Source organism: Dermochelys coriacea, chromosome 22, assembly GCF_009764565.3.
Source record: "Dermochelys coriacea isolate rDerCor1 chromosome 22, rDerCor1.pri.v4, whole genome shotgun sequence".
NCBI lineage: Eukaryota > Metazoa > Chordata > Testudines > Dermochelyidae > Dermochelys > Dermochelys coriacea.
In genome coordinates this window covers 6,759,288-6,831,376 of record NC_050089.1, presented here as the reverse complement: position 1 = coordinate 6,831,376, position 72,089 = coordinate 6,759,288, and positions in this window count along the sequence as shown.

Below are 72,089 nucleotides of genomic sequence, written 5' to 3'. Positions count from 1 at the left end.
CATGCTTTTAGCTCTATGAGTGTCCCGTTCGCTCCCCAGTGAGTCAGCCAAAATGGAGGCTAACACAACAGCACTTCAATATGTGCTTAAAGTTAGGCACATGATGAAGTGTTGTCTTTAACCGTGGTGCTTTCCTGAATCAGGGTCTAAAACACCATTCCGAATAACAAAAAAGGCACATTTTATCGCTAATGCTATTTCCATGTTTTAAGTCTAAGGAAAATTTCAGTAAGCCTTGAGTTCTAAACCTTGCTCTGTGGCTCTGTATGACTGGACCTAATCAGACTATGCCTCAGTTTCCCCCATCAGTTCAGCATCAATAACAATATATTATATGGACATTGTGAGTAAGCTGAGTGAGTGATTTTTTTCATTTCGGTGGCCACACTCGTAAATTGGGAGAAAAAATTCCTTTTGGGACAAGGAAACGTTTCCTTTGACCCAAACAAAATGTTTTCATTTTTTTCATTTCCTTTCATCTTTTTTTCCCGTCCATTTTTTTTGTCAATGATGTTGTTTAAATAGATCTAGACACATTTTGAAACAAAACTTACTTTTGAAACAAAGGATCAAAAGGTTTCGTTTTGAAAATGTCCATATGAAACATTTCAGTTTTTCTTGAATTTTTTCCCCATTTTTTTTCAGCCACAACTATTTGCTGAGTTTGACCCAATTTCATAAATAGTGCAGTCAACCCAAACCTGCATTTTTTGGTGAATAAGCTATTTGTTTGGAAAAAAAAAACCTCACCCAGCGGTAGTTGCCAGGCTAAATTAGTTCACATTTTTTAGTGATTTGAAGTGCTCCTACATTTATAATTATTTCTGATGTATTGACTATAATGAAGTGCGAGTATAGTCACAACAGTGATTTCTTGGAGATGTATATTTATTTGCCAGTGACTTTCATATAAAGGCAGCTCTGATTTTTGTAATTGCTAATACTGCACATTCGGTTTATTCAGCAGAATGCTCCAGCAGCCTGGGAGATGAGGTTCTATTCCAACTCTTTCACCTCCAAGACCTTGCACAAACCCTTCCACACCTTGGTGTCCCTGGATCCCGTCTGTAAAATGGTGATAATGATATCTTCCTTTATAAACTTCTTTGATGAACAGAGCCACATACGAGCTAAGTATTCATGTTACTATGGAGATTGTGGAATTGGTGCCTGCGGTGACAATGCACAAGGTAGAATAGCTCCTCGCTTGTTTTTCCCAAGCTGTGTTGGTTGTGCAATGCTGACAGGAGTAAAAACATGTTTTTGCTCTTCACAGTGAGTGGATATGACTCACCAGAAACAAGCCGGGCAAATGTTTCTGGTAACAAAGTGTCATTTTTAATAGTTACTTTTCTGCACAGGGCCGCATTTTAAGGGTACTTTGAATGCCCACAGAGGGATTGTAACATGAGTAGTTCAAACTGATGCGCTGGAAAGATCTAGGGTAAAGTTTACAAACATTCCTAAATGATTTAGGATTTTAAATCTCATTTGAAACATTGTGTAGGCATTTAGGAGTCTAAGTCTCATTAACAGTCAATGGGATTTAGAGTCTTTAAACATTTAGGTGCTTTTCAACATTTTACCTCTAATCAAATCGAATCTAATCAAATTTAATAATTTAAGTCCCAATTCAGCAAAGCACTTAAACATTTGTTTAATGTTAAATCAGTGCTTTAAACCCATTGCAGTTGATAGGATTTAAGGATGAGCTTTAAATTAAGCATATGCTTCGCAATAATATGGAGACGTTGGGTGATTTTCTTAAAAACTCATGAAGCCCAGCTCCCATAGGCACTTTTGGAAATCTCACCCACCAAATGTACATTGTATGGAGCACTGACCCTTTTAAAATGTAGGTCACTTGGCTGAGGACTGTGACTAAAGTGGTTTAATTAGGGGTGGGGCTGGTGGTTTAACACTCATGGGATGGTGTGGGTCCTGTGTGTAACCCACGGTGCTGTTCCTCCTTCTGTCACACTCTAGGGATTGTCTATGTCACCCTCCCAAACACCCCCACTCTGGTAGCCTCCTATGGATAGTCTGTGAAATCCCCAGTTCTCTAATACCCTTCTGGAGTCCCCTCTGCTGGCTTTTCCAGAATGGTGGTGTGGTGAACAGAAATAGAAGAATAGAAAAAAAAAAAAAACCCTGTCACAGAATGACTGGCCTCTTCAAGGAGAAATGGGGCCAATCCTGCCTGTTCCATAATTAGCTGCCTCTCAGCCCTGGACTAATTGGGGTCAAGTGACAGCCTGATGAATACCTGGACCTCCTAAAAGAGCAGTGAACTCAGTTTGGAGAGGGAACCATAGGGAGCAAGTTGGGTTCCTGTGGAAGGCCCGAAAATAGCATCTGGGAGATGCAAGGGGGTTTCAGGGAAGTGGCGTAGGAGTCAGGGCTCTATCCTAGAGAAGAGAGACTTTAAGTAGCCTGGAATGGGCTTGGAACTGAGCCCAGAGGGTGGGCTGCAGTGCAATCCAAGCAGGGCAGCAGAGCTGTTTGGACTTTTGTTACCCCCGGAGGGGTTCAGTTTCACTTAGTGACTTGACTGGAGGGCTCTGCCATATCACCCAGTCCAACCTGTGTGGGGAAGGCTGAGGGGACCCGTGTTGGAGGAGTAAATTGAGGCAGGGAGTGGCTGCAGTGCGATGCTTGGCCAGCATGGACGGCTGTGGGGGCTGCTGTGTCTGGGACCCTCCCCGCACCCTGCCTGAGATGCTTCTCTGAAAGCTGGCTGTGGCAGAGGAGGAGTGGTGCCTTCAGGATACAGCCACTTCACACCGGTATGCCTAGCAATGGCCACAGTGGGTTAGTGTGAGGGCTGTGTGGGTGAAGGGTGGGTAAGTCAGGGAACTTGGGTTAGTGCTGGCGAAAGGTGCCATCCTATTTGACCTGCTCCCCCAATGTGGTGGGGGCCCAGTCCCGGAAAGAACTGGGGTCCGCCAACTTCAAGGCACCACTCCAAAAAGGCATGGAGGTGAATGAGGTCAGAGCCTCAACAGAAGGGTGGCAGAGTCCCAGACGATGCCCAGGGCGCTGAGGGAACCCACTGGAATGCTGCCCCAACGCATGCACAAACAAGGGCAAAGGAAGAGACCTCACAACCCCTGCCAGCTGTCCTGTGGGGAAAGGTGTCCGATTGTTGGCCCTGTGACTTGTAGTCCTCCATCTTCCTACAGAAGGGGTACTGTGGGGGCAGCCATTCTTCCCTAGGCAAATTTGCCTCAGGAGCAATTACAACCGTCTACAAGTATTGAAGGGTGTAGATGCTGAAGAGGGAAGGGAATTACTGCAGGGGTTGTCAGTAGAAACCATGGAATGAAAATGAGCAAAGGGGAAAATTTGAGTGAATATGGACGGGGAGACCTAATGGTGAGTGAAGGAAGGGGAGTGAAAGAAGCCCTATTGTCCATTTTAAACTGGAACAGGACAAGGTCTTAGAGACGGCATTAGCCTTCTCACAGGACAGTGCAGGGATGGAGGAGCTGATCTAATAGAGTTTTTTTTAATTTGCATGATTCTGTTTTTCTTTCCATGGTGTTGGCTCATATCTCATGTTTCAAAGGACAATGAAAAAGACTGGTGATATGCCTGGCAAACTGTGCAACATTAACCTGAGGTGGGGGCAGATTTTTTTCTGATCTAGGCTGTTGCTCAAGTTATTCCACAAAGATTGATTGTCCTTGTAACACTTAGCCTAGCTCGTGTAATTGCAGGTTGCTGGTGGGGGTGGCTGGATTAGAACTGAGGGATGCGGGACAGGACTCCTAGGTTCTATTCCTAGTTCTAACATTTAAAACCATATTCTCACGAGTGATCACTGACGTTTGGTGCCCAATCTGAGATACTTCAGGACTGGTTTTTTGCAAGTGCTGAGCAGTTGCAGTCAATGGAAAATGCATCTGAAAATCAGGACATCACTGACTCAAGTTTGGGCATCCAAGAAACTGAGGTGCACAAAATAGATAGCCACTTCTGAAACCCCCAAAACTTTTGTGCCTCAGTTTCCCCATCTCTAAAACAGATTGTACCTACCTTGTGGAAGTAGTGTGGCTGGTAATGTTTATAAACTCCTTTTGAATCCTCTGTTGAAAGGCTCCGTGTGAGCGTGAACTATCATTATTACATAAATGTGTCTAATATTTTCCTGAGCAGCTCGTCAACTTCCCACAAAGAAGTTTTTGCCGTGCCAGTGCGTCAGCCTTTGTGTGCGCACCAGGGAGTTTGTAGAGCTCTGGCTTACTCTGACACGCTACACTGAAGCTTTGATTTTAATAAATAAAGAATCTCTAAATCAATAATGATAGCTAAAAAATGTTCAATAAATCTTCCCACCAGGTAAATTAATTAAAGATCAAAAGGAAAGAGAAGCATCTTTGCTAAGGTCCTTTGGATGACTCCAATTCCTGTACACAGGTGTCCAGCTCTATGCCTGGAGGGGTACAAAAAAGGTATGCCTGGGTTCCCCAAGGGGGGTTTGGACAGCTGCAAAAACATGTGCTCTCCATCACGTCAGATCACCCGGCTAAAATAAATCCATGAGGTCATGCCAGCACCGTTGTGTCACCCTGTAATAATTAGGACCACTGCCCGGTCGCCTCGCAGCCCACAGACCCAGCTTGCATACAGGTGTGTTGTTGTTAAGCAGCTGGCATAACAAGGCTGTGCCAGTGCAAAGTATGAAATGGCTCTGGGCTTGTCCAAAACTAACACAGCCGGGCCTTGAAATATGGTCCAGGGGTGCAGTTCTCCCTCTTGGAGATGAAAACAAATCATAAAGGTTAAAAGGCAGGAATCAGGCCTGATGCCTTGTACAAATGCAGGGGAATCTCTGTGGATCGTCCTAGGAGTAAGGGGAGTTAATAGGTAGCCAAGTCAGAGGTTTAAAAATAGAACTCTCAGCATAGCTATTCGGTGATGTGTCTGTCATATTGGCCAGGATTTGCTGCTACAAACCCCAGCAAGTTCCACAGCAGGTTTCTAGCACTGTATATTTGCTGCTGCTTCTACCTTTTATTTTTTAATGGTGGGGTGGTGAATTTGGGAGGTGGGGGGGAGTTGGAAAAACTGACTTTAAAGGGGATAGGGTTCCAGGTAATGGGCCTGACTATGTTTTCACATTGGTGCAAACTGTAGAAATCAGTAGGGTTGACTTGTTTCAGAGTAGCAGCCGTGTTAGTTTGTATTCGCAAAAAAGAAAAGGAGTACTTGTGGCACCTTAGAGACTAACAAATTTATTTGAGCATAAGCTTTCGTGCATCTGATGAAGTGAGCTGTAGCTCACGAAAGCTTATGCTCAAATAAATTTGTTAGTCTCTAAGGTGCCACAAGTACTCCTTTTCTCTTTTAGGGTTGATTTGGTAGCTGGGAGAAGAATTTAGCCCAAGGTATCCCCCAAAAGAAGCTTCTCCCCCTTCCCTATCACATGAGGAATAGATAAGACACATGGATAAATAACAGTTCTTCCTAGAGGGTTGTGTTGCCCTGTGGCATATGCAATAATGATGAGTCACATGAATTTCCCAGTTGTGCTAATATAACTGGAAATTGCTACCAAGATCTGGCTGCAGAGTGAGTCCTTGATAGTCAATGTTGTCCACAGAATAACCTGTGGCTCTGAAAACACTTTCTCTTAGTATCTTATCTTAATAGGAGACGGCCATTAGGAGACATGAACCACTCATACAAGATGCCAAGTGCCACGCCTTGACACCTCTCTTACAATGGCAAAGTAGTACTAATACAGGAAACTACTCACCCAGTACTGGCAGATTGTGGTGGAGAAGTCTGCCATGTAAGAAAAAGCATCTGAAGATGTCATCAGCCTGGGGAATTCCTGAAGCACCTATATTGAGGGTGCAGGGTGGGAAAATGTCAGTTTGAAAACCTCTGATTTCTGCTGGCTTGCAGCATACCATTCAGCCAGTCAGTGTCTCTGTTTGCTGAAGTAGTCAGTGGTAAACAAGGGTGACAAAGCTGGAATTCAAGCTGTGTGGAAATCTATTTGTTTTTCTTTAGCTGCAGCTGTTTTCTTTAATAAACTTCCTGTTTAGGAGACTGAGATCCCACATATCATGCGCCTGATAGGGCATATTTGTCCATCTTTGTTTCAGAGCTGTTAAATTCTCCAATGATCAGTTCTTTATCTATTACATAACACTGCTATCTCTACTCTCTTAAAATAGAGCATTCAAAGAAGTTACTCCCAAATGGCTTTGAGACACCTTGGGCTCAGGATCCTTGTAGCCTGCCTTTTAAATGTTTTTTTTAAAATCCACTTAGAACATGTATCTTTCCATGAGAGTATCTTGGAGGATGCACTAGTGAGATACAGGAATAGAGAGAGGATTTGATTAGCCCCAAAGGATTCCAGCAACATGGCTTTGATTTAATGAAGACTATTTCTCTAACACGCCATTAGAAGTATTGCATAGCTCAGTTCTCATTTTCCCACCCATTTTTCTCCAAAGCTTGACTGCCTAATCTCTAAATAAAGAGCAGGTGTGCAGAGCTCCCCAGGATCATGTTCTGAGTCCGATCTGACATGTCAAACACAGCCTCTAGACTCCCACAGAGGGAATTGCTAATAGAAATGGAACCTGTTCCACCTGTGGAGGGGCCTGACCAGGAGTTCAGCTCATCCATCTGGTCCTCAGTGCTGTGTGATCTTCTATTCCTTGGGTGGCTCTGCATCCCCCACGCAGTGAAGGGTGACTACATGCTGCTCTTGCAGTTGCAAGCTTCACTGACCACAATGGTATATCTATTTGGGAAGTTTTATTTATTTAGCTGTGGAAAAGGAGCCTGAAATCCTCTCTTGTTGAAATCTTAAACTGAGGGTTTTATTTGTGAAAATTTCCATAGTGTCTTTTACCACAGTGTAGATGTACCCCATGACACCATGCCCTCCTAGCTGGATATCTGGGTAGATGCACAGCCAAACAATGCACATTCAAAGGTTGAACTTATATATTGGAGTGGGGGCGGGAAGAGTGTTCTGATGACTCCAGCATAGCTTTTTATGAGGTATATTGACACCAGAAACCTTCAATAGCACAGCCCCGGGCAGCTCAATTAAGTGTCATTTACTTTCTGCAAAATACACCGATACTTGTTTTCACCAGCCTGCTAGCCAGCAGGCGAGAGTATCTCATAATGTATGCATGTGATGTCACCTCGTTCCAGTGAAGTTACAAGGCTCTGAGCAGCAAGAGACTGAAAAACAGCGAGTATGTTTAATAGGCAACCAGAGACCCGGCTGAGTTAGGTATCTTTGTCAACAGACTTCTCCCCACGGCAACAAAGTCTTGGCTGCCAAAAAAGTCACAACAAATGAAGCGAAGGTGATATTTATAGAGCTGCATGAGACCAGGAATATGGGACCCAGGGAAAAGAACTGGGATTTACATTTTCTTTTTAAAATCAGATAGGAGGAAACTTAAACATCCTGCAAAACGGCATCTACTATTACATCCAGGGGTTGGCTACCATTTAACATCAAGCATGTTTTGAATTGTGGGCCTATAAGTCAATCTTTTGGGGAGTTAGAGAGGGCTTCTAACACCCTTGAACTTTACTTCTTGTGGCTTCTGACCACCCCTACTCCCCCATGGAATTAGAACCCCATCTTGTATGTTGGGTTATTTTACCTCTGTGCTCTAAGGCCTGACCCAATGGAACGATTCCCATTGACTTCACTGGACTTTGAATCAACCCCTCAGCAACTTGTCTTTTGTCATACTGCCCATCATAAGAATGCTAGGACAGAGCCTGGAGTGGAAACTGGTGAGCCAGTTCCCCATGGAAAAGCCACCTCTGCTGTTTTGGTTGATACACACAAAAGCACCAGATTCCAAACTGAAGTAGAGACAATTCCCCTTCATATGGCACTGCTGAAACATGGGTAAAATTTCCCCAAGCACCTAAGTGACTTTGTAGCACAAGGGCCATATTTGTAAAGTTATTTAGGCACCTAAGGATGAAAGTAGGCACCTAATCGGATTACAAAAGTGCCTAGGCACCTAGAAGTGAAACCAAGGGGAGTTAGGTGCTTGTGAAAACCCCACTAGAAACCTATCTGCATCTTTGGGTACCTAAATACCTTTAAACTCTGGCCCAAGTCTATAACTTTCTGTGAGATGCCTAAGTTGCTTTTGAAAATAGGACTTAGCTCCTAAGTCGCTTAGACATTTCTGAAAATTCAACCCTATATCTAAAGCACTAGAAAAATGATTTGAGAAATATAGGCTGAGATGGGGGAAGAGTTGGGTCCAGAGTTAAAATCTCCCCAAATTTGACGTTATATGAATTTAAAAAAAAATTTGTTTGGGACTCTGTACAGTCAACTAAAAATATAAAACAGCCCTATATTGAAAACTGAGACAAATTCTGCCCTAACTTACATTCCTCTCACTCAACATGCAACTTAAATTGCAGCAAGGGCGATTTAGGTTGGACATTAGGAAAAACTTCCTAACTGTCAGAGTGGTTAAGCACTGGAATAAATTGTCTAGGGAGGTTGTGGAATCTCCATCATTGGGGATTTGTAAGAGCAGGTTGGACAAACACCTGTCAGAGATGGTCTAGATAATACTTAGTCCTGCCTTTAGTGCAAGGGACTGGACTAGAAGACCTCTCAAAGACCTTTCAGTTCTATGATTCTGTGAACTCCACTGATTCCAACAGTCAGTGGATTCCAGTGGGGTTGCACAGGGTGTGAACCAACACACAATCTATCCTTGTACACAAGAATCATCTTGTCAATAACATGGGGTGTTGAACAGCGCACTCCAACATCACACTTCATCTTAGCACAGAAGGGTTGCAAAGCTCTCAGTCTACAGAGAACTACAGGAGGGATTTTGGCTGGCAGAGCATTAGAATTAGGTCATGAGACCAGAATTGATACCTCTACAACTTCAAAAGGGCCACGGGATTCTTAATGACCACAGGTGATCAGGACCTTGGGGTAATGTATTTTCAGTGTGTTATTGATAAGCTGAAGGTTCCAATGGCAAACTGTCCCAGGGTTTTAAGGCTGTAAAATGCAAATAAAAGTATTGTTCAGGCTGATCCAAAGGTAACGAGATGAGACTGAGCAAAGGAAATGATAGGCTATCAGTCACAACTGCCCTGACATTGAGGTCTATTAGTCCGTGGAATAATATCTCAAGACAACCTGCGGAAGCTTCATCATTTGAGTCATTTAAACCTGGGACCCTAGGATTCTTTGGAAGACGTGGTCTCTTTCGCTATTTCCAGCAAGAAGTGCCTCTCTTTTCCCTTCTTGGTAGCTTATCCGGCTCCTGGAAATCTGGTGGAAGGGCCCTCCACGTGGAGGCAGCGTGGTGCAGTGGAGATGTCAGTGGACTTGAAGTCAGGAAATAGGGACTGTTCCTCAGCTGTGTGACCTTGAGCTAGTGACTTCGCTTCTTTGTGCGTCAGGGTGGGATTTTCAAAAACCAGCTCAGTGATTTAGGAGCATCCCAATCCCATTGAAAGTCACTCAGGCCCAGATCCTCAAAGGCATTTGCATGCCTAACTCCAATGGGCTTTAGTTGCTTTTCAGAAATCCCACCCTTTTCTGTCTTGTCTGGTTAGCCTGTAAGCTCTTTGGGACAGGAAGTGTCTCCTCTGCATGTCCATACATCGCCTAGCACAATGGGGCCCTGAACTGAGCTGAGGCTCAGTGCTACCATAATATTTATACAGAATGGGGATACCTGTACAAAGAAATATTTTGCTTGCCTTTGGTACTCACTTTCTTTAAAAAGATGACCTCCCTGAGGAATACCTATCAGCCTGCAAATCAATCAAGACTTCAGTTGACTGGACCTGATTCTTTTCTCACTTAGAGTGATGCAGTTCAGAATTCAGAGTAGCCGCCGTGTTAGTCTGTATTCACAAAAAAGAAAAGGAGGACTTGTGGCACCTTAGAGACTAACAAATTTATTTGAGCATAAGCTTTCGTGAGCTACAGCTCACTCTGTAGCTCACGAAAGCTTATGCTCAAATAAATTTGTTAGTCTCTAAGGTGCCACAAGTCCTCCTTTTCTTTTTTGCAGTTCAGAATTAACTCCATTGAAACTGTCCATGACAGGAGAATAGCATCCACTGTCTTGGGCCAATCACCCTTCCCTGCCCCTTCCCCCCCCCAGTCTCATCATAGACAGAGTGGATAGCCTAGTGTTTAAATTGACTCCCAGTCGCTCTGAATGTTGCAAATAGCAAACTCCTGCTGCACAAGCAGAGCTTGGCATGCCTTCCATAATTTGCAGTTGGGTGGGGCTGTATTCCATCCTCTACAAATGCAGGCTCTGGCCTTCTAGGTTGGATTTATTATGGGTGACTAGCCTTTGCGTTCATTGCATGCTTGCTACTCTGATCTGAGGATAACTGGCTTCTAGACTGGTCTCTGAGGGAACCTGCATTCCATTCTTATCTATTGCTGGCATGAATTACGCTCTCAAAAATTAGTCCTATATTTATTAATGCAGCAGAGCCAAAAGCCTTCTCCAGCGCAATTCAGTTGCATATGCAAAAATTCCACTTCCTTTTACTCACCTCCCTGGAGAGATTCACTAAGAATAACCTCACCCCTCGCAGGATCAGCTGATTGTTCGAAGAGGCTGGGGCCAGGAGAGAGTTCCCCAAAACAAGGCTTAGCTTTAAATTCAGTCCCTCTCTCCCTTTATTGGACATGATGCCCCTAACAGAGTGTCCCACATTGCTGCACAAAGTGTGCCATGTGCTTAGAAGTAGAACTGGCTGGAAAATAGAAACCCCTTCCTGTGGAAAATTCCAAGTCTTTTGTGTGTGTGTGGTGTGGGGAGGGGGGAATATGTAATTGGGACAAAGTCAAAAATGCAAAATCTTTCACAGGCCGGGGTTTCCATTTTAGGAGAACTGAAAAAGTTCGCTTGCAGGCAGAGCGAGAAATTCACAAGAGCCTTGCACACGGGACAGCTAGGGAACAAATTTTCTGTGGAAAACTTCAAATTTGCAACCCAAAAAAAAAAAAAGTACATTTTGGTCAGAAAATTGTTGCAATGGCCAATTCCCACCATTCTGCTTAGAAGAAAAACTGCTCTCTGGTTCTGGTCATGGGTTGGGACAGCAAATATCCTGCAATTCCCATGTGGCCCTGGACTGTGGGCCACATTCTGATCTCACCTATGCTGCTGTAAATCTGGAGTTACTCCAGATTGACATCAGTGTGGCTGAGCTGGTTATCTAGTCTGGTTTGTGATGATTCTTCAGCAAGAACGTGGCATCTGACTGTGAGTCTAATAAAGTCATGAGCCCTGCAATAAGCAGTGTCTGCTTCATCCCTACCCACGGGATCCAGGCAAGCAGAAAAACAATAATAAAACTAACGAAAGGCCCAGCTGGACAAGGACAACTTTGGCTTTGACTTAAAGGCAGCAGGGGCCTTCTGCACTGCTGGTGCATGGAGGTAGAGAATTGCATGGGGGAGAGAATCAAGAGGCAAGGATCTGAGTGGAAATGATGAGAACCTGATGTATAGTATTGTCAAAGAAGCCAAGCGAAGCAGAATGTCAGCATCTCATGGGGACATAGGAGTCCAGCAAATCAGTGGGAGGAGATACATAAATGCAGAGCTTATTACACAGCACAATTAATAAAACCTGACAGAGCCAATGCATCACTGAGTTGCAAGCCAGCAGTGCTCAGAAACTATAGATAGGCTTAGCACCTGCAACAGCAGCTGTAACTATTGAAAAGCTAAGACAGCTGGAAGGGTAACTGTAGTGGATAGGAATTGGTAGTATTGCTTTAAATCACTTGGGATCCCCTATTCCGTCTCTGGGTCTTCTATTACAGAAGCCACCGGAACTGAGCAGTGTATAGAAGTAGCTAAACCTTGCATAGTTGGTAAACACGATGATTTGAATCCAGCTGTGTCCATGTGGTTTCCTTGCATTTTTAATATTGTGTAAAGACATCACCAAGAGGACATGAGCCAGTCACTGACAGGGTCTGGAAGGCATTTCCCATCCTCTGTCTAGCACTGAACAGGGTCATAATTTCTGAGTTTGGGTGGCTAAAACTAGGCACCAAATTCCATATTCAGGTACCTCTAGTAAGCGATCAGGGTCTTTCAGAGCTGCTGCAGCTTCCATTGACTTCTAGGTTCGTTAGGGTTTTGTTTCTGGGTCAGGCGGTCATTGTTCTCCTCCTTTGTATTGCTAGAGGGCTTGATTTTGTCACATGTACGCACACAGAGCAGGACCTAACTCCTTGAGTAGCCCCAATGAAATCCACAGACTAGATTGTGCCCTTGTCTTCCAGGGGAGGACAGAAAAGGCGGGGGGGGGGGGTATGTATTCAGGGAATGGGTGGGGTAGGAGGCAAAGCCCTGGTTGTGCCCCTCCCCTAACTGTTGTCCAGAGCAGCTGGCCAGGCATGAGGAGTGAAATAAATGGCCCCCTTTTAAGCTGCTGGAACTGCTCTCCCTGCCACCAGAACAAGAGGAGAGCCAGAGAGGAGTTGTCTCCTTCCCTGGGCTGATGCTGGGCCAGAGCAGTTCCACGCCGCTCCTAGGGGCTCCATCTAGCCTTGTGGGAGAACGTGGGTGACATTCCCCAGTTGGGAGGGGTCAGCACGAGACCTGGGCACTGCTTCAGTCCTCAAAGCCGGGCTCACGAGGGACTCTTGTGGTGCAAAGGCCCTGTGGCCCAGGGGTGAATTTCACTTAATCTAGGTTAACCTAGGTGTGCTGGATGCACATGCACAGGGTCCCCATCTCAGGGGGCCCCGGCTGCTGGGGAGGGAGAACCCCCCCCACACACAAAAACCCAACTCAAGGGCAGGAAGGGGCAAGGCTGGGGTGGGTCACGTTTGCACACTGTGGCAAGAGCCAACAGGCCAGAGCAGGCAGCTGGACCAGCCCTGCGGGACAGAAGCTGCTGCAGGATCTGTGTGGGGCGGGCTCACTCTGCAACATCCCCTCCCCCTGCCACCTTCCCCCAGCCTCCTCGGGGCCTTTCCCCCTGCCCCAGGGGCAAAGAGAGGGGCAATTACCAAAGTGCACATGGCCCCAACATTCTTCAGTCTGGCACTGCTCATTGGACCTGATTCTCCTCTCATTCCAATGGGTCTGACGCTGATGTGTGTCCATGCTCAGACGAAGAAGAGGATGGGGCCCCATGGGGGAGGATCAGGCCCAAGGAGGCAGAATCAGACCCAGAGGGACCTGATCCAAAGCCCATTGAAATTGGCCGGTGTTTTTCCATTGACTTCAATGGAATCTGGCTCAGATGCCAGAAGAATCAGCCTCCCCAAAGCGCTTCAGACTGTAGGTCTGACACTGTGCTTCTTTCTAAGGCAAAGCTCCCCTGAAGTCAGTAGATGTTATTCTTGGGTGAGGCGTATAGCAGTGAGCATTTATTGTGGGGGTTCATTTCACTTGACTGGAGGAAAGACATAACGAAGGGGAGAAATGATGACTGGTATAAAAAAGAAACTCATAACTGCCAACCCCTGCAACACCCAAACAATTTGATCCACGCTTCACAGACAAGACGGTTTTACTCCCGTGCAAAGAAAAATGGGCAAGACTTCAAGTTACAGGCCAGAACTCTCATGTAATCCACTGCAGCCTTTTATTGACAAAGGAAGTGGGGATGGTTTTGATAAATTTGGAGTCCGCAAAAATGGTTTTCTTTTTCCGTAAGTTGCACTGAACCTCTTTGAGGTTTAAAAAGAATGCAATTCTTCTCCTCTGCCCCAGTCCCTCTGCTTATTTCTTTTCTAAGCAAGGCAAAGAGTGAGGTGATCAAAGAATGGATTGCTCATGGGTAAGCGCAACACTGAGATTCAAGATTCCCACTTGTTTAAAGAGACAGCACAGTGTCTGTGCTCCCTCCCGCTCCTCAGACTAGAGCTACAATGGGACTTCTTGCATAAGTCTGCATATTTCTGCATAAGCAGAAAGCTTTTCACCATCTTTCTGCATAGAGGGAATTTCACCCCTACCGAGCAGGGATACCTCGGGGCCTGGAGTAACAGTGTGTACTGCCAGAGCTGCCTGGTGTTTTAGCTGTAGGCACCATGTGAAGTCTATGTGACTGTCACACAGCGGTGACCTAGCAGGACTGATGGAGATCTGGCCCCACAGCTCTTTCAGTCACTTCCCTTTGTAGTGTACTCAGAAGTGCTTTCAATGACTGATAAATTCAGGGCAGGACTTTGGGAAAACTTGAGTAGTGATGCTGAGTTAGCATGGGAGCCAGAGGACCAGAGTCTGGCTGTGTCCAGCAGCTCCCCATTCATTACAGCAGCTGTAGTCTTTCTTCTCTACCCCAGCAATGTTCATATTGGAATCCTGGTTCCAAACCACTTTGCTGAAGGGTCAGGGGGCAGAATCTGAACCCAGGTCTGAATCCCACAATAAGCCACTCTGTGCCCTCGATTCGTCCTGCAGAGGCTGGGGCATTCTCCGAGGGGAAGATCCTGAATTCTGGAATTCACTTCCTGCCTGAATCTGCTCATCTCCAAGGCACAGTTCAGTCTCTCCCTGAGGACCCATCTTGCTGTGCAGAAATGGAGGAGAGATCCTTTAGCCTCCGTGACCATCAGCCATGGTAGATGCATTCTGTGTGCATTTAACTCTGTCGTCAGTGCACCTAGAGATCATGATAGCAACGGCATACATTCATCTTGATAAGGGACTAACCTCTCTCCCCCATACCCAGGCCAAACTACTTTTGAGGGGAAGGTTGGATCTAGATCCAAAATTTGACTCTTGACCCTTTGCAACCTTCATTTTTCACTTCCCAGTGTCCAGCAAGAGATCTCACTTCATTTCTCTTGGCTTTAAACTAGCCCTCGACACAGCTTTGTTCAGAGGGTTTATGTGTGCACGAGTGGAAAATGTTAGTCTGGAGCAGTCTTCTTCATCATCCTTCCTCCTCCTCCTTTGTCAGGTCCCTTCTATGCACCCCTCACACCACCTTAGATCTCACCTCACCATGCCAGCCCTGTGGAGCTGTTTATGTCTGATTGCTGCCTGACTCTCATTAAGAGTCCGGTGAAGAAAACCTTCCCCTGGGCTCCCCAGCTGTCAGAGGCAGGTGATGTAACTCTGACGCAGTGGGTGGCATCCTCACAGCAGAAGGGAACTGGATTTGGAATGGCGCATACACCCTGTGGCCAGCTGCCTACCACCCTGCTCCAGTCTGCTGGCAGAGAGCGTGTGTCTCTGCATTTGCTTTGATACACATACACACACACACACTTATAGATCTTATGTTTTCTTGCAGTAAAGAGGACAGGACAAGAGTTGTGCAAGCTGTCAAATTTTCTCTCCTCAATGCAGTAACCAGGAACAAAAGCACCTAATTCACTGCTTACAGATAAAATTGGAAACAGGTCTTGCTCACTTTTGGCCTATATGATTTCAGACTGGGTGGGCTAAGTGCAGATGCTTTTCAGTAAATGGGGATCCCAGGGTTACCTGGTCTGCATCTATCGGGGCTTGATAGTTGTGGTCTGGACTGATGCCTTTATTCTTTTTTGTGGGCTGCACCTTTAAATCTCTGAGTATTCTCCCCCTGTGCAGAGCAGCTGGCCTGTGTCAGCTGACTCAGGCTTGCGGGGCTATAAAACTGCAGTGTAGCTGTCTAGGCTTGGGTTCCCCCCTTTCCTGGATACTTTACATTTGTTGTTCTCCTTGATCTAAAATAAAAGTTATGTTAGACTGCACATTGCCCATTGTGTAAGGAAATATAACAGTGAAGCCAGTTTGACAATGGCTTTGTAGTGGGAATGGGCACAGTAGTTCCTGGTGGGGTTGCCGTCTCCTTCCACTTGCTTTGAAACCAAATGGCTCCCTAAGACCTGCATTCATTTTCCTTTGAAATAGGAAAGTCCTGTTAGGCATGATTAATCTGTTATTTCCAAATCTCATCCCACAGAGATGCTTGACATGTTACTGTTGGATCTATCACCTCAAACTTCCTGTTTTTTTCTGCAGTTCAGTATTCACTGTGTTCCATTAATGGCATTGTTTGTGTGCAATTTCCTTAGTTTGGTTTTTTCTTTTTAAAAAGGAAATAAAAAAGGAAAGAAATTAAGGCAAAATTAAACAGAGCTGTGGTAGATCTGTCAGCTGTAGTTAGTTGAATGTGTGATATTGGAGTGAAATAAACACATTGAATGCCTTTATTTCAAAGTTCAGAGGTTCAATGAAATGCCCTAAATGGACCTTTAATTTGCGATGTAGGACTCAAATATACACAATGAGTATGTTTATTTGTATACTCGCCTATGCACATATGCTCATATTTTGCAACAAATGCAGCAGTATTTCTTTCATTGTGCAGAGTTACAATTGGCATTAAGTTGCACTGGGGTGTATCTGCACCTTGGCACCTTACCCAGTCCCCTCCCACTTATCTGCACATACCTCACTCCCCCATGCAATGTCCAAGCCTAAAGAGAAGGCTCCCTGCTTTTCCCCTGGTTGCCATTCATTGGAGAACCTCAGCAGTTTCCCTTCATGGTTCTTGCCTTGGAGTCACCTAGTGGTTTGGTAGTATGTGACCTTTCTCCTCCTAAGTTTTTACTTTGAATTCCAGATTCTAACAAATTAAAGCTCTCTGAGAAAAGAAGACTGCTGAGTTTCACCTAGTTTTCCATCTAAACCATCGTCCCCCTGTGGTTTTGAATCAAAGCCATAAACTGGACCAAAATTTACTTGAACCTGCATCTAGGTTTGCTCCAAAGATGCTTGACTCTCTGCAAGCTTCCCAAGATGCCTACGCCATGCTGGGAATTTATAAGGACGTCTGAAAAGTGGGTGGGTTTCCCATCAGCTCTGGTTTATTTGGGACCAGTTTGCCCAACTCTCCCAGACCTGCTGGCAACTTTTAAACCTCTAACCTGGATAAATTCTACCGGCTAGTTTCTTTGATGGCCGGGCTGAATTTTGATAGCTGGAATAACAAGAACCCATGGCTGGAAGTTAAAGTCAGACAAATTCAATTGAGAAATAAGGCACAAATTTTTAACAGGGAGAGTGGTCAATCACCGGAACAAACTACCAAGGAAAGCAGTAGATTCTCCATCTGTTGAAATCAAACTAGATATTGTAATGGTCCCATCAGGGCTTAAACTCTATGAATGAAGCTTCTCTTCAGAGCCAAGCAAGGTCGCCAGAAGTACTATTCCAGTTGTGCCTCCCCATATATCCCACCCAGGAAAACTAACTCCAGCCTTTCTTAGTGCCAGAATACCAGAATCCAGGATTCCTGCTCCCCTGCACTTTTAGAACATCTTCCATTCGTGGGTACATCTGCATGGAAGGTGGAGGTGCAACTTCCAGCTCAGGTGGATGTATGTGCGCTAGTTGCGCTAGTTCTGGCATGCTGGCTCTAAGTGTAACTGTGGCTGCACAGGCAGTAGGATGGGCTAGCTGGCTGAGTACGTGCCCAGAGTTACAGACAGGATTGTACACAGGGTGGCTTCCGCCCCCTCCCCCCATGGCTGCAGTGCTGTTTTTAGCACCCTCGCTCAGTGAAAGCTAGTACGGGTATGTCTGCTGAAAATCACACACACACACACCCCAGCTCCAGTGTAGACACACCCTGAGGATGGGCATGAGCTGGGCGAGCTGTGTGAATGTCATTCTCCTATGATATGGAGCTGGAAGCTGAAGCATAGAGAGGGTCAATGACTCCCCCCAAAGCCCCCAGCCTGCCAGTGCTGACTCCGAAGTCGTGCTGCGCCCTCCACCCCTTTAACAACACCCGTTACATTGGCACTTCCCAGTTAGACAGGGTGGACGGGCTGGGAAAACACCAGGCCAGTGCGACGTCTCCCAGCCAACCTGTTCCTCCTCTCAGAGAGAAAATCAGTGGCGGAAACCCCTCTCTCCTCTCCCTCTCTCAATGCAAAATGACAGTGAAGGACTTAAGAAGAGTTTGGACAGCGATCCCATGGGCTTGTCATTAGGCAAAGTGGCGGCAGCTGCTTGCTGGCTTCCTCCACAGCTCTGCTGATGCGCACCTCGCTTTCCTGCCCCATGACACCCCTCTCACCCCACCACCACTATTACAGTCCTGCTCTCTTTAAGGCTCTTCCAGAGAAGTTTATTCCTGGCCTGCAACAGCCCTTGCTCTGCCAGTTCTGGGCTCCTGCAGAGGGCTGCCAATGCACCTCACTCCTGGCTTGCAGCATCCTGCTGCTGTTCCAGTCCCGTTCCTTCCTCCCCCACAACTTTGGAAACACTGTTGGATCCTGTACTGCAGGATCCCTTGCTGTTCTCTTAGACCCCACAGAACTGTCCATGCCTCTCAAGCCTGACCCACAGACCCTTGCTGGTATTTCTATGCTGTCCCTGACACAGCTCTGCCACTGCTCTTCAGCCTTGACCTGCAGAACTCTTCTGCTTGTCCAGTCCTGGAAGCTCCATGCTTTGGCCAACCCATCCTCCATCCGGGCCTGCAGCACTCCCTAGTTATCTTATAACTACTTATGGGCCATAGTGTCTGAGCACCTCACAATCTACAGTGTATTTATCCTGACAACACCCTGCAATGCAGGGCAGGGCTGCCCCTCTCTAAGGCACAGAGAGACTAAATGACTTGCCCAACGTCACACAGAGTCTGTGGTACCACAGGGAACTGGACCCATGTGTCAGAGCCTGGTGTTCTCACCACTCTGCCATCCATCCTCTCATATACTCTGTTGCACTCAGGAGCTCCCTCCTCATTCCTGGCCTCCTCGTCTTGCCTTGCTTTGTCCTGGACATTGCCTATATCACTTGTACCATATCTGCAGCACCCCGTGCCATTCCTGTCTCAGTCCCCTCTCCTTTCTCTCCCCAAATTGACTGTCTATTCTTCCCTGGTCGCCTTTGCACAGACTACAGTCTAATGAGGAATGTGTAATATTTCCCATTTCCTTTGCTCTTAGCTGCCTCAAATACACTCTCTTTTGTACCTATTTTAAAGGGCAACTATACAGCTGTACACTGCCCTAGGCCAGTAAATTGCAAGGGGTGGGATTACAGTTCCCTGCTACCTTTCTGACAAGCATAAGACTTTTACTGCTTTCCCTCAGTCAGTTCCTTTCCCCCTCAAGGCTTTTCAAACCCCGAAAAGTGTCAGGATTTAAGACCAGCTCCTGCAGCTTCAAGAAACACCTTTGTGTTTATTCCTCTGTACTTGTAAACCACTTTGTCCAGGGGTAGAGGTAGGGGGAGGATGGAACATTACTAGGACCTAAAGGTGGAAAGTGACTGGGACTACAGATCTATAGCTTCAAGAGAGGGTGAGGGGCTAGTGCCAAAATGCTTGTGTCACTCACAAAAGCTGAGGCCAGGAGTTGGACTTAGCGGCACAAGTGTTTCCATTCCCAGTGACTCACTCACTGAGTTGTTTTGGCTGCCCTCACAGACTGGAACAGCTTGGCCTATGGAAAAGCGAAGGAGCTGCTAGTGATGTAAGCTTGTGTACCACTTGCCATTCCTTGCTGGGGTGCCCGGTGAATGTACTATAGCGAGAGGTGCATTCCTATAGGGACTGTCTTTTTGTTCTGTGTTTTATACAGCGCCTAGCACAATAGGGGCCGGGTCCATGACAGGGGCTCCTAGGCACTATTGCAATGCAGATCATTATTAATGACAAATAATAATGTGGGGTATCAGCTCCCCCAAAATGATGGATCTGTGAAAAAGGCTCTAAGTTGGTTCTTTTTACCCCATGAGAAAATATTTGTGGATTTCAGGCACTGACAGTCAGAAAAAGTGACATGATTTGCAGAGTGGCAGGAATCAGGGACCCAATAGTTCTGAGCAGAGTCCTCAAGAGAAGAATTAGAGTGGGGCGGGATTAAAACAATTTTTTTGTAAAAGTTTACACAACTTGCCCCCATTTTTTGTCAAAATTTTGATGACTATTTTAATCGAAACTTTGTTTAAAAAATTTAACCAGCACTGAAATTTGACATTTCAATTGCAATTTTAACCTTCCAAAATAAAACTGTATGCCCTATTTATCTGTCTGTCTATTGATCTATAACATCCAATGACTGGGGTATCTTGGATTTCAGTGGGGTATTCATGTGAATAAGGGTTGTCGAAACTGGCACTTAACCCTCAATGGGAATTTTGCCTGCATAAGGGGAAATTAGGATCTTATCAATCAGTCATGGTTCCAGCAGGGTTTATTCATGACCATGTAACAACATGTTAAATGCAATTTATCCATGTCAACACTGCCTGCAAAGTGCTAGCTAACACAACTCCTCAAGGCTACATCCTAACATGACTCAGTTTCCTTGTTAAGTGTGTTCCATAGTTCACATCTGCAGTGAAAGTTTATTTGGTCAGGGACTGGAAAGTATTTCCTGCGAAATTTCCCCCAAAAATGAAACAAACACACACAAACTCCCCCAAAACACCCAAACTAAAACAGTTGTTCAAAATGTAATAAAAAATGTCAGTTTTGACAACCAGTTATTAGTTTTCAGTTTTGTGGAAGTTTCAGTTTCAGTTATTTCAGTTATTAGTTTTCAGTTTTGTGGAAGTTTCTTTCTTTCTTGCCCCTGTGGAAGGAAGAAAAGAAAAAAAACAAAAATATTTTTTGTTGAAAACACGAAAAATTTCAACCAAATTGAAAATTTTCCATGAAAATCTCATTTCAGTTGAAAAGTCGTTTATCAAAAAAAAAAAAAGTTTCAGCCAAAAATGTTCAAACAGTTTGTATCTGTCTTTTTAAAAATCTGTCTCTTTTTGTTCTTATCTGTGCCCATTTTTATTTGCACTGTTGTCGCACCTAGGACCCTCATCATAGACCAAGATCTCATCGCACTAGGCGCTGTGCAGACACAGAACAAAAAGAGTCTCTGCCCCAATGAGCTGACAATCTTGCTAGCTCTGTGGTAGAGCAGGCAGTTCCATCTTCACAGACAGCAACTCACATCCTCTGTGGGTGTTGTCCCTTGGTCACTGTGTTCCTGTTCTTCTCGCATTCTGTATCTGCTGAATGTCTGTTGACACAACTATACCAAGATGTACCTGATCCAAAGCCCTTGGAAATCATTAGGGGTCTTTCCATTGACTTCAGCGGGCTTTGAATCATAACCTATATGCATGCAAAGTGTCGTGATAACTAGACATACTGTTTATGCTGGTTTGCCTCTTCGTCCAAGAAGTTGTTTAAATATTATCATTAAATGCAGAGTATATTTAGATGATGCATATAACTGCACTGAAAATGTAGCCATCCAGCTGGCACAGGGATGATAAGAGATATGAAACACGTTTAATAAAAACACAACCCTCATAGGATTTAGACTCAATAACTGAAAAAGAAGGTCTCTAGGTTGCACAGTCTTTGGTTAATAACATTCACAGGGATTTTGTAGGTATTAGATTAGACATGTGGGAAGAGAGAGGGAGATCTTTGGATTTTCCCCACATTATAATAGTATCATTTTCGCAACTGCGAGGCAGCAGGTACAAAAGGAACTCAAAGAGGCAGAGAGCTGGGTTCTCCACTCTGTTATACCCTGTGACTCCATTGGGCCAGATCTTCGGCTGGTATAAATCGTCATAGCTCGGTTGAGTACAGAGATGCTACACTGATTTACACCAGCTGGGGATCTTGCCCATTTACTTCAATGGAACTACACTGGCATAGCATGAAGTGGTGAAGCAAACCAGTAGACTTCAAACAAAAGGCCTGACCATGCTCCCACTGAAACTAGGGGCAAAAATTACTGGGAACAGGATTAGGCCCAAAGTCTGGTTCCTTGCCAGAGCTACAGACTATAGGCCAAATTTTCCTCTGAGTTTCACTGCTGGTTCTCTACCATGCTTATCTGGCCTCCATTGCCCTAGGATCTAAGCACCTCATGCTCTTTTAGTGTGTTTTATCTCACAGTACCCTGTGAAGTAGTGAGTGGCTATTGTGCCCGTTTTACAGACTGGGAACTAAGGTTAAAGAGATTAAGTGACTTGCCCAAGGTCAAACAGCAGAGCAGGGAAATGAACACAGGTTTCCCAAGTTCCAGGCTAGTACCCTAACCACTGGCCCATCCTTCCTCTTGCTGACCTCCATTGGAGCTACTCAGAATTTACACCGGGACTGAATTCAGCCAGACTGCTTTGCTTTTTCAAGAACAAATTGAGAAAAACCAGGACTTTGCAATGTTTTGGCTAGGAACTGCTCCATAAACAGGGCTCCTATCTGAGTGATTCTTCTCTGTGACAATAGATTTATCAGATCTGAGCAAAAACACAAAAAGGATAAAGAACCCCCAGCACTTGGCAGGGCCTCACCCCAGCTTCCCTATTGAGTTTGGGCCTGTGAAGTTGACAACAGGATGGTTCTCCCTCTGACTTACTCACCTGTCTCCTGTGCTGAATGACAGAGAGGGGTGGATGTCTTGGAGATGTGCCTGAGTGATACGCTGTTGAGCCTTCAATGTATTTTGACCCAGTCCTGATCTTATTGAACTCAATGGCAAAACTGCCATGTCTTTATTTTGTTATTTTTTAAAGTAATGATTTCTTTCAAACCCAGGGAAAACCTTTTAGTTCAGAGCTATATGTTGCTGGCTTTGCTTTTCTGAGGTTCCAACCTATGTGTGAGTCACAGATCCAGCTCAGAAGATCTGGAGAGTAATTCATTAAGTCCAGGCTCTTCTCTGACAACAGAAAGATGACAGCTGACTGCGATAGCCGCCATATTGGATGACGTGCCCATGATTGAACCAGGGATCTCAGGAATTAAAAGCACAGCCTGCTACAACATGAGCTAAAGTGCACTACTTAGGGGTGTAAAAGACTCACATTTTCTGTGGATCCCACGCAGAGGGGGACCTGTAACACACACTCACCCATGGATTACATGTGCATTGAGGGCACTAGACTGGGGCCCCAGGGGTTGTGCTTCAGTTCTTGGCTCTGCCACAAGCTTACTGTTTGACTTTGGAAAAGTCATCTCATCAGTCTGTGCCTCAGTTTCCCCATCTGTAAATCAGAATAATACTATATCTCTGCCTCCCAAGGGTGTCATGTGGACATATTAATTAAAGCTTGAGGGGTGGTTGGGTGGTGAGAGCAATGTAAGTGCTGAGATAAATACAGAGAGAATAGCTTTCTGTACTTTATTGCCCCTTGTTCCTTGGGCTTAGGTCATGAGAAAGTTGGATGCAGAAGAGAGTGGATAGTGGTGGGGAAAAATAGTGGGTCAAATATTTTATATTGAATTGTGTGAAATTCTTTGTACAGATTATTCAGCAAAGATATTCATTGTTTATTCACCCAGCTCTATCAAATGGGGAAACAATGGGGGGAATTTGTCAAATAATTTATTGGCAAAATACTACAAGCTTTCCAACGAATTCTTTGATGAATTGGATATGGCCATTTCTGTCTGCACACAAAGAGACGTGGTGTCTACAGAAATGACAGCATTATGATTATTAGTTATTTCAGTAGCACCTGGAGGCCTGGACTTAGCTAAGGACCTCACTACAAAAGACGCTGTATATCCATATAGTAAAAGATAATCCCATTCCTGAAGAGCTATAATCTAAATTGATAAAATACAAGTCTAAGGGGATAAAGAAGAAAACAGAAGTGAAGTGACTTGCCCAAGTGCCACAAACATAACCCAAGTCACCTGACTACCAGCCCAGAAGTCTGTGGACTGGAGCTCCACCAGTTTAAGCCATAAACAATAATTCTGCATAGACTCTTTCTACATATCATTTCTAAGCTATCTAGAGCACTTGTATTCCAGTCACTGCGCAATCTAGGTGCAAATTTATTAACCTAACAAGTTGAGTTGTTAGGAGGACAGATGTTCTGTTTCGTGAAAGATTTTGAAATTTGGTTTGGCTCCAAATCTGAGCAAAAAGGGAAATTTTCAAAATTCTCCATGAAGGAAAATTAAACAAATATAGTTTGGGTCATTCAACATGTTTCATTAACACTTTGATTTGATTTTGACTTTTTAAAAAAAAAATCTATGATGGCAAAATGTGGTATATTATGTAATATAATATAAAATTGCAAAAATTGAAAAGGAAAAGTAGTTTCAAAATAAGAATTTGAAACACTTCATTCAGAAGATCTTGAAAGAGAAAGTTTTAACATCACTTTTTTCACATTTTTTTTCCTAAATGAAATCCCATGACATTGACCCAATTTTTTGCAAAGCATTTCAATTTTGACAGAACTGCATATTCCAATGGAACATGGTTTCATTGATGTTTCAGTGATCAGCTCTGCTAATAAGAGTAGCCTACCTGTAATGTCTATGCTTCTGTAATAGTAGCACAGGTCATGGTATGGTTCACCTGGCCATCTAGATCCATAATCCTTCAATTGTGGTTCATGGCCCATCACTAGTATAAGGAGCCTTTCCAGAGCATGCAGAATTGTGAGAATGCTCCCACAAGCAACAGAGAGGCTCTGGAAAGATGAGATCTGTGGGGAATCTTTTGTTTGCAAAGTGATCTGGAGAGCCACTGACTTCGTGCTGTTATGCCTCCTGTTATATAATTTCCGAAGCCTACACTGGCTTATAGAGTTGGCTGCCCTTTCCACCTTCCATTTTAGTCCATTTTTCTTGCATGGCAGTGACAGCTGGAGTCATGGCTCATTTGCCACCAAAGTTTGGAGAATTTGGTACTTATTTATAGCGAAAATTACAGAATTTTTTCCCATGGGCAAAGAGCCTGCTTGCTTCTGACCCAGCTTGCCAACAGCTACGTTAAACATCCCATGAGGTCACAAGCGCCGATGATTCAAATGCTGCTGTTAGGCTGAGAGGTCAGTATCCCTGCAGGGGAGCAAGGGGGTGAGAGTCCCTCATTGTCTGTCCAAGCGTTGTGGTAGTGCCTAGCGGCCCCAATATTCTAGGTGCTGCGCACACACAGGGTGAGAGACAGTCTCTGCCCTGGAGAGCTTACAGTCTAACCAGACCTGGTGGACAAAGAGAGCATTACATTTCCCTCACTTCACAGATGGGGAAATGAGGCATCGAGGAGTTAAATGACTTGCTCCGGGTCACCCAGGCAGTCTGTGGGAGAGCAGGAAACCCAGATTACCTCTGTTCTACGTCAGTGCCGCAAGACCAACTGCCCCTCACCAGTGCTGCTGCCTCTTCTCTAGGGCTCGATCCTGAACAGTGCTGAGTGTAGAAAAATGACACTGCTGAGCCCATTGTTGCTGGTGCTTGGGCCCCGCAGGATCTGGCTTACTGCCCTTTTGCAAAATCCTCTGCCCATTGCAGTGACTGGGACTCAACCCCTCCTGTATGAAGCAGCAAATAAACCATAAGCCTCCTCCGTTCTCAGCCATCTCCCCAAAGACTCCTATGAGGATTCAGATGGAGGATTGGGGCAGCCCCCAATCCTATTTTCAGCCACAGTGTGCGCAAAGAAGGGAATGAGGTGCCCGGCTACTTGCCCTCTTCCCAGTCCCTGAGCTTGCCATGCTCCTTGCTTAGCTGGCTGCAGCTCCTCCTTATCCCTGTCTTCGCTAGAGCATTCGCTAGCACAAAGGAGAGCTAGAGCAAGCGACTCTGTCCATATGACAGGAGTGTCTCTGGGAAGGGGCCAGCTCCATGTGTATAATATTTCCATTAACTCAAGGAGTGAAACTCTTGGGCCTGAGTCCAGGTGGCTCTGGAGTGGCAGGGCAGCCATAGCTCCAGGGACAGAGCAAGGATGCTCATCTATCACCCAGACGTCAGCAATTGGCTGGGAGGACAGTGCAAGCCCCGCACGCAGGGCTCACACCTGCTTCATTAACAGCGGTGCCGTCGCATGGCATGACAGCTCACTGCTCAGCAGGCCTCTGGCCATGGCTTGGCTGGGCTTTCCTTGAGCTCATTCAGGAGGGGAGGGTGTCTTGTTAAACGTGCTGGCTGAGTAACGTTTAACCAGGCTGGTTTCCCACTGCAGCCCAGCTGGGACCAGAGCAAGGCACCTGCTGAGGAGAGGGTGCTAGACCTTCAGTCCTTTTAAGCAGGGGAGGCTACCTGGTGCCAATGACAGTTTAGAAAGAGAAAGGCAGGAGGGGAAATAAACTCAGTTCCGTGGACTGAGCAGCCTAGTTCTCTGTGTGGAGCTGCGTTCTCTGTGTGGAGCTGCGTTCTCTGTGTGGCTGTACACCAAATCCACGCCTGGCAGGCACGGTGATACACATTGGGGCTCTCTTTTTCCTGGGACTGCACTTTGAACTCAGGCTAGGTGGTCCTAGAAATCCATCTCAGACTCTTCTCTGCAATGGGGCTGTTGGCAGAGTCTGTGCCAAGTGGGCACAGAAACAGATCGAGGTATTCTCCTTTATCCTGGGTCCATGCCAGGTAGGCACAGAAACCAGAAGAATGTCAGGTTAAAGTTCCAGGCCAGATTTTCAAAAGGGCTCAGCACCCAGTCACTTCTATTGGGAGCAATGGAGAACTCCCCCAACCCCCCATTTCCACCACCACTGGGAACAATAGAGAATCTTCTCCCCTCACCCCTGCGATGGAGATTCCCTCCACACACACACCCCGCCTTCGCATCCCCACTATTCTGAACAAAGGAGTTGCTCTTTTTGCTACTCTTGGCCGTCCAGACACAGACACCCCAACCCCACATGTTGCAGGGAAACAATCCGGCTGTAAACACTCCCTGCTTTCAGTTCCGCTTTCAAATCCTGACTGTGATGTTGCCATGGTGGCAAACAAGAGGCAGTGGGTTCAGGCTGAGACTCATCCTGGGGAACCTCTGTCTAGTATAGGGACCCTAAGCATGAGCCTCTGGCAAAGGACCATTGTGATGAAATTGACTCCCCATCATACCCCTGCTTTTTGCTAGCCCTGATGGTTTTATTTTTCTCTTGCCCCAACCCTCCTGCAGTACAAAAGGCACATTCTTGTACCAAAGTATTTTTTTCTGCATACTTGCAGCATGAGCCAAGCAGAGGGGGTGGTGGGGACTGAATGGTTTGGGAAAAATCTCACACAGGGATTAGTTTACAAGGGACAGCTGAGCGTATAAACCTAGTCCCCAAAGAGGGTCATTATGAGCATTTCTGGCAGTATCCTCCCCCTCCCCCCACCCCCAAACCCTTGGCAAAGTTATTTCAAAGCAAAACAGAGAGAAAACAAGAAAGGGGCAGCATTTTTGAACTCTCCAAAACAATCAGATCTCAGAAATTCTTTTGAGTCCCCCTAGCATTTGAAGACACAACAAGACCTCAGTGAGCTAGGCAAATAAATTGAGGCCAGGTGGACTTGGATGGCTCTGGTTTGAATCTTGCCTGGATCTCCAAGTCATTATCTGATGGTGTCCTGTCGACTGTGGGAGCAGAGGTGTTTCCAGCTCACGTTTGGCACAGGCTGATAGCCTGGCTGGCAAGATATAACAGACAGATCAGGCACTGAATGGCCATAGAGACTTGATACCCATCTCTCCCATCCTAATAGAGGCGTGCCTTCAGGTCTGGAATTGAGCCCCACTGGTAGCTCAAAACAAGGATGACCTGCAAGTTTTGCACAACTTGTTAACCACTTAGGAGCAGAGCTTGGGCCTCTCGCTTGCTCAGCTCACACCCATCAGTGATGTTAATGACCCTCCCACAAACCACAGCCCGCTGCATTTAGATGCCAGAATGTGATGCCACTCACAGTAGGCTGTGCTGGTCTTCATAATACAATGCTGCTTCTCCTTTCTTGTATGCTTTCATCAGCAGCGTTTCTTTTAACAATGTTGGCATTAGAATGGTTGTCATTATGCTTCAGAGTCAACTCCCTATTGGCACGAACCTGGGCTGTTCACAGCTCTTTCAGCACCATCATTACAGGTTGTCTGCAGACTCAGGCAGTCTTCACTGTGGCACTGGAGGCCCAGTGCCCCTGCAGAAGGCTTTGGTCACAACAGGAGGTTTTAGAGCATAAGGGGGCAGCCTCAAAAGAACAATCAGTTCATTGAGCCACTCCAGCTCAACCCCTGGCTTTTGGTTTCTGGATTCATTTGAACTCAAAGCAAAGCTCAGCAACATCAGCTGGCATGGCCTGAAACCAGAAAAAAATTCAGCACAAATCCCTGCAATGAAAAAGCTCCAGTCTTTGCAAAGAGCCTCTACTCTCTGTCAGTTACATCTCTGCATCCCGGTCGCTACTGCTAACTGGCTTAGAAAAAATCTCCCATGTGCTATCCCTTTGCCTGGAATTAGGGGGCAGTATGGTGCAGTGGGTAAGATAGAATGGAGACTGGATTTTTGCCTTCACTCTGCCATAGACATATTCTGTGACAAAGTCATCCCACCTCTAGCTCTTAACATTTAGAAATCTGTTATAGGTGTGAAACGTACATTGCCCTGCATTATGTTATTCCATCACAAAGCAACTGGTAACTCTATTAAACAAGGCTTCCAAATATGCATTTCATTTACATTTCATAAGGGGGAGGTGTATATATACACGGTTCCTTAACTGAATAACAAGTGGTTATTAAAAACATATTTGTTGAGGATTAACAGCCTCACACACATGTATCTCTCATTAAATGCTAAAGAGGTGGAGGTGGGTATCTCAGCCTGGGGCTCTCCCTGTGAGATCTCTCAGCACCACATGCAGTCAATATGCTTTTAATAAGTAGCTATTAACAACTGGACAATAACCACTTTATTGAGCTTAAATTAAATGCATATTTGGGAACCTTAATCCAAGGCAGTATCATGTAATGGAATATACTGGAATTCAGGTTGGTGTTTTCAAGCAAAGGTTTGCAAGGCATTGTGGGAAGTAGATATTTGCAGCTAAGGCCACAATCCTGCTGTTGGATCCATCCAAAGCATTTGTCTACATGTATCCAATTGCAGGAAGGGAGCCCCGAGTTGGTTTTGCGAAGGGAAGCAATGCAAATATACCCACTGCTGAATGGCAAGCTTGGATGGCTCAAGATCAGGAACCAAAATGGTTCAGGATGCTGGGATATTGTCAAGGGCGTTGGGGCAAGATGTAAAAGCAAGCTCCGAAGTTTGTGGTCATCACACATCCTTTGGCACTATGTATAGGAATGCGGGTGTTGTTCTGAGTGTCCTGCCTACCAAACGAGGTGTTTATATCCTGTCCATCTCCATTCCCACTGCAGCTTCCAGTGGATACAGGAGGCATCATCTCTTCCTGTCCTAGATAATTGCATAGTATTGCAGTGTGGTATTAGTCCATGATCCTGAAAGTGCATCTACCAAAAAGCCATCGCAGAACCACTGATTCATTCCGGTTAGGGGTTGCAATTCTCTGTATATAGGGATGACCCTGCAAAGATTTCTTCTCGTGCTTAAATCTAAGTACCTCTGTAGCCCTGCTGAAGTCAATGTGGCTGCTCATACCCAGACCGTTAAGCAACTCTCTGAAGGATTGGGCATCAGTTCTGGTGTCAGATACACCCAGACATAGCCCATGGTCGTGAGCAAGTGTGGTGCGTGGAAAATAGAATGGGGACCCTGTGTTGCTTTAGGATGGGTGGCAGCAGAGGAAAGAAATCCTAATCTTTACTGGATGAAGGTAAAACCATTGCGGACTAACACTGCATGGAGACAAGTGTCCTGAGAACTTGGAACACCAGGGATTTCCTTAAAAATCTTAGGGCAACCTACACGGAAATTCCAAGCCATCAGAGTTAGTAACATAGCCTTCCCCCGCACCATTTACCATCCCTCTGGTCACTGCTGAGCTCTCCAGTTTGGGTTCCCAGGGGCCTTCCTGTGAAGGGTTGTTTCTGCAGTAGCTGGCCCCTTACCTCTGGGAAGAACAGCCACCTTCAGTTTTCTTTTCTGGAGCATTTTGCACCTGATCATAGCAGATTGAACCTTTTTTTGCCAAGCAGTATTTTGGCTGTCTATTTAGGGTACTTATAACACTCCCATCCCCAGAATATCTGAGCAATCTCTAATGTATTTATCCCCACAGATGGGACCTGAGACACAACCCAGATCATCAACAATATTTAGATGCTTAACTCCTACTTAAGTCAATGGGAGTTAGCTCTTCTTCAGGGCTGGGAAACTAACTCAGAGCATCACAGCTAAATACAAGGTGGAACAGAGTGTTTAGCATAAGTAGTTAACAGATATTTCCAGGGGTCAGTCTGTTCCAACTTGTATTTAGCTCTGACTCTCTGAGTTAGCTTCCCAGACCTGAAGAAGAGCTCTGTGTAACTTGAAAGCTTGTCCCTCACCCCCCACCCCCAACAGAAGTTGGTCCATTAAAAGATATTACCTCACCCACCACATCTCTCTTATGTCCTGAGACTGACATGGCTATAGTAACATTGCATGCAATCAGCTGGATGTCAATCATATCTCCCTCCAGCCCCAAGGCATGTGAGTTATACCAGCCAGGTTCCCTTAGGCTTCAATCACTCCTTTATATGGCCCCTGGTTCTCCCGTCTACTCCTCCTGTCGCTCCTTACAATATTCCTGTCCTAGCTGCCTCTCCCCCTCAAACCCTCTCACCACTCTTGGTTCCAGACCCTTCTCCTCTCTAGCTCTTGCCATCTGGAACAGCCTGCCTGTATCTTGCCGCCTCATTGACTCTCCATCTATTTTTAAATTTAATTTGAGAACACAGAATCCTTGCCCCGTCTCCGCTGCCTAATTTCACTCTCCTTCTGCTCTCAAGGTGAGACTCCATCCCTATGGTATTTTAAACGTGCAATGCATTTTGGGATATGGTTTGTGGGAAGGACGCTAAACAAAGTCAACTCTGTGCGTTCCTGGCACTGATGTGTCACCGTGGGTCTGGTTCTGTTCTCCCCTTGCACTGGCATTAAAATCAGGAAGAATTTCCTTGAAATCAGTAGAGTTACACTGGGTAAATGAGATTCAAATCAGGCCCTAAAACAGACACTTAACCATGCCCTAGTGAAACCTCCACTTTGCATTGGACAAACTGAACCAAATTCATTCCTGATGTGCCACCACTGAAGTCATTAGGTTAATTTGGCCTAGTAATTAGAGTGTTGCTATGCAGCTGGCTCCCTGAAAATTCCATTCCCACAATAAAGTATATTGTGCTAGTTTTATTACAAAACTTTGCTACTTGAGCTGGATTGGAAGTGGGGGGCAGGGGCACGGTGGTTGCGCGGAATAAATGTTGACTTTTCATAGAAAAAAATGGAGACTGAAAAATGTGGGACTGAAAACTGAACGTTTTCCAGTTTTTGGATGACAATTTTAGTCTTTTAAGTTTTCAGATGAAATGTGGGGAATGATTTGAGGAATGCATATATTTCCATTAAAAATCCATTTAGTCAAAACCCCAATTTTCTGCTGAAAAAAGTGTTGATGGTCGTTTCCCTCTATTTGCTACATTTCAGCTAGTTCCATTGAATTGTGCTTTGCCTCCAACTTCTTTTGACAACTCAGCCGCCGCCTTCACACATTTCTGGAGACATGCTGTGAATTTTCTTGCACGTTTCTTGCATAATCTCACCTCTTTCTGCTGGGAAAGTAACTTTGATGCTTACATAGCACTCTTTGTAAATGGCTCCCAAAGCACTTTATAACAACTAATCCTCACATCCCCCATCTGAGGTAGATCACTATTATTAGACATGTTTTCCAGTGGAGAAACTGAGTCATAGAGAAGTGAACTGCTTGCTTCAAGACTACACAGCAAGTCAAAGTGAGACCTAGATGTTTTCCAGAATGGAATTTGTATCTGTTCTAGTGCAAAACACTAGTGTAGACTCAAGTTATACTAGTGTAGTTTACCCTGTTTGAAACTGGAATAAAGTAATCATGCTGCACTAGTTTGAACTCTGTAGCCTTATGATTTATTTGGGGTGCAAAATGCATTTGTCACTAATAACAGGTTCATTTTTTGGAGGTTACTTAGAGATTAATTATGAAGACGATTGGTGAGTCACACATAAGAACATAAGAACGTCCTTACTGGGTCAGACCAAAGGTCCATCTAGCCCAGTATCCTGTCTTCCAACAGTGGCCAATACAAGGTGCCCCAATGAATAGAACAGGTAATCGTCAAGTGATCCATCCCCTGTCACCCATTCCCAGCTTCTGGCAAACAGAGGCGAGGGACACCATCCCTGCCCATCCTGGCTAATAGCCATTGATGGACCTACTCTCCATGAACTTATCTAGTTCTCTTTTGAACCCTGTTCCAGTCAAACATAGAGACTTGATGAGTTTTATTAATACCACAATAAATATACGCAAAATCACAGCACTAGAAAACAAGATAAGAATTGTGCGTCTGCAGAGCTGTGGGTTTGCCTTAAAGAGAGATAAGCATTGAGGTTGATCCCCAGAGGTCCCTTGTATGTGCCTGTTCCTTAAACCCATCAATTTCCAAGACTATTTCTGATTAAGGCCTGGCCTCTTGTCCCTTATTTGTTGGTTGGGAGTTCCGACACTTGATGTAAGCATTTGCGCAGATAGATGGTTCTCTGTACAATATGGTTAAGGGTGTCTGGCTAAATGAAGATTTTGCTATCTAGGCAGTTTATTACTAAATATATATTGCTAAATCGTCTGACTCGAGGTTGGTTACCTATGCTAATTTTATTAGGTCTAATGTTGCCTGATGCTAACTATTACTACCACTAAACCAGCCTCGCTCCAAAGTCCATTGTAAAGTAATCTTTTAAGTTTCTTTACTTACTCTAACTTGCATTACAGCTTTAGTTTCATTTGCACTAATTTACCAAGCATCTTAACTCTTTCTAAGATTTACCTGATCACCTGAGCTCAGGCAATGGATCAGTGGTCAGCAACTGTGTCTGCACTATGAGTTTGGAATGATACAGCTGCACTGCTGACAGAAATCTGAATAAATGCATCCGATGAAGTGAGCTGTAGCTCACGAAAGCTTATGCTCAAATAAATTTGTTAGTCTCTTAAGGTGCCACAAGTACTCCTTTTCTTTTTGCGAATACAGACTAACACTGCTGCTACTCTGAAAAAAAAAATCTGAGTGTTCACAAGGCCTTAATGTCATGCTCTAAGCACTAGGACATGCTAGTCTTTGTCTTTGGCTCCCTGCAGACACTCTCAAAATTAGCCGTGAAAAGGGGGTTTTGACACACAACTCTTTCAACAAGCAAAATAAATCCCCCACCCCTGCAATTCCTGAGATACCTTTTGTGTTGTCACAATTCCCTTAGAATATTTGACTCAAGCAGGAAAGAGCCAAGCGCAGGATAAAGAGAAATCAAACAAAATGGTACGTCCAAGTAGATATGGGATTAAATTCCACCCCGGTCAGATACAATTATTTAGTGATGGTCCATATTATTATCATCATTATTATTATTACGGTAGCAACTAGAAGTCTCATCTGAGATCAAAGCCCCAGTGTACTAGGTGCTGTACAAACACAGTAAAACACAATCCCTGAACTGAATAGCTGATGGGGTTAAGAAAAAGGAAAGATTATTATCCTTGTTTTACAGGTGCATTCAGATCCCATCCATGTGCCAGTTTCCACTAAGTAACCCAGAATTTACTGGCAGTTTCTTTTCTGAAAGGGACTCCTCCCTGACTATGTAGCCATTCAGTTAGATGACTTATCAGCCAATGTGGATTCCTTCTGGGGTGACTTCAGCGTTTCTGCTCTTGCATTGATCCCAAGCCCATAGTTACAATTCTCCTTGGCTGTGCTACAAAAGTAAATGCATTTAAAGCAAAATAACAGAGCTAATAAAACTGGTTCAAGTCAGAACCCTGCCCCTCTATTTCAGTGTAGTTCCTGGGGAGGTTCCAAAGTGTCCCACCTCCCAGAACTTCCACCCAAAGCTAGGTAAAGACCTTGAGGGATTGGTATCTGTAGATACAAGGCAACAAGATGGGAAGGGAAAGTCACAGATGAAGATGGGACCAAACCAAAGCCCTTTCTCCAAACACGCCCAAAACATAGAGTGTCTGAAATGTGAATTATGATCAAGGTTGAAACATAGCCAATGACCCCTGGACTGAGTCTCTTATCACCTGCACTGGTGTCAATCAGGAGTGAGTCTATTTAAGTTATTGGAGTTACCCCTATTTAAATCTGGTGTACGTTAGGGAAGAATCAGTCCTCCTAGCTTTAAATGTGTCAAACAGCACCAGGATAAAACACCCCCAAATCTAGGTATGTTTGCAGTCCGGACCTTAATTTTACAGCTGGAGTCTATCTCTAATAAGAAGAGTTCCCATAATAGATCTCAGCCTAAAAATTGTCCTGCGCTGCCATCACGTCAAAGGTTCAGAACCATTTGGGAAAATTTCCAGCCCATACACTTTTTCCTTCCCACTTACATCCCTTCCATAATACATCCCATATGGCCCTGTATCCAGGGAAGCTTTCGGATGTTCTGGTTGTCTGCTATCATGGGTGGCGGGTAATGGAGGCTAAGCCTCCCCAAACCTCCGCTAATGCTTCCTGCCACAGCCCCTGGGCCGGGCCTCAGTGGGGCTCAGAGCTCCCAGCCGGGGCTCAGGGCTCCTCTGTATTACTCTGGGTACTGACAGGCTGTCCCAGGCTCGGGGCAGCTCTGGGCACTGGCCGGGATTTGGGGCTGTGCCGGCAGGCCTGCTAGCGAGAGCAGGGGGTGGGGGATTTAGTGGGGCAGAAAGAGTGGAGTGGGGCAGGGCTTCTGGTGGAAGAAAGCGGGGCATGGGGTAGCCTCCCTGAACGGGGGGTGCATGCGCCCATATCCACCATGGTAATGGGACTGGAGGGAACCCTGGGGAGCTCTCTGCCACATGACATAACTGAAGACAAGAGCTCATAAAGGGATTAATATTTACACAGATAATAAGAGCATCCATAATTGCATTAGCCGAATGGAAAGACTTTTTAGGGATATAAGAACCTGTGCTTCTAGGGGCATGATCCAACCATTAGCCGCCTGGTGTCAGCAAGAAATTTCCCCTATGGACAAGGCCATTTCATAATTGTCCTGGCTGAGCACCATCAATTCTCATTGAAATCAATGGGAGCTGATGTGGCTCAGCACCTTGTAGGCCTGGGCCTGAGTGATGCTCAATGTAAAGATTGGCTGGTGGCAGGGCTGCTAAATGTGAGCCACAGATGTGAGTTTACCGGCATTGTTACGAATTGGATGCTGATGCATCTCTCCATTTCACTCCTTTGGTTTTGGGCAGCTCCTTCCCGCAGGATTCTGACCAGAACAGATGGGATTCCTGGCTTGAAACCCATGTGCTTACAATGTCTCTGGATCATGTATTGATTGGAAATAAAAGCACAAAAGCCAAAACGCTGAAGGAAGTTGAGAGAGATAGGCGCGGGGTGGGGACTCTATCTCTAAGTGTCAGAGTAGCAGCCGTCTTAGTCTGTATTCACAAAAAGAAAAGGAGTACTTGTGGCACCTTAGAGACTAACAAATTTATTAGAGCATAAGCTTTCGTGAGCTACAGCTCACGAAATGCATCCGATGAAGTGAGCTGTAGCTCACGAAAGCTTATGCTCTAATAAATTTGTTAGTCTCTAAGGTGCCACAAGTACTCCTTTTCTTTTTATCTCTAAGTGTGAGTGTGATGGAATCAGACATGGGTTCAACATGAACAGGAGGGGTCCAAACTTCCCGGAATTGGAGCGTGGGCTCTTGACTCAGGGTCTTCCTGTGAACAGCAATGTACACCTTGTGTAGACAGAGCAAGTGGTGTTTAAGTGTGTTAGCTAGTCATGGTTAAGCTTAGGGTCAGTGAAAACGGATGAGCGTGCACTTTTTAAAACACGGCCCTGTTTTCCTGGCGTCTTTAAATTTTCATGCGAGTTTGCATAGCTGTTTTCACATGCAGTCATGATAGTAATGACTGCCATCCTCGTGGATCCAGGAGTGCTTTGGGAGCTATCAGATCAATGCTAAAGGCATGAGAGTTTTGCTTGGAAAAGGATATCAGGCTTGGGGCCTGGATCAATATAAAAATAGCATTGCCTTCCCTAATGGGGCCCCTGTCCAGCAGAGCATAGAAACGGGCTGAAGTGCTTTGCTGAATCTGGGTCTGAAATACAGGGAAAACTGTTGCATAAAGGCTGCAGATAAACAGACCTCGCAGTGCACAGCAAGGGGGGAAGAAAGGCAATTTTGACCAAAGCTCCCACTACAAACCCCTTCACACACACACACACACACACATCCTGTAAAACACTGGCCCTTTAATGCCTATACGGAGCATAACTAGGTTTCAAAGCTCTCATCTCAAGTAACTTCCTAGAATGGAACAGATGGACTTTGAAAGGATGGAAGTCTGACTCAGCCTTGGCAGGATTCAAACTTTTGGCTCCAGCATACCTACAGAGCCAAAACTGATGATTAGATAACTATAAACTGTCCCTTTTTTACAGAAAATGCTTCTTTGGTTCAGAATTGGAATCCGGCAAGTCAAAATCGTGGGGTTGATTTATTGAGAGGCAAGATGGCCTTGTGGCTAAGGTACTAAGACTTGGGCAACCTGGGCTCAAAGTCCTGGCTACTGACTTCCTTTGTGACTGTGGGCAAGTCACTTAAATCACTGAATGGGTTCTAGCCCACAAAAGCTTATGCCCAAATAAATTTGTTACTCTCTAAGGTGCCACAAAGATTCCTCGTTGTTTTTTTTAAATCACCCTGTGCCTATGTTTCCCCATCTGTCAAATGAAGATAATAATAATTCCTCTTTGGTCTATTTAGACTATAAACACTTCAGGGCAGGGACTGTCTCTTACTATGTGTGTGAACAGCACCTAGCACAAGGATCCTGATCACAACCGGGGGCCTCGAACGGCTAAAGAAATGCAAATGGAGACTGAGTTGCCCAGAGCATCAACTGCGGTTGTGAGTGCTCAGCGCTGCTGAAAATCAGGCCCCCTAAAAATAATGGAGCTTTAGTTCACTTTTGGCCTCTGCTTCTGAAAGTGATTCAGGAAGCTAATGATCCTGGCTAGACTGGCTGCCAGCCCAGCTTTTAGCTTTGGTGGCCCCAGGACCAACCTGTTCATATTTGATAACTGTTGAGACTCTGTGTTACTGCACCATTTTGCAGCCTGGAGGATTTTTCAGGAGCATTAATATCCTGTAGGAAATGGAGCAGCCGCCTTCCAAATAAAGGGTGTCATTGGATGGAGAGGAGACTCTAGGTCCACATGGAGGAGAAACGTGGCTTCAGACCTGCCGTATGAGGCAGGTGGTCTGACACACTCAGACATGGGAGCCAGGAACTCCTATATGCTAATCCTTGCTCACTCTATGGCCTTTGGCGTAATACCGCTGGGTGTCTCAGTTTCCCCATCTGTAAATACCGACTACCTCCCAAGGGATGTGGAGAGGATTAAGTAGCTAATGGCTTTTAAGTGCTAAGTGTTATTGGGTCCAATCTGGAGGTCCTTACTGAGGGAAAAAAACAGGGAGCCAGATGGATCATTGCACTTAGAGATGGGCGAATAACTGATTTTTCAGGTCAGGGTGGGAGGGAGGCAGGGAATGGTTTGGGTTGAACCAAATCTGAAATGTTTCAGAATTTTTTGGGAACTGAGAAAGTTTGTTTTGGGGTCTGTTCCAGAGTGAGGATGCAACCCTGGGTCTTCCATCTCCCAGGGGAGCGCCCTACCACTGGGCAAAAGGTTTCAAGGAGTAGCACCCAGCAGCAGCTCCTCCTCCTCCTTTGGCTATTTTGTGAATGGCTGAAACCATTGGTGTCAAATCCGCAGTTTCGGCTTGAATGAAACTGCATTTTGGTGAATGAACAATTTATCTGAAATATTTCACCCAACATTAATTGTGCTACAGACCTTCTGGGCTGGTGCAAAGAACATCAGAACGGCCATACTGGGTCAGACAAAGGTCCATCTAGCCCAGTATCCTGTCTTCCAACAGTGACCAATGCCGGGTGCCCCAGAGGGAATGAATAAGTAATCGTCAAGTGATCTATTCCTTGTTGCTCATTCCCAGCTTCTGGCAAAGAGAGGGTAGGGACACCATTCTTGCCCATCCTGGCTAATAGCCATTGATGGACCTATCCTCCATTAATTTATCTAGTTCTTTTTTGAACCCTGTTATAGTCTTGTCCTTCACAACATCCTCTGGCAAAGAGTACCACAGGTTGACTGTGTGTTGTGTGAAGAAATACTTCCTTTTGTTTGTATTAAACCTGCTGTCTATTGATTTCATTTGGTGCCGCCTAGTTCTTGTGTTTTGAGAAGGAGTAAATAACACTACCTTATTTACTTTCTTTCTTCACACTAGTCATGATTTTATAGAGCTCTATCATATCATAGAATAAAAAAATCTCAGGGTTGGAAGGGACCTCAGGAGGTCATCTAGTCCAACCCCCTGCTCAAAGCAGGATCAACCCCCAACTAAATCATCCCAGCCAGGGCTTTGTCAAGCCTGACCTTAAGAACGTCAAAGGAAGGAGATTCCACCACCTCCCTAGGTAACGCATTCCAGTGCTTCACCACCCTCCTTGTGAAAAAGTTTTTCCTAATATCCAACCTAAACCTCTCCCACTGCAACTTGAGACCATTACTCCTTGTTCTGTCATCTGCTACCACTGAGAACAGTCTAGATCTATCCTCTTTGGAACCCCCTTCAGGTAGTTGAAGGCTGCTATCAAATCCCCCCTCATTCTTCTCTTCTGCAGACTAAACAATCCCAGTTCCCTCAGCCTCTCCTCATAAGTCATGTGTTCCAGTCCCCTAATCATTTTTGTTGCCCTTCGCTGGACTCTTTCCAATTTTTCCACATCCTTCTTGTAGTATGGGGCCCAAAACTGGACACAGTACTCCAGATGAGGCCTCACCAATGTCGAGTAGAGGGGAACGATCACGTCCCTCGATCTGCTGACAATGCCCCTACTTATACATCCCAAAATGCCATTGGACTTCTTGGCAACAAGGGCACACTGTTGACTCCTATCCAGCTTCTCATCCACTGTAAGCCCTAGGTCCTTTTCTGCAGAACTGCTGCCGAGCCATTCGGTCCCTAGTCTGTAGCGGTGCACGGGATTCTTCCATCCTAAGTGCAGGACTCTGCACTTGTCCTTATTGAATCTCATCAGATTTCTTTTGGCCCAATCCTCTAATTTGTCTAGGGCCCTCTGTATCCTATCCCTACCCTCCAGCGTATCTACCCCTTAGTTGTCTCTTTTCCAAGCTGAAAAGTCTCAGTCTTATTAAACTCTCCTCATACGGAAGCTGTTCCATACCCCTAATCATTTTTTTGGCCCTTTTCTGAACCTTTTCCAATTCCAGTATATCTTTTTTGAGATGGGGCAACTACATCTGCACGCAGTATTCAAGATGTGGGCGTACCATGGATTTATATAGAGGCAATATGATATTTTCTGTCTTCTTATCTATCCCTTTCTTAATGACTATAGGGCAGGTAGAGCCTTGACTCCTAGGAAATACTCCCAGCAACCCAGGTCCAGAGTCAGTTTGATGAGCTCTGCATTCTCTCCACAGCAGCCTGGGGCACAGGGGACATTCCAGAATGGGACAGGGAGGAGTGGAAGCAGGACAGGGTGGGCTACAGGAGGGAGGACACCCAACCAGGGAGGTAGTTGGTGCTGCTCCAGAGATTCTGCACCCATATGAAGGGAAGCCCTTCGAAGTCATAGAGTCACAAGCACTGTTTAGGGCATCCCCTCAGGCCTACATCAAGATCCATACTGGCTCCCACAGCCCCTGGTTAAGGCAGGCACTAGCTGACTCTACTCATTCATTGTGCTGGGTTGAATCGGGCCTAGTGGGTTTTTTACACAGATTAGGACCCAGGTTGTGGTCTGTTGTTTTAAGCCCAGGATCTGTTAGACTGATGATTTCTAGAGATGGTCAGAAAATGTTTGGTTTTCTTTTCATGAAAAAATTCAACTTTTCCTCGAATACCCCAAACCAAATTTTTTCTAGTTTTTGGCAATCAAAATCCCCAAAATGTATGACTGCAAACCAATTTTTTAGTTTGTTTTTCAGCTCCACATTTTACATTGGGGAACGGGTGGGGATGCTATTCTAATGAAAAACTGAAAATATCCAAGGGAAGCAGACACTGTCCATGAACATTTTCATTTTGCTGAAAACCCCAATTTCTCGCTGAAAAAGTTTTGATTGAAAATTTTTTCCCAGTCCTGCTGATTTCTTCATCCCAGTAAATGACAGACAGAGAGTCTGGAACTGGGGGAAGAGCTGCAAACAGAGAGAGAGAAATAAAAAAAACAATGGAAGAAAAACAAAATTCTAGCATGGGTACTGGCAAACCCGCCTGAAACCGGCAGCCATGTACTAAGCATGGCTCAGCTGAGGTTCTCCTGTCATGACCTGTGCTACTGTGGCTACCCTGCTATTTATACTCACACTAGTCTGATGAGACCCAGCACAGTATGTGTACACGAGGAGGGGAATCACATCCCTAGCTTGTAATGTAGACATAGCCTATGAAAGATCTTTTTTTTTCCTGACTTGCTGAATATTCAGGAGCTCCGTGTTTGTTTGAAGTGTTCCCCAGCTGGGACTGCTGTGTTTTTCCTGGTTGCTAAGCTTGTCTCATGCACAGTTAATTCCTGATGAGATCATGGTGCCATTGAACATTTCATGGATAATTCAGGATTATTCATTAGCAAAAACATGAACAAGCAGGTGTATTCATAGGCTGCCTTCATGGGAAAAAAAATCAACAACGCAACCCTAGGAGACTACATGAATTATTCAGTGCTGGTTGATCTGAAGAACTTCTGGAAGGGGGATTTTTCATTTGGCAGCATTAGGTAGTACAAGGCGTGTGAATCAATCAGCGAGCAAGAGAAGCAGAGAGAACCAAGAAGTCTGTCTGTGTCTGATGGCTACCGTTAAAGATGCACTTTGTATTCATTACAATCTTCTTTACAGCAAGGGACACTGCTTTATTTCTCAATCTTATCTGTACACAGCTATTTCATGTGTGCAAAACTCGAGGGAAAATGTCAGAGAAGCAAATTGAAATGAACTCACATAGCTCATGTGGTAGGAGTCAGTGCTGGAGGTTTGGCGTGTAAGTCCTGCTCCAGATGCCTAGGTCAGAGTAGATGATCAAAAAATTCCCTTCTGGTCTTGCTGTCCATTAGTATGGAATAAGAGCACCCTTGCAAAAGACAGAACCAACATGCAGTTCCTACCACAAACCTCCCGTCTCAATAGCCAGGAGTTGCAATTCCTGAAAGGATGGGGATGTTACAATGGCCTTGCCCACTGCTCAAACCCTTTTGCAAACATGCTTATAGCCTAGTTCAAAATAGAACTAGATAAGTTCATGGAGGATAGGTCTGTCAATTTCTCCTCTGGGGAGAAATACTTCATCATTAGCATGCTTTTGATGAGCATAAAATCCCTGTCAACACATCAGGCCACAACCTCATTAGCAATTAGAACAGGTCAGAAAATAATAGTTTTGCTGCTGAATACTTTGTCTTTTTTGTTTGAAAACTGTTTTTTTTTTCAGTTTTCAGCAACCAAAACCTGAACATTTTCAACCAAAAATTGGGGCGGGGGAAATCCATGTTCAATTTTTGGTTTTCTGATGAAAAATCCAACATTTTTCTGGGCATGTCGCCCATTTCCAAGGAAAAAAATATTTACCCCAAAACACAATTTTCTAGAATAACCTGGTCTAGAATAGCACAGGTAGCCCATTGTCCTGGGGAAGGATTATGAAAGAATCATGGAGTGGATCAGTGCTTGAGGGAATCCAACTCGGGCAAACTCTGCTAATCAAAGGCTCCATGATTACGAGCCTCGAAAATCAACCCAGAGGGTGCCAGGAGCCTGCAGCCTAAGAGAACAGGCAACATACATGAGAATGGAAGGATGTCCCTTCACACTCCCCGAACACAAAACTCAAGGAGCTGACAGTACCAGCTCTCCCTCAGAATGGTTCAGAGCACTGAGAATATACATGCAGGTCCCTGGCTGGATGCTGCCACCTGCAGTGGGTGGGATGGGAAAGTCACACAGCGTTTAATGAAAAAGGAACAGGAACCGCCTTCCAGATGTTCTGCCTGATGTGAAAACAACAGTTGCACACAGAACCATGCAGAGCAATGAGAGCAAAACCCCACCTAATAATCACAGCTCTGTTCCCCTTGGCCCATCCAACCGACGATCCCCTGCACACATACACCCGCACCCAAATGTCTGGGGAAAAGGTGGGGTTAGATATGACTCTCTGGACTCAACCTGTCACCAGGTTCTGCCTCAGATCCAGAACCCATATGGGCCTATTCCCTGAGTGGAACTCATATGCAATCATAGAAGATGGTCAAAATTCAGTCTCAGGACAGCTGGTCGTGCCACATTTACACTGTTCAAGACAGCAGAAACTGTGTGGGATTAGCTGGAAACATCCACCATTTCCAGCTGAATTCTCATTGAGGGTTCAGCCCTTTTGAAACCCCAACCTAATCCGGATCCACACACTGACCCCTCGGCCCATCTTCACGCATTGCCAGTGAATCACATACAGGATTCTGAGGCGTAGCTAGGCCAAGGCCAAGACTGTTCAGATGTGACTAGTGATTCTGGGTACCCAACTTGAGAAACCTGGAAGTGACTGATTTTAAGGAAAGATTGAGCACCCGCTCTCTGAAAGTCAGGCCCCTGCAAAGTGTCTCAATTTAGGCACCCGCAGTCACTAGCCAATTTTTTAAGTCTCCAACTTTCGGAATGCTTGTCTGGAGCATATCTCAATGTATATCACTGATGGGCCACCTCAGGCATAAATACTCTGGGAGCAGCCTTTCTTGGGAGGCTTTTCTGGTCTTTCCTTTCTGGTCAAATTGGCAATACCATAAGAGCAGCTTTGGTCAGGAGCTGCAGGGGCCACCAGAAAGATGAAAACAAGGAAATCTTTCCTGGATTGTTTAGAGGATCCATAAAATTGCTCATATCATAGGAAGTGATTTGGAGAAGTAGGTGTTTAATAATAACAATCTTGTATATACTTGTCACCCATGGTGCTCAAAGTACTTGACAAAGGGGATAAGTAGCATTCGCCTCATTTTACAGATGAGGAAACAAAGGGGAAGTGGCTTGCTCCTGGTCACTGAACAGCAGCCCTTCTCCATCCCTCTGCCAGTGTCGGCCTGGCCTCTACTGCACATTGCATGCTGTTTGGTCTATGCTAGTTCTAAGCATCCCCAGCAGGGGGGCTTCCACCACTTGTCCCGAGGAGACATTTCCACAGCACAACTTTCTGAGTTTGGCCCCCTAAGCACTTTGCCCCAACTTCCACTCAAGTGCAAGGCGCATTTCTTAGATCTCACTTTCACTAACATAAACATAGAGCATCATATGTATGTACGTTCTATCCGTCATTATAAAAATTCCAAAACAAACCACTTCCCTGCCCACACTTCTTCCCCGGGGGAAAGGATGGAAGAACAATCATGTAACTGATGTCAGCTATGTTGTTTAATGACTGTTGGAAGGTGCTTAGACACTCCAGCCCCCGGCACCGAAGCAAGATCAAATAATCCTAGACCATCCCTGACAAGTGTTTGTCCAATCTGCTCTTGAAAACCTCCAATGATGGGGATTTCACAACCTCCCTTGGAAGCCTGTTCCAAAGATTAACTACCCTTAGAGGGAGAATTTTTTTCCTAATATCTAACTTAAATCTCCCTTGCTGCAGATTAAGCCTCTTACTTCTTGACCTACCTTTGGTGGACATGGAGAACAACTGATCACAGTCCTCTTTATAACAGCCCAGAACATTTATAAAGACTTTATTGGGTCTCCCCTCAGTCTTCTGTTCTCAAGGCTAAACATACCCAGTTTTTCTAACTTTGCCTCATAGGTCAGGTTTTCTAAACCTTTTATAATTTGTGTTGCTCTCCTTTAGATTCCAATTCATCCACATCTTTCTTAAAGTGTGGCGCCCAGAACTGGATTCCGGATTCCAGCTGAGGCCTCCCCAGTGCTGAGTAGAGCAGGACAATTACCTCCCATGTCTTACATACGACAGTCCTGTTAATACACCCCAGACTATTAGTCTTTTTTGTAACTGCATCCCATTCTTGACTCACATTCAGTTTGTGATCCATTATAACCCCCAGACCTTTTCAGCAGTATTACCGCCTATAGTAATCAATAAAGAACAGAACTCTCCAGATGTGGCACAGAAATCATTTTGAAAACGACACCCCACTCTGCTCCTAGAAAGCGATTTTATACCCTATCATTCTTTGTTTTGCTCCTGGTGCAAGGAGTTTACATGACCAGTAAAATCCTCACTCACACAGGAAACCTGTGTCCCACTCATTGCGACATGACTTATAGCTGGGACAAGAGCATTATGGAACGAAATGGGGAGTTAGCCAGAGTACAGGAAAAAGGGCAGGAGATGCATTGCTTAGCTTGTGATATGGAAAATAAAAGGAATCAAACCTTCTGTGGGACTTCCCTTCCCTCACATCTGTTATTTTACATTCACACATGTCAGGGGCATTGGCAACTTTTTTTCCCTCTCTGGTGCTGACAGCGATGTGATTGATTCATGGACCATGCCAAGGGAGCCACAGAAACCTCCAAAATCCAGCTCAGTGCAGGATTTGGAACCTCAGTGAGGTCAGGCAGATTAACAGCTGTGAGGGTGTCCTTCTGGGATGCAGTGTTATCTGATGGTGAGAGCCCTAATCTAGGAGTCGGGAAACCAGGATTCTATTCCTGACCTTGCGGTGTGACCCAGAACAAGTCACTTCACCTCTCCAGGCTTCTGTTGCCCCTCCCACCTTTCATCTCTCTTGTCTATTTATATTTTAAGCTCTTCAGGGCAGAGACGCTCATAGGATGTGTATGTACAATGCCTATGTGACCCCTGCCAACTTGATCAGTAGGTTACACCAATCAGACATGGGTCCTGATCTGAGTCGTGGCCTCTAGACTCCATTGTGATATTAAAAATTGTAATCCTGACACACACACAGAGGGAGTAATCCCATCTTGCTTCCCACCCTATGCAAGGGAAGCAAATGGGAATATAATGTGTCTGAGGGTCAAAGCAGTTAGCCACAGGTATCTTGGACTTGGCCTCAATAAGGAATCTGCTCCAGAAGGAATATCTAATCATTTAAAGGGGCTATAGGCTTTATCCCATTTCAGAGCCATTGCCTTTGTTTCAGAGTGGTATGATCTAAAACCTGGCAGGAATTAGGAAACCAAACTGGATTAAGTGGTTGAAATTTTTTGTTCAAACTGCATGGTGTTTTGGACAAGAAAAGCCTTTTCATACAAAAGAAAACCGACACTGGAAATGTCCGATTTCGACAACATTTTTCAGCTTTTGAGTTCTTTTTCAATAAAACCCCAAAACTTTTCCCCAAAGATTCAAAGAGAATTTTTAAAAATTTAATTTCCATAAAAATCCTGACCTGGTTGAAACTGACCCAAATCTTCCATCCAAACACAAAAGCAAAAAGCCTGTTGTCAGGAGAGAGCTTGCCTAGGGGCCTGATCCTGAATACACTTTATATAAGACATAGTAGTTACTATTCATAGTAGTAAGTTCTATGGCTGAGATTTGGGTGTCTAACTCCCTTAAGCTTTGAAAATTGCAGCTTATACACAGTAGTTTTCACAGGAGTGGGCCACACTTTTACTGACCTGAGATTCCGATCAGGAGGCGAAATCTGGCAAGGAAGGATACACTTCAGGTAAAAGCGCAGGACTGGGATCAGGAGAGAATTCTATTCCCTGTTGTGCTCCAGGATCTCCTTGGCAAGTCACTTCCCTCCTCCGTGCCTCAATTTCCCCATCTGCAGGACAGGGACAATAATATTGGCCTACCCTACAGTAGGTCTCTGAGACTCATCACTAGTATTTGTAAAGGACTTATAGATTCCCAGAGAGAAGGTGCTATGGAAGCGCAAAGCGTTTTATTTATCATGTATTGTTTGTTTTATGGTAGCACCTAGACTCCCCAGTCATGGATTAAGGCCCCATTGTGCTAGATGCTATACAAACACAGTCATTGCCCCAAAGAGCTTACAACCTAAGTATAAGACAAGAGACAACAGATACATACAGACAGCCCTACAGGAGAGCACAAGGAAGCATGTGGCAGTAGTGGTCAGAATGACAGGCAGTGGGCTCAGCACTAGCTGTGGTCAAGTTTTTTGTAGGTGTTATAGCAAAGAAAAACCTTGAAAGATCTCAAGGATTGCATAGCTCCACCTGCAAAACTGCCTTGCTTCACCAGTAAATGTGATGAGATTAAAAAGACCCTGCCCCACCCTGAGCCTCCGGCAGCCAGCACCAGAAAGATGTAATCTAGCAAAGAAGTTTCTTTATGAAAAAGGAAAGTCCTGAGTGCTCCCTGTAGGGGTTTGCAAGAGACCCTCCATGAATTCAGATCTCCCACCCCCCCACCCTGCTGTAGCCCAAGGGGAATCGTTCCAATCAAGTCATACAGACATATACATAGATATAGACCCTCCTGCCAAATTAGGTTGGGGGGAAGAACCCAGCAGGGAATTGTCTTGCAGTAACACAACCTCCATCTGTTGAAGTGTGTGGTGGGGGGGAGGGCTATGGGAGCCAGAGTTTGTGAGACCTATACAGAACACTGCTGCATGCTGTATTCATGTTTGCTGCAGATTGGAAACACATGCAGTGTCAGAGCAGGCAAGAAGCTAACAGGGAGCATATGAAAATATTTCATTCTACAGAAACATTTTTCCTCAATGCTCGGCCTCTTAGGAGGATTTTTTTCCTTCTTCTTCTTTTTTCTCTCTGTTTCCCAGGAGGGACTCTTGTGTCTTGTAAATAACCCAAGCAAAGGCTGAAAGCACAGTGTGTCTCTATTTTCAGTCATTCAAAATGCACCTGAAGCCATAACTGCAGCAGGGTTTATAGCGGAAACTTAAATTAATAAAAACTATGAGGCCCTGCATTTAGAACTAGTGCATTCGTTTGCTTGCTTGTTCTTTCTTGTTTACTTTCTTAATTTGCTTTACAACTGAATTTAAAATGAACGACACCAAGAGGAAACTCATGAGTGTGCAGAATTGTGCAAGCCAAATCAGGTTCAGTCCTTGACGTAGCCTGAGTTTTCCAGAGAAGTTTCCCATCCACAAAAGCTTGATTTGCAGAGGTTCTGAGCACACACAGCTGCTGCTGACTTTGCCTGAAGTTGTAAGGCCCAGAGGCTCCTTTGGACCACCCCCCTCCATCTGTGGGTTTTGATAAGATCACAGTCTGACCTGTGGGCCTGAGCATCAGTTGATGTAAATTGTCATAGCTTCAATCACAGCTATGGATTGGGCCCTATATGTTTGCAAGTGTGCATAGAACTTTGAATACACACACACATATAAATGTGACTGGACAAATCCCATATCCTCTGTATGCCTCAATTTGCCCATCTGCAAAATAGGGCTAAACTTCATCCCTTTCTTACAGGTGAGCTGGGAGTAGAGCGAGCTAGAAAAGGGGTTCTGTTTCCTTGGAATAATTTGACACCAATGGAGAAAAAATAATTGTCATCAAACGTTTCAGTAGAAACATTTGATTTAACAGAAATGCCAGCCATTTAAAACCTGAAACGTTTTCGGTTTTCGACAACTGGAGGCTGACCTTTTTGGTCAAACTCTGCCTAACGCCGAACAATTTTGGCTGAAAACCCCCCAAAATTTGCTTTTCCTCTAAAAATGGGCAGCTTTGGGGTTTCAGATTTGCTGATGCAACTATCAAAATGGTTCAAGGGAAGCAGATGCTTTCAGTGAAAATTTTTGTTCTGACCCAAAAAAACCCTCCAATTTTCTGTCAAAAAAAAAAGTTTCATAAAAAAATGTCTGAACAGCCCTAGTTGTGAAAATCAACTGATTCACATTTGTAAAGAGTTTTGAAATCCATTTTTGAAAGAAATAAATCCAGTGTTCTCATTCAATATTAAAAGCACCCCCAGCTCCCTTATTGAGGGGAAGGGGGATCTTTTGATGAAGGCATTAGACTGGGGTTGAGAAGATCTGAATTCAATTCCAGGCTGTACCATAGACTCTCTGTGTGGTTTGGATCAGCATTTAATCTCTCTGCACTCCAGTGCCCAATCTGTAAAATAGGGAGAATGATACTTCCTTTGCCAGCTGGGTCTATTGAGACTGTAAACTCTTTGGGGCCCTTTACTATGTGTATGTAAGCACCTTGCACCTGATCTCAAGCTAGTGTGTCTGTAGTAGAAATGATGATCCTTAAATGGTTACATTGGCATACTGGGACCAGGGGCTGTTTTTCTGCATTGCATTAAATTCAGCCACATTCTTCCCATTGTAGCCAACCTAAGCCCCTGATTGAGTTGCTCACCCCATCCTGAGCATTGGGCTGCTTGCAGCTCTGTCCCAGCTCAGTTCTGTGTCCCCTTTCACCGACCGGGATTAGGTGCAGTTCAACCCCTTGTAAATCAGGGAGACTTACTTTTCAGAGTCCCCCGTTTTTATCAGATTTTTTTATTTGTTTGTTTCGCTCGGAATGAGGTTACTGAGATGAGCAGAGGGGTTCTCAAATGAAAAAGAATAATGGCCAGGAATTTCTGCAAAGCCTTATGTGTTATAATTTGCCTAACCCTAATGGTTTGACCAATTGCCTACAGGTCCTCTTATTTTTCCAGTTGTGCAGTCTCTCTCTCTCATCTTTCTGTTAGATTTTATTTCTTTTTTATTTTAGAGCCTGGAATCCAATGTAAGACCCGGGAGCTTATTCCTTCTGCTAACAATGTAACCCAAGTGTCATGCCTGGTGCCACTATTCCAGCTAGGTATTCTAGTGACTTGCATGTATGGATAGTTCTATGTTGCAATGGTCTTCTGGCTCCTCGTTAGTAGCAGTCTGACAGTAGTTCTTCACAACTCCAGTCAAGGATCAGGGCCCCGTTGTGCTAAGCACAATCCATATGTTGAACAAACAGGCAAGGCCTGCCCCCAAGAGCTTCCATTTGAAGCAGCTCTTGGAAGAATGAGAGCTGTAGTGTAGCTGTCAGTCCAGTTCACAGCTGCTGAAGCCAAGTGGTGACATTCTCAGCTGCACAGGTTGAGTTGGTCATTCTGAGTCAAATTTTCCAAAGCACCTAAAGCCCAGCTCCTCAAAGGTAGTTGCCACACTCCCATGGGAGCTAGGCACCTAAATCCCTTTAAGAATCTGGGCCTAAGGATACGTCTACACAGCACTTAAACACCCATGGCTGGCTTGGATCAGCTGACTCAGGCTTTCGGAGCTCAAGGTGTGGGACTATACAATTGCTGTGTAGACAGTGGGGCTCTGGCTGGAGCCTGGGCTACAGAACCCTCCCCCCTCATGGGTTCCCAGAGCTTGGACTCCATCTCGAGCCCAACTATCTACATGGCAATTTTTAGCTCCACAGCCTGAGCCCTGCGAGCTTGGGTCAGCTGACCCGGGCCAGCGATGGCCATGCTGCATCTGGCAGTGAGCCTCCCAGCCTGGGTCTACAGACTTGTGCCAGCGGGGCTTGCACTAGCAAGCTAAAATTAGCAGTGTGGACGGTGTTTTCCATTTGTGACTTGGGCTGTAGCTCAGGCTTTGAAGTCTGGTGGGGGGATAGGGATAGGCTCAGCCTCAAAGCTGTGTTTACATTGCTATCCTTAGCACGCAAGCACAAGCCCTGCTACTGAGAGTCTGTGGACCCAGGCTGGGAGGCTCGCACTCACTTCCAGGTGCAGTGTAGTCGTACCCTAAGTCTCTTTGGCACTTTGGGAAAATTTTACCCTCTGGGAGCCAGAGAGAACCACAGGGTGTGTCGGGGTCCAGCAGCTTTAATAAAGAATCTCCTCTGTATTCATTACAGCTGAGCCTTGTTTCTTTTCTATGATGAGGGACATTCCCGCTCTCAGCCTGCCCATTCTGGTTTCTTTACCCAATGGAATAAACCTCTCCCTAGCAATCTCTTACACTCTTGAGAGGAGGGGTGCAAGTCTATGGTGCTGTAACCCAAAACACCTTTTTGGTTTCCAGGTATATGGATTTTTAATGAAAACCTGAAAAATTCTGATCCAAATTTGTCATGGGAAAAGGAAATCATTTCCCATCCATGCCTAGTTTTGGTTGGGCTTATTATCTGGATCTGGGCCAGCAGCAAAGTTTGCATCCAGAGCTGGACCTAACTTTCCCAGCATTCAGGGATGTCCAGATCCAGGATTCTGATTTGGTCCCATCACTATGATTCCACCCCCCTGGACTCTAGATCTAGATCTAGAGATGTTCATACTGTTGCAGCCTGACGCACTAGCCCTTGCTCCAGTGGTACCCCATCAACCCCCTCCACTTTTCTCACCTTTCTTCCTTCTGGAGAAGGCTTGAACATTGTTACTGCTCCCTGGGATGATGCAGGGTGGTTGTTGGGGGTTTAGGTTAGTGTATTTTTCCTCCTGCACAAACATTCAGTGTATTTATATGGGATTTGGTTTCAGCCCAAAATCCAATTACTGCAGTTGACCTGGTGCCAGTTTGCAGGCTTAGGTATGAGGTAGTGTGCACATTTCACACTCCCTTGGGAATGCATGCTGGAATTCTGCGGTGCTGATGTCAGCACCTTGAAAGGACAGGGAGATGACGCTGAGCAAAAACTCCTCAAAGCTGCACCGAGGGTGTGAGACACGACTAGCAACCCCCAAGAGAGTCTGGATTCCCCAGCAACTCTGAGCTCTGATGATAACAAGGAGGCTCTTTTTTATCTCCAGTGGTATTAGCACCACTGTAAACTTGATAACGCTGGAGTTCCCATAAAAGCTCCAGGGATTGAACTCCCATAAAATGGACACTACCCTGTGTCCAGAGGCAATGCCACATATGGAAATGGTGCAGGGGCTGCATTTTAAGCTGCCACGACTGCAGTTTGAAAAATGAGAGTTATTCCAACTATTTTGTCTTTAAAAGGAAATTCTGAATAACTTATGGATAAGACATTAAGCCAAAGCCTGGACCACTTGTGGTCATTAAAGAGCCTATAGCTCTGTTTGCAAAACTAGTCTTGGAATCCTACCCAAATTCCAGTTTGGGGAAATATATCCTAAGTACCTACAATTCCATCTATATTTTGTTGATTCCATCTATATCTGTTGATTTGATTGATTGATTGATTGATTGATTGATTGATTGATTGATTTTTGGTGGGGGAGGGGTTGCTTGGAGATTTGGGTAGAACAAGGTGTTTATGTTGTGTATATCATTCTTATTGTGGAAATCCAACCAATTAAACTGTTAGGAATATAGGAATCATAGAAACTTGGAGACTGGAGCAAGATCCATCTCATCCAATGGCCTGTCTCCGACAGTGGTCAGTATTAGGTGCTTCGAGAAAAGTTAATGAACCTGGCCTCCTGATTGCCAAAAGATTCCTGCAGGCACCTTTTTAAACCCTGCAATGGTGTTCCCGTTCCTGCTTGTTGTTCCTGGCTCCCAGCTCCTGGTTGCCACTCCTGACCCCTGCAACTGCTCCCATTGATGCTCTAACCCTTGGCTCCTGATGCCTGGCTCTTGGCTCCAGCTCACTCCCTGGATTTAGTAACTTGGTTTTTGATTTGGGCTCTGGCCACTAAGCCTGATCACCTCTGCTCCCACCACTAGGAAAGCCTCCTGCCCTAAGCATTTGGCAAGACTGCCCATGGCCTGGTCCATCACACTGGGGTTTGGCCTCCATGCCACACTCACTGCTATAGGCATAACGAGTCATTCCATCTATCCACTCATGCATGAGAAAGGGCTGAACTGAAAGGGCATGTGCCCACCTCCAATTGTCCAGTATCCCATTTTCATCCCTCACTGCATGATATTGGTCCATTATTTTACACAGAGGCAGATGTTCCACTCATGCTTTTTCCTGAGGCTGGTCCAAACTCAACCCCCAGATCTTAATCCCACAGGGACTCGGGCCCATCTCTGGATCCGAAGATGCTTTTAGAGATTTCCTCTCACATGCAGCATCGTTGTGCTCAAAGGATGGCAATGGGCAGCCTGAGAGATGCTGAATGGGTAAAGAAATGGAAGAAGGGTTTATCCTCCCCTCACTTAATTACTGCTCACCTAGCAACCCTAGCCTTGCTCATGGCCTATGCTGCCAGAATCCCATGCTTCTTTCCTCTAAACAGTTCTGCATAGTTTTTTCTTGCAGTGTAGACAGGAACTCGAAATGGTTTGCCCAGTCCTCCTTCCCCTCCCACAGCGCTGCTTAGGCATTACAGGGCATGGGGATAGCTGCCCTAATTTTCCCAGAATGGGAACCGCAGCAGTGTGGATGCACAAGTGCAGTTGACACCTGGTTGTGGATGAAGGAAAGGTGCCATATGGACACAACTCAGCCCATGTGGTAGCCACATCAGATGATGGTGTGATGACCTCACTTGTGGTTGTTACACAGGGAGGGGGCCTCTGCACCACTTTCCCCTCATTTTGGAGCCCTCACTAGAAAGATTTTTGTTTTAAATAAGTTATTCATGCTTTAATCAATTGGGGACGTGAGGCAGGATTCCTGGAGGTTTAGAACACAGATTCAACTATTGACTCCAGATGGGAACTGTTTGAGTAATGAAAGTTCTGGTAGCTGCAGCTCACAACAAACCTGATAGAGAAACAGGGAGTGGCAGGGGGGCAAGGGGAGGGGGCTGATTTTTTTTTTAGTCACATAAAACTGCAGCCAAGAAGACATCAATCGGAGTTCACCAGATCTGGCGTTTTAATTGCTAACAGATAGGGCAGGTCCATATAGATAAGACTAGGAAGCCAAAAAAAATAAAAGACACTGGAAAATGCTGACAAAACCGAGGGTTTGTCTACACTTGAAACGCAGCAACAGCAGCACTTCCGTGTAGACGCTCACTGCATCAACAGGAGGGGTTGTCCTGTCGGTGCAGTTAACCTGCCTCCCCAATTCTTCCATTGACCTAGCACTGTCTACACTGGGGGGTTAGGTTGGCTTAACTGCATCGCTCAGGGATGTGGACTTTTCACACCCCTGAGTGACATAGCTGGGTCAACTTAACTTTGGAGTGTGCAGCTGACCTGAGAAATATTCCAGCTTCAAGATTAATCCCAAGCAAAACTAACAGGGACTGCAGATTTGGTTCTGGATATGCCTCCAAAACGGGAATGCTACTCCGATCTTTATCAGAAAGAAAGGCCTATTTTCAAACACCTATGAGGATGGCTGGCCTTCTGCTGACAGCACTCTGTTGGGGGACTCAAGAGCTCTGCATTCAATTCCCAGGGCTCCCCTAGGCTTGTGAGACAGCCCAATGGAGCCCTGATCCTGCAGGGTCCTCAGGGTGCTACTCTGATACATATAATAATGGGAGTCACCTCAGAATGGCAATGTTTTGGCTACACAAAGCACAGAGTGGACAGAATCAGACCCCTGAGACTTGTCTAGACTAGGACATGAAGATGTGATATTAACCCATGTTAGCTAAGGGCTTGTCTACACATGAAGTTACTCAGGAATGCTTAATTAGCTTTAGGCACACCCTACCTTAGTGTAGAGTAGCTTTCGTACGTAGATAAGAATGTGAAAAGTCTAGTGTAGACAAGGCTGGGGGGAGGAATCTAGGATTTAACTTGACAAGGTTAGCATGGGTTAAAGGCAGTGTTCCTGGTCTGCCCTTGACTTCCATAAAGTGCTGTCATTTCAAGTTGGGCACCCAAAGCTAGATGGCACTTTTGGAATATGTAGGCATTGAGTCCATGACGTAGCTGGGAATTCACCCCAGTCTCCTAACTCCCAAGATCTCTGTGTGTGTGCACGCATGTGAGAGAATATGTTTGTGAGCAGGTGTGTGTGGGGGGGTGTTAGAGAGAAGTACTTTTAATAGCATAGCTTTACATTTTCCGCCTTCCAAATGATTATCGAGGAAAGAGATTGTCTCATTTTTTCATATACATATATCTCGTCTCTGAGTCACTATGGCAACACTGTATATGTTTTCAGGGCTGGAAGGATCTAGGGATGGAAAATGAAGCCAAGGAGTGGACTGAGCAGAGGAGTCCAGCAGGAATTTTCCTCTGTTCCTCTGCGGCTGATTGGTTAACACTAATTTAACTCGGTCTCCTGAGTTTAGTCATCAAACCTCTGATTTCCAATTTTCTTTTATTGTTTTTAAATCAACCGCAATTGCTCTTGTGAGCCCATTTTTCACATTAGAAATTAGAGATGCAGCTGATGGGGATTGCAGGATGGGAGCCAGAGCACAGGATAACGCCATAGAAACACAAACACGGTACAACAGCTCTCAGGGCAGCAGATGGGAAAAGGCCGTGCCCCAGAGGAGTGGCAGGTCAGAGGCAAAGTACCCTAGTGGTTGGAGCTGGGTACTTGGCATATCCCTGGACTGTCACTTACTCACTACATGATATTGGGCAAGTCATTTAGATCCTTATTATCTTCAAAGGTACTTGAGCACCCACAACTCCAAATGAAGCCAGTGGGAGCTATAGGTGCTCAGCACGGATGCAAAATCAGGCCCGTAACATCTCAGTGCCTCAATCTAACGACTGTAAGATAAGGATAATAAATAGATCTGGGTGAGGAATTAAACAATTCCGTGTATTACTCTTCATTTTCTTCTAGCAGAATATCCACAGACATGTCACGATTTCCTCACACTTATTTGCTATGCATCATTGTTCCGTGCATTTTCGGTGGGGCTTTTTACAGAATGGAATGATTGTGAACTATTTGCTGGCTGGGACGGCTCAATCCCCCAAGAGCAAACTGCTGGTTACTTATCATTGCTCCCATAACTCATGGGGTGACAGTGAGAGTCACAATTGAGCCAAAGGGGTTTAGGAGCAGCAACATTAAGTAGGGCAGGAATGCCAAGTGGTTAGGGAATAAGGGAGACTTCAATGGGGTATATAAACCCCCATACTGGTTAACCAAGGGTTAGCAGCAGGCTGAGCCCAATTAGGCTACTGAGTGGCACCTGGAGTGGGGTCAGGCATGGGTCTTCATAAAGGAAGTAGCACAAGGCAATGGAAGGCCAGGGAGGAGAGTCAATTGAGAGGGAGCTGGGCATTTTCTCTCTGGGGCCAACAGCTGAGAGGAGTTCAGGAAGCTTGGGGCCAGAACCAGCAGGTCCTGAGCCCAAAGGAAAGCTAGGAGACTGGCGGCAGTGAAGCCTGGAATCAGAAGTGTGTTGTCCTGAGCCAAGAGGAAGCCTGAGGAAGCCGCAGCCCAAAAGGCAGGGATGGCAAATCCTAAGGGGTGTTTGGACTGAAGTTTGGCAAACCGCAGAGCGCAGTTGCAAGGGATAGGCTATTGCTGAAGCTCTGGAGGAGGGGAGGTTCCAGGGAGGACATGCTATGCTCTGAAATAAGAGCAAGAAAGAACTTTACAGGCATTAGGCTGAGCCCCAGGGAGAGAGAAAACTGAGGGCCTGACCCCTGGGGTTGACTGGAAGTCCCATGGTGTTAACCCCATTGCACAGGCTAAATCCCACCCCATATCATAACATTCTGCCTCCCTAAATCCCACTGTAGATCGGCTGTACACAGTACACTTTGCTTCAAATCCAGTCTTTGTCTGCTGCCTTATGTTGCTGTGAGCTGTTAAACAGCTGCCACATTTCACCTCAGAGGTGGCTCCATCTCCATGAGTGAAATGATCCCTATGGGGGAATTTACAAAGTGCTTTGGGATCTTTGGGAACAACAGCTGCTGTAGAAGTGGATTACAAATGAGTCATTAGTAATTAGTCACAATAATACCCTAGTGCTTCCACGATTTATAGGTCCGCTAACGCTTCTGCATGTGGAACGTTTTCATCCATTCAAGGAAGATCTCAGAATGGCAACTCCTTCACTGGTCTTTACACATTGCCCATTTATGGCTTGGGTTGGGCGTGCTTGGTTGGTTCCACAACCTATAAATCTTACCTCAGCTCAAAAAAGAAGCGATTTATCAGTAAGAAAGCAGCAGGGAAAGAAGAACAGGGAGGTGATAAGGACAAAGATACAAAAATACAAAACAGCTCTTTTCTTCCAGTAGCATTGTGATGTCTGGTTTTATGGTCAGTGTAGGGGCTAGGAGGGGATTTCCCTCTATGGCCACCCCCTGTGGAAAATTGCACAAGTGGTATGTGTGTGTGTAAAAGAGAGAGAGAGAGCCCCGACCGCTCGGGCACTTGATGGGACAGGGAGCTGATCTTCAGTAACCGTTCTCTTTTATGACATTATGACATTAGTCCACCCATTCGTTGGCATGATAATACTTTGCACACACAACCATGCATCCACACATCTCCGGACACACCTGTGCATGAAAACATGCAAATCATGCATGCACACATCCCAGCATGTGAGAAGACACACACATCCATCTATGCACACACACACCTCTACATTTGCACACCCATGCATCCCCACACCCTCATACGCAGACAGATACATATGCACGTACACCCACAAGCATGCACATACTCACACGCACACACATCGCTTCTCATATTTGGATCTCAAAGCACTCTTCACAGAAAGGCACTTGATCTCCTCCCTCCTAGGTTGTGATGATGTACCCATTGTACAGCTGAGGAAAAAGAGGCCCAGATCTGCCCCCAAATCCAATTGACTCCAAAGTTCAGCCCATGTTCACTGAAACATTAACCAACCTAGCCAGTGCTTATGGTTTGAACAACACCCCATTCCAGTGAAACGAGCTGCATTACACATTTCACTCACCGCTTACCCTCATTAAGGGTCTGTAACTCTAACCATTATGCCCCACTACTTCCCTTGGGGGGGTGCTCCCTCAGGGCTCCATATGAGAATATAAGAACAGCCCTACTGGGTCGGACCAAAGGTCCATCTAGCCCAGTATCCTATCTTCTGACTGTGCCTAATGCCAGGTGCCCCAGAGGAAATGAACAGAACAGGGAATCAACAAGTGATCCATCCCCCATCGCCCATTCCCAGTATTGGACACAAGACCCTACCAGCTCCCCGTGGGTAACTATGCTTTCACTGAAGCATTTTTAAAGGACACAGTCCTCCCGCATTACCCCTCCTCCTGTGCCCCAAACATACTTCTTGCCTCCTGATGCCTGGAAAAGTCAACTTGCTCGGAAACTTCAAAGCGCTGCTTGGCAAAATCCGCGCATTTCTGCTGAGCAGCTTCCATCAGCACATTCAACACCAAACAAACAAACAAGCAGAGGAGGGCCCAGCAGGATCGGAAAGGGGGAGGATGGCAGGAGGGCGATTTCTCCTTGGAAATCTGGCATCGGCAGACTGTGCTAAATTAGGTTCAGAGAGGCCATCTGGAACATTTATTTTTAATCGCATCATCTTTTCTTTTTTATTTGAGAGATTTTGTTTTCTCTCACGTTGTCCGTCAATTGGGAGCGAAGCGCTGCCTTATAAATAGAATAATTAGTACACATGCCAAAGAACCTTGTCAGGAATCCTCCAGACCAAAAAAAAAAGGCAAAACTAAAAAAAAGTAAGAAATGGAAGGGGGAATAAATGATGCTAAACTCCAGCAGAATCTGGCCTCTTCTGGGAAATTCTCCGAACCCCTTTCTCCCTCTTTCCCTGTTCTCTCCCTGAGCGTGTGATATTGCTCTGGCAGGGCTGAACTTTTCTTAGTCTGGTTCAACAGCCTTCTGGAATGTGTGTGGGAATCAGGCAAGGCAAGAGCTGCTGGAGATGTCAGGCAGAGGTTACATGGGATGGGACCAAGAGAACCCAGTGGCCTCCTATCCCATTGTGCCCCCAATTCCTCTACCCGGCCGATCTCTGCCAATCTCCACAGCTGAATTATGACTCCTTGAGATGGGGAAGGGGGCGCTCTTGTCTGATGCAGGTGCTGCAAGCCCCCTGTGGGCAGCTCAGTCCTGGGTGTGGTAAGTGGGACTGGGATTTTCAAAGGAGTTTAGGGGATTTAGACACCCAGCACCAAGGGAAATTCAATGGGCGTTGGGTTCTGAGGCTGCTTTTGAACCTTTCAGCCTTGGTGTTTGTTTACCCATGAAAACCCCCAGGGGAGAAGAGCAGTTGGGGATATATATTTCTGGAGTGATAATGATGATACAAAAGAAGGGTGGTTAGGGAATCAGTCTAGGACTTGAGTGACCTGGCTTCAATTCCCTGCTTTGCCAAAGCCTTCCTTGGGCAAGTCACTTAGCCTCTCTGGGCCTTAGCTCCCCATCAGGAAAAGGGGAGCAATAACACTGCTCTATCTCCCAGCGGTGTTGGGAGAATAAGTGTCTTACAGATGAGCTGATGAGCTGCCATAGCAAAGGGGATCTTAGAGGTAAGTACCTTAGATACAGAGACATGGGGGATAAGGTGCAGCCTGCCTATAACAGAGCAGGTGCAGTATAGGTCCTTTTGATGCCTGATTAGCAAGTGCAGTGGAGTACCTGGGCAGCGAATGACCTGCGTCGCTCCCACATAGAACTGGGTGCAGCATGGTGCCTGCAGTATCCAGTGGGACCGAAGGAGCACTGTTCAGATCTGGCCGCTAACACACAGTGGGGCTTTGATTACCGTTGGCACCATGAAAATCTGGACCCTTCCTGCTTAAAGTGGTTCCATTTGCTCTTTTTGAGCAATGGGGGGAAGTAGTTTCCAGAGCTGGAATGGGCCCGCTGCCCTCAGACATGCCAATCCAGTAAGCCTTGGCAAGAGAAGCCCAGCTGGTCTCAACTGTCCATGGCTTGATCTAGCTACCACTGCTGTCTAGATACTTACATGTCCCTCATCACTGTATCAGCTAAGCACCTCACAATTCTTAATGGACTGTATTCTCACAGCACTCCTGTGAGCTATGGCAGTACTATCATCCCCATGAGACAGATGGGAAACTGAGGCACAAAGTAGATTGTGTGTCTTGCCCAAGGTCACGCAGGAACCCACATCTCCTGACTTCCATCCCAGTGCTCTGTCTACTAAACCATATTCCCTACAAAAGCTGGTCAGGACATGGTTTTCCCAGCCTCTGAAAATTTCGACGAATGTTCCCATCCCAAATCAGGACACTCAGTCCAAATCTGACATTTTCACAAACTGCAAATCCTTCCCCCACCCCCCTTCCCCTGGAATTGGTTCAGGTTATTTGTAATATTTCTTTTTTTTTTATTTTGACCATTCATTTTTATTTTACTATAATTAGCATAAATGGGTGGGGGAGTATTTTGAACTAGAAACGTAGAATTTGTCATTTAGAAAATGTCAAACTAGGATGTTTTGAAAGTTTCAAAACTCTTTTCTAAAACTTGTCAAAACCGACCCTTTCTGATGAAAAGTTTTGGTTTGGACTAATGAGTATTTTTTGACAATAAAAATTTAGTTAACAAATTCAGAAATGCTCTTCTTCTGTATCTATTGCAACTCTCTCTTCATCTGTCTCTTGATCGCTCTGCCTCAGTAATAGAGAAGCCTCAAGCCAAACTTCACAGAGCTCAGAACATACCTGCTTACCCATCTTTAGTTAAGGCTTTATGTATAGCGGTGTTTGAGCCACTGCTGTAGCTATACAATTCATACCAGAAAGCACATCTACTCTGAGGGGTTCACACTGCTGTAGCTAAGTCAGTAGAAATACATACACACGCCACCTCCCAGTGGAGACCAAGCCTAACATCCAGAGTATATTTAACCCACTGGTGAGTGTGTGTGTTGAATCCCGTACTCTGCCCCATCTGCAGAAGATTTGAGTATGTTACAGGCCCAATTAGAGAGTTTCGGTTCATAGCAACTCTGCAGGTCCCCTGGTTCAATCCCTGGTAGAGTGGCCATCTCATGTTCATGGCCCTTGCTTCCAGGAGCTTGGAACCTCCAAGCTGTAAGACACTGTGCTATGACAATAAAGACAGGCACCATGATCCTAGCACTAGCTCCACAGAGATGGCGAAAGTCTCCAGGAGAGGACACAAGGAGGAAGGTCCCAAATTCCTATCTCCTGATGTGGCCTGTGAATGAATTAGTGGGGTCTCTGGGGTCTTGCTGCAGGGAGGTAAATGGGGACAACTGATGGCCAAGTTGAGGAGGAAGTGTGCTAAATGAAGACTGGCCAAGGCTCTGATTCTTAGCCGACATGGGGCTTAGGAATTAAGGCAGCATGAAAAATGGGGCATTTCCACTGAGAATGAGCAGAAAACAACAAAAGCTACTCATAGATGGGGAGAGCTGTAAACTCCTGCAGATGCAGAGCAGGCGCCCTCCCCCTCAGTGTGTTCCAGGCCTGTGGTCTGCCACGGGAACGCTGTCTGGCTGTGTTTGGAAAGGAACCGTGCCAGCCGCAAGTCCTGAGAACTCATCCCCCAGTCACATTAACGGCATCTCTGTTACCACGATAAACGGTGCACAGTCACCGGCCCACTCCTCCAGAACAAATGGAATCAGTCTCATGCCGGGACGGGAGTTCTCCTGGTGGAAGGGCCTGAAGTTGGTGAGGGTGGCTTGTGGCAGGAGATGTACTTTCAGCTGTTGGGGATGGGGTGGTGAAAGGGTGTAAAATGTGATCCCTATTGTGAGCAGGTTGGTAGGATTTGCTGAACCAGACCAACAGTAGAGTACATTTAATCCAGTGTCCTGCCTCTGGCAGTAGCCAAAACTTGATGCATCGTAGGATAGTGGCATGCCCATATAATATGCCTAATTGTTTAATGCTTCAGACTGCAGGGAAAAGTCTTTGTGATCTCATCTGGTGATTAGTTTGTGCCATGAAGCATGAGGCTTTGTAATTTCCTGCTAGCTAGCAGAACCACAGATGTTATTCTGATTCTTCTGTCTGATCTTTACTGAGCTATTTCCCTCAATAATATCCTGCAGCAGCAAGTTCTGCATGTTAACGCTACATTATAGACACATGCTCCAACTGGAATATTCTAATATAGGTCTGGCTTCAGATTCTGAAGTCTCCAAACTTCCAGGGTGTTAAGGGCCAGGCATACGTCTATTTAATACACTATACCTGTGAAAACTTGGCAGATTATTGTAAAATGGTGCAATCAATTTGTGTGGGAGTGAGATTAGGTTTGTGTCTTTGTGATTATGGCTGTGTTAATGTGAGAGAGTGTGTGTCCTTATGAACTGGTATTTGGTATTTGGTAAATAATGATATAACAAAAAAAGAAAATGAGTACTTGTGGCACCTTAGCGACTAACAAATTTATTTGAGTATAACAATCGCTCAAGTGCTTCCTCTTGTCCTGCAAATTTGACTTGACAGTCCTTTTGTCCCTTTTGTCCCTAAGGGCCTCTGGCTGGCTGATCATGCTGGGCTTGTAGCTACCGGGGCAGTGGAATGCATAAATACTCTGGTGACAGGTTCTGCAGATGGCAGCTCAGACTAGATGCCATGTGCATGCAGGGAGAGTTGGAAAGACCCCAAGATGCCATAAACATAAAAATGCTCCAGCTGTTTCTTTACTCCAGTCAGATCTGGGGGGTTAAGTGGGGGGGAGGGGCAGCCAGCCCCCATATACTCCATCTGGATTTAGCTAATTAGCAACCTTTATGTCATGTGTACGACAAGCACAGCAATGCTACAAAAGACCTGGACTGGGTCCCATCGTGTCCATCAATCAGCAGGTCAGCCTGCCAAGCCTTCTCTAGGTCATTTCTGATAGAAAGTGGAGGCTAGAGAGCTGGGTGTTGCAATGCATTTCTGTATCATGGTCCTGCAAACTCTGGACATGTATGTTGAGGTCCAGACTGATTTCTCAGTGGTCTCAGCTTAGGCCACGTTGCAACTTGTGAACTTAGGCCACGTTGCAACTTCTTCTTGATAAGAAATCTCTGCTAGGAAGACGCCCAAGATTGTTGTAGCCTGGTGAAGCAGCTGAAGAGTGAAGTGTCCTGGAAGCGGTATGTTTGGATAGGGAATCAGCACTGAAATAGCAATGGATACTGCAGGTCAGGAGTAAGGGTGTATTGGTACAACTGCATGGTGACCCAGGACAGGAACCAAGGAGAGTTGGGTAAGTCAAAACTCAGGCAGAATGGGTGGCAGTGCAGGGCAAGAATAGCAGAGCGGAGGGGTGGGTTGCAGATCAAAAATGAGGTCCATTGGCAGAGCTATGTCGTGGTCTCAAACCAGGTGTTGCATTGCATTGGCAAAGCCAGACGCTTATACATCCCCTGCCAGCAGCACTGGGCCTAGATCCCAGATACAGCTTTAACCCCTTCCATTTCATGAGCAACATATTCATGCACAGAAAAGACAGGGATAGCTTCTGGGGAGGTAGAGAGCAGTGTGGGGGTGTTTCTGGTGTTGAACAGCAGTGAAATGCTATTTCTCTCTGCGGCTGACAGTGTAAATGCATTTCCTGGCAGGCAGATCATTCTGCATTAAAATTCTTGGTGAAGATTATGAGCCTGTGTTTATGAAAAGCCTGCGAGTGCTTCTTGGAACCAAACATGCTTTCGAGATTAGATGTTTGGGTGTGGGCTAAGTGCTCGTTCAATGTAAAAAGTTAAGCTTCTAAACAGACAATTCAAACCCACCCACCCCATAAGGAAAAATAGCCTATTCCCTCCTCCCCAATCCCCCGCTTCCTTGTACCTGGGTATCTGGCCATCGTTTATACTCCCTGGTTCCCAGTGGGCCACCACTATTCTTTAGATTACAGGTGGACACAAAGCTAATGGTGAGCTGGCTTGTCTTGTCGCCAGAAACATTACCCAACCCAAACCGTGTTGTGATGGTCTCACAAAAATCATTGTTGTGGGGCTATACAAGGAGGATCTGACCATTTCACAAGCTTTAAGCACGTGCTTGTGTCCCACTAACATCAAGTTAAGTTTAAAGTTAAAGGGACTCAGAGTTAAGCCTGTGTGTAAGTGTTACCCTGAAGAGGGATGTTTTAATGCAATGGCACGTTGGCTCTTTAACTAAAGGGGTAGAGGTCTGTGCACTGGAGCCAGTGTCCCAGCCCTGCTAGCAATCCCTCGGGGGGGGGGGGGGGGATTGGTTACATATGGAATGCAGGGCATTGCTTGGAGTTACAAAGCTTACGGGAGGCACTTCTGTCCCTAGTGCAGGGCCCAGGCTAGAAGAATATGCTTATTCTTTTAGAGATGACTCTCCCTTGAAGGAAATTGGGTTTAAGTTCCAGGGGAAGAGTTTCACCAAGAGTGACACTAATTTTGTGATGAGTTTCCCAACACCTCAGGCCCCCCTGCGGGTCACCCAGCTTTGCTACTGATGAGACCATGAGAAAGGAGGCAGGGGCTCACCCACTGCTCTGGGCTGGATACTGGGGTTTGTTAATAATAACACATAGTTTTTATATTAGTGCCATGAGTATGGGGAATAAACAAGAAGATCTGGCAGTATCAGCACATGAGCTAAATTATGACTTAATTGACATCACAGAGACGTGGTGGGATAAATCCCATGACTGGAATATTGGTATAGAGCAGAGGTCCCCGAACTATGGGGCATGCCCCCCCAGGGGGGTGCAGAGGAATGTTTGGGGGGCCCTGGCCAGTCCCCATAGGGGCAGGGAGGAAGCGCCACCCAGCTCCGCTCCTGGCCAAATACCTGGCTGCCGGCCCTGCGCCCGGGGCCCTGGCTGCGGGCCTCAGCCCCGGCCAAGGCTCCAGGCCCGCCCTCAGCTGTGGTCACCTTACCCCTGCCCGCATCCCCCCTCCTGGACCATAGGAGGTAAAAAAAGGGGGGAGCGTGAGGTAAAAAGTTTGGGGACCACTGGTATAGAGTGTGTTGCTTGTTCAGGAAGGCCAGGCAGGGAAAAAATGGAGGATGTGTTGCATTATACATCAAGAATATATACATTTCTTCTGAGATCCAGAAGGAGGTGCAAGGCAGACCAGCTGAAAATCTCTGGATAAAGATAAAAAGGGGGAAATAATAGGGGAGATGCCATCGCAGAGGTCTATTATAGACCGCCAGATCAGGAAGAGGATGTGAAAGAGGCATTGAGAGAATAAATAACAGAAATCTCCAAAACACAAGATCTGGTAGTAATGGAGGCCTTGAACTCCCCAGACATCAGTTGGAAAAGTAATACACTGGCAAAACACAAATGTCCAAGAAGTTATTAGAATGTGTTGGGGACAACTTTTTGTTTCAGAAAGTGGAGGAAGTAACTGGGGGACACACATTTTAGATTTGGTTCTGACCGAAAGGGAAGAATTGGTAGCAAATCTGAAGGTGCAGGGTAATTTGTGTGAAAGTGATCATGAAATGTTAGATTTCGTGATTTTAAGGAAAGGAAGGAGTGAAAGCAGAGAAAAAGGACAATGGATTTATAAAAAGCAGACTTTAACAAACTCAGAAAACGGGTAGGTAAGGTCCTATGGGAGGAAAATCTAAGGGATAACAGAGTTCAGGAGAACTGGCAGTTTCTCAAGGAGACGGTATTAAAGGCACAACTGCAAACTATCCTGATGTGAAGGAAAGATTGGAAAAATAATAAGAGGCTTGTATGGCTCCATCAGGAAAAAGGAATCCTACAAAATATGTGGAGACATGGATACATTGCTAAGGAGGAGTGCAAAAGAATAGCACAAGCATGTAGGACAAAATCAGAATGCCTAAGGCATAACACGAGTTACACTTAACAAGGGACGTGAAAGGCAACAAGAAGAGGCTATTTGAATACATTAGGAGCAAGAGAAACTTGAAGAGAAGTGGAGTCCTCTATTTAGAGGGAAGGGAGAGCTAATAACTAATGACATCAAGAAGGCTGAAGTCTTAATGCCTATTTTTCTTCAGTCTTATTAAAAATACTTAACACAATTAATATTAACAACAAGGGGGAAGAAATGCAAGTCAATAGGGAAAGAACAGGTTAAAGAACATTTAGATAATTTAGATGTATTGGAGTCAGCAGGGTCTGATGAAATTCATACTAAGGTGCTTAAGGAACTAGCTGAAACAATTGTAAAACTGTTAGCAATTCTCTTCAAGAATTTATGGTGAGTGCACAACTGGTTAAAACATCATACTCAAAGACAGGTTTCAGAGTAGCAGCCGTGTTAGTCTGTATCCTCAAAAAGAAAAGGAGGACTTGTGGCACCTTAGAGACTAACAAATTGATTAGAGCATAAGCTTTCGTGAGCTACAGCTCACTTCATCGGATGCATTCGGTGGGAAAAACAGAGGGGAGATTGATATACACAGAGAACATGAAACAATGGGTGTTACCATACATATTGTAACGAGAGTGATCAGGTAAGGTGAGCTATTACCAGCAGGAGAGAAAAAAACCCAAACCCTTTTGTAGTGATAATCAAGGTGGGCCATTTCCAGCAGTTGACAAGAACATGTGAGGAACAGTGTGTGTGTGGGGGGGGGGAAATAAACTCAAAGAGTAATTAGCAATGGTTTGCTGTCAAACTGAGAAGGTGTATCTAATGGGTCCTGCAAGGATCAGACCTGGGTCCGGTACTAGTCAATATTTTCATTAATGACTTGTATAATGAAGTGGAGAGCATGCTTCTAAAATTTGCAGATAGCACCAAGCTGGGGGTGGTGGTGCAAGAATTCAAAATGATCTTGAAAATTAGAGAATTGGTCCGAAGTCAGCAAGATGAAATTTAATTAAGAAGTGCAATGTACTTCCCTTAGGAAGGAAAAATCAAATGCACAACTACACAATGGGGAATAACTGGCTAGGTAGTTGTACTGCTGAAAAGAATCTGAGAGTTTTACTGGATCACAAATTGAATATGAATCAATGTGACAGAATTGTGATAAAAGGCTATCATTCTAGGCTATATTAAAAGGAGTGTCATATGTAAGACATGGAAGGTAATTGTCCCATGGTAACTGCTTGGCACTGGTGTGGCCTCAGCTGGAGAACTGTGTCCAGTTCTGAATGCCACACTTTGGGAAAGATATGGACAAATTGGAGAGAGTCCAGAGAAGAGCAACGGAAATGATCAAAGATTTAGAAAACCTGACCTAGTAGGAAAGGTTAAAAAAATGGGGCACGTTTAGTCTTGAGAACAGAAGACTAAAGGGGGCACCTGGTAACCATTTTCAAATATGTTAAGGGCAGTTAAGAAGAAGATGGTGATCAATTGTTTTCCATGTCCATTGTGGATAGAACACGATGTAATGGACTTAATCTGCAGCAAGGGAGATTTAGGTTAGATATTAGGGAAACCTTTCTAACTCTAAGGGTAGTTAAGCTCTAGAATAGGCTTCCAAAGGAGGTTGTGGAATCCCCATCATGGGAGGTTTTTAAGAACAGGCTGGACAAACACCTGTCAGGGATGATCTAAGTTTACTTGGTCTTGCCTCAGGAACTGATAACCTCTTGAGCCCTGCATTGCTACCTTCCAGCCCTACCTTGCTCTGATTCTATATAGTGCTTTTCATCCATAGATCCCACAGCACTTTACATTATCCCCATTTTACAGATGGGGAAATTGAGTCACGGGAGCGGGGAAGTGACTTGTCTGAGATTGCCCAGCAGGCCCATGGCAGAGCCAAGACTAAAACTCTGGTTTTCTGAGTCTCAGTCACGTACTCCATCCACTAGGCCACAACACCTCGCAGGTTCTCTAGGCTTTCGCTAGATCAGCAGTACCCTGAGACCAGCCTACCAGCATTTCAGTGCTCTCCACTCCTTACCAGGACTTGCATCTGAACAAGCCCGGAGAGTTACCAATGTCAGAAAGATTTAGGGCTTGGGATCCGCTTGTGTTTGGCCAAAGGATCCAGGTGGTGCTTTGCGGTTGCAGACCGGTCCATCCATCCGCACTGTCCATGTCAGGCTCGTCCCAGCATTCCAGGCTCTTGCTGTAGCAAATAAAAATGTCCCTCATGAATCATATCGCCATATCCTTCCTCCAGATGCAAACACACACTGCCTCTCTCGCTCTCTCAAAGATTAATGCCCAGATCTTATGCTGTATTGTACCTGTGCACTTGAGGGGGCGGAAGAACAGGGGTTCTCTTCTCCAGGCCCCGGTGCAGCAGCCATGTGCACCATTCCAACCCTGCACATACAGATCTGCTAAGCAGAGGAGCTCTCTTGCCCCCGGAGCATTCTGCGTCCCCAAATTATCATAGTTTGCCCGCTAAGAAGAGTTATCTACCAGTTAGGGGCATGGTCAGTTCCCCTGTCTCACAGCTCATAGACTGGGTGGTAAAGGACTCGTTCACCATGAGGTTTTGGTGCGTAAGGTGCATCCTACCTGTTCTGCCCCATTCTCCCAGCTCTGAGACACCCAGTGCTAGCAGGCTGACATCCAGACAGAGCACTGGTCTGCTGTCCCTCCTTACTCACGTACACCCACTCACACATTCAGCCAGCAACACACAGACACAATCCTGCATCACATACACCCCTCACATGGGACGCAGATAAACATCCCAGCTGCCCCGTGAGCCCAGATCACACACACACACACACATACAAACACCCCACATCTCTCTCTCGCCCCACACGTCATCACATGAACACCTCATGTTTCACACTTACCTCAGATAACATGCACACGTCCCACATCATGCAAACATATGAGCACTTGCACCACAAGACACTCACACACACACACACACACACACACACACACACACACAACATGGCCACATCACTTAAGCACAAGATGTTGTCCAAAAAGAACAGCTTCCTTTCGTAAGTGCTTTTTCAAGGCGACCCTCCCTGCTTTGCAGCCGGGGCGGCCTGAGGTCTGATTTTTTTAGTGCAGAAGACCAGGTTGTATATCTAAATATACGTCTAAAAAATAATAATTTCCAAGAACAATGGTGGAAGCAGCCCAAAAATGTGCTAAGGAGAAGAATGAGTGCATTAGAGCTGGAGTCCAAGCAAAATATTAAAAGGATGAATCAGGAAAAAAAAATATATGGGGTTTTAAAAAGTTATTTTTCTTTTTTAATGGTTAATGGCAGGTTTTCAGTTTGAGCTTCAAGTGCTGGAGAAATGTGTCAAATGATCCTGTGTGGAGCTATTCCGTGGGGGATGAGAAAAACATTGTTTTGATTAGACATTTAAGATGGTTTCAATCAAGCCCTGCTTAGCGATCACACAGACAAGACTTTTATTATTATCATTATCTTTCTTTATTTCTTTCACTCACTTCATGCTACCTTTGTCATGCCTAACGATCTCCCAGCAGCGTTTGACTATCGGCGTTAATTAGTCCCACTCGCTGTTTCTTTTGTTTTTGAGTTTTATTAGCACCAGCGATTTGGCTTCCAGGCCGTATGACAGGATGTAGTGGCGGCTGCTGTATGAGCAGCTTATAGGCCACCAGGTTTCATGGATTCCCACTGGGTTTGGTGAACTTTGACATTGACAAAAGTGAGTCAGAGATAGCATCCCATCCTTCAGGATTCTTTGCTGTCTTGAGGCTCAGTGCTAAAAGACCTCAGTGTGTGGCATTCCCTGTGACTTCAATGGGGGGTGTCACATACAAATGGCTTGCAAGATCTGGACCCCAGTCCTGAGCTGCTATGTGGCTCTGGTCACCCTAACACACAAGAGGGCTCTGCTATTCCAGTCACAGACACTAGCACAGCTCTGCTGATGCACCTCAGTCCTGATCTGCCACCCCCACCTTGCTATTTCAGTTGAGGGGCCCCTACACAGCTCTACCAATGCTCCTGAATCCTGACCTCCAGCCCTTCTTGCTATGCTTGATACTCGCCTGCCCATGACTCTCAAACTGACTTGAGTGCACTCACAGTTCTGCCAGCATCCCTCACTCCTAACCTCCCCGCATCTCCTGCTTGTGAGTATAATGACCTGTTAACCCTTTGATATCTAGGAGTGAGGAGGGCAACAAATCAACCTGTGATTTTGCATGTTCCAAATTGATAATTTACACCCATGTCCTGAAAACACTATAGGCTAAAGTGACTAGAGCAATGGGCTGGAACTTGGGACATCTGAGTTCTATTCCCACCTCTGCTGCTGGGTGACCTTGGGCAAGTCACTTCACTTCTCTGTGCTTCAGTTTCCCCACCTGTAAAATGGGGATAATGATCCTGATCTTCTTTGTAAAGTGCTTTGAGATCTCCTGACAATCAGAGCTAGGTGGTATTATTATTCAGTCCTGGTGCCACTGCAGTCTATAATGAAATTCCCATTGATTTGATCCTTCATGATTCACCTTGGCACGACTCCCTTCTTACCCAGAGAAGGGTTGCCAGCTCAGTGCACCATCCAGTAGCAGAAAATAAGCTGGAAAATATCAGTTTCTCAGAATCAAGCTACCCTGGACACTTCATATTTCACCAAAGACAATATAGCCACTCAACAAATGCCAAAGCATTAGCATCAGCAGCCAGAATATCAGCTTCGCTTCATAAATTCCCCCACTCCCCATTCCTTAGCCTTGAAGTGTATTAGGTGTGAGATACTGATTTGGAAAGGGGACCAGGCTAAAGAAATAAACAAATAAGCAGCCTGGAGCAATTTATGGGGATTTTGGGGCAGGGAGGGGGGAAATAGAGCTTTGCTGATAACCCTCTTTCCTCTGTAGGGAAAGTAGAGTCACATTAATGGGATGCATATAAAAAGCCCATATGTTTAGCAATTCAACAGCTCAGCAGAGAGAGAAAGAGAGTGAGAGTTAAGTTAGGCACTACCAGTATTAACTGGGACAGGTACAATAATGCATCAGAAATGGCTTCAGAATATTAAATTGCTGGTTGGATAACCTTTTACAGTAATAATCAATCTATGTATCTAACTCCATAGACCCTATCTATCTATCTCTATCTATCTATCTATCTATCACCATACACCCCCTCTATCTAATCTATCACCATACACTCCCTGTATCTATCTAATCTGATCTATCTATCTGTCAAATTTCAGCCACTCTAGAGATGGACAAAAATTTGGTTTAGCCAAACTAAAACCAAGACTAATTCTTCTAATCATTCTACTCATTTGCTTGTCTTCCTAATGTCTAATCTGTTTCTATTTATTCCAGACCAATCGCTTGTTCAGACCTAATACCCATTTATCAATATCCCCAAAGGTAGGGGTAAATTGGGGGCTAATTTGGCTCGCTTTGTAAAGCACCTTGATAGTGGTGACTGGGGTAATAGATGTGCTAATAGCAGAATGTTGCAACACTGTAATAAAAGCTTCCACCAATCAGAAACTGAGTCACACATTTGGGAAAAAAAAGGGTGGGGGGCAAAAATCTGATTTCTGATTGGATGAACCAAAAAGAAAATCTGTTCTGTAAGCCAATCAGCACGTTCCGGTAGCTGCAATGTTAGCTGAGGGTGGGATACTTACCCTTGCTAACATCCATCAGGGATAATGACAACACGTATCTCATTAATCATCTGGTGTAAACTAAGGGAGACTCATTGGAACAGAGCAGTGTCTCTGGATGAATGGCTCGGAGTTTGAAAATAAACATTTCAAGGTCTGCTTCAGCGTTTATTTTTGCTAAATGATTTGGCTTTGCCTCAGCATTTATCTAGCAACGGGGGATCCATTGCACCAGGACAGCATCGCTTAGCTCCACCACGAGGAGATTGTGCAGGGAGGGCTAGCCTTCTGTAAATCATTGACATCTACACTCCAAACCCCTCCACTTTCACTTCCTAAAGGTGATCTGAAAATATCAGGGCAGAATCTTTCCTGTGCAGCAGGCTGCAGGGGGCATTCAGCCTAGAAATACATACACACTAGTGTTGCCAGCTCACATGATTTTATCATGAGTCTCACAATATTTGGGGGCAATGCAGAGCTTACAGTCAAAAGCACATCAGAGGCCTGGGCTCAAATTAATCACTTGTGTATATGAGCCAAACTGCAACAGTGCAAGACCCTGCTCTGTTTCCAGGAGATGCATTAGCACTGACAGTGCATGGCAGGATGGAGTTTCAGGAGATGGAGAGGGCTAGTGCTAGGCTAGGGAGAGCGCTCCAGATGTGGGGGAAAGGGACATAGAGATGGGAGAAGGGGAAGAGCGTGACGGGAGGGGGGAGTGAGGAGAGATGCAGTGAAAGAAAAAAAAAAGAGACAAAGGATGAGTTTAACCCTTTAAAGGGTTCCACACATTCTGTCTGTGTGTCATGATGCACTAGTGCGGTTCTCCTCCTATTAATCTGGCTTATTCATTTAGTGGGTATTCAATAACCTCATAGGTTTGGCCATTCCTGTTCAGTCTATTGGCTCATCTTGTCCAGTATTCTGCCTCCAACAGTGACCAGCACCAGCTGCTCCAAGGCAAAGCAGATATCCATAATGTACCTAACCATTGGGTCAGTGAGAAAACCTTCCTGACCCTGTAGAAGACTGTGCCCTGGAGCATGAGGCCTGTTTGCCTTATGCAAAAGTTATTAGTGGTTATAAACATTCAATTCATTAACAAATGCAGCCTTATTCTGCTCCAATGTTTAGTATGCTGTAAGTGGCACTCTTAAGATTACTTGGCAATACATCCTCACTGGAAGCCCTCCTGACCTGGGTCTAGGATCAACCTAGATCACAGCAATCTGTGTGGGACTGGGCAATAAGAACCTTAAGGACCGAGGGCATTGGCAGAGCTACACTGGAGCCCAGGGCAGAAATAGCAGGTCAGGATGGAGGGGCATTGGCAGAGCCATGTGGGAGGCTCAGGGCTATGACAGCACAAATATCTCACAAAGAAACGCTGCAAATGTTTGTGCAGAGATCAGCAGAATCAGTCCTGGCTAATTTGGGGCCAGCGTGGATCTCCACCTTGAACATTAGCATAGTCCTTCAAACTGGATTTGGCCTGAACTGACTTTCATTTGGGTCAAGTTCTCTTCTTCTGCTCCACACAGGACACCCCCTGTCGCTAACATGTCAGGTGCCTATTGAAATCCACATTCAGCCAAATATTCATTTAGTTCTGATTTATTAAGCCAGTTACTGTATAGATGATTAGAAACATATTTCTGGAAATTGACTGGCCACGGAGCAGACATGTAGCCATTACCGAGTTGTTAATATTCTATAAATATGTTTTTAATCATTTCTGTATTTAACATACAATAACTGTCCTATTAAATGTAATGTATATTTGGCAGCCTTAATATAAAGCATTGCAGGTTTTTGTTTGGTTTGGTTTCCCACAGATTCATTAAGTTCTGCTGCATGAAGAGAGAGTGCAGATTTTGAAAGCGGACTTTACTAAATTGAGAGAG